Source organism: Acinonyx jubatus, chromosome B3 (assembly GCF_027475565.1).
Source record: "Acinonyx jubatus isolate Ajub_Pintada_27869175 chromosome B3, VMU_Ajub_asm_v1.0, whole genome shotgun sequence".
NCBI classification, from domain to species: Eukaryota; Metazoa; Chordata; class Mammalia; order Carnivora; family Felidae; genus Acinonyx; species Acinonyx jubatus.
Window position 1 is genome coordinate 144,362,783 of NC_069386.1, and position 72,089 is coordinate 144,434,871.

The following is a 72,089-nucleotide window of genomic DNA, read 5'->3' on the forward strand; positions in this document are numbered from 1 at the left end:
GAGAGGGATTCACATTAACTGGGCTCTCTCTGGATGCCAGAGTCATCCATAGGCACTTGTGCCTACCTTTCTGGTTGATTTCATTGGGTGCTAGTTTCAGCCTCATGGTCTCAGTCTCCCACATTTGGAAATTTGCTCTCCAGGGAGGCACAGCTTGCGCTACGTGGAACCTAACTCTGGTCCCCTTCCCTCATACCCACAGACACCCCAGTGTGGGACAGGCAGTGTGGGTGGGTGGTAGCCCTCCATTACCCTGAACCCACATTGGGACCGGGGAAGGAGAAATTACCTGGAAAATGAGAAAAAGCTCAGTGTGCAAGAGCACAGTTTTGGAGAAAACTCATGAATTTGTCCCTAAAAGAGCTTGTGTCAAATTCTCTTAATTCTGGAACCGGACACCTCAGTTCAGGACACAGCTGCTGTCCCCTCAGGTCCCCTGCGCAGAGTCTTGGGCTCAGTTTGGGCTCTTACAGGCTTACAAGATACATAGAGGCCACAAGCATGCAGTTTTCAAGTTTTATTTCAGAGTGCTGGTCAGTGACCCATGAGAGACCTGGTGTCAGAGCCGTGATGTGCCTGGGGACTCCTGGAAACATGGATGTCAGCTTTGACTTCTCATTACTGTATTTTCACAGATGCACCAGGTGGTTTGCCTATAGTTGTTCAGGGTTCTGGAGGCTGACTTATGGATTGCCTTCACCAGCAATCTCTTCCTTAACTTTCACTGTCTTGACAGTTCTGACATTTGTGGCGATGCCAAAGAGGAATGTAGTGATTAAAGCATAAATTCGAGCAAAGATCACTCTGAGATATACCACGGATTCCTGACTTTGCCTGACTGACCGCATTCTTCTTGGAGGGGGTCCACTGTCTGTGCTCCCACCAGCACCTCGTAATTTGCAAAATGGAGGATCCCAACCTATGTGGCAATGGCAGTTCCTGTTATTGTTGCAAATCCCCCTACGATTGCATTTCTCAGGCAAACAGTTGTAATTTATTTCACGTATAGTAGCATTGCAGAGGGAATTCTGACAGAACTTTCCAGGAGCACAGGGGGTACCATTTCTCACATGACCAACATCAGTTGTTCCTGTGGCACGATGTTCATCTAGTCCCCAACACCAGACTCCTGAGATTTTAGACTGATGGAATCCAACGTGTTCCTGCAACCGAGGGAGGTGAGTGACATTGGTACACTGCAGCCTTCCACACTTGACATCTCGGTCATGACATTGAATAAAGCGTCTGGCTGAAAACTCTCTTCTACAGTGTCCAAATCGGTGGCCTTTTTTATTAATCTGGTAGCAGACATCTGGACCCTCCACAGTGCTTGCACCAAAGATTTCTTTGCAGTGCATAGTACGGTCAGTGCAGTTCCCATGATAGCAGTAGCCTTCTTCACTGCACGGGGTTCCATCCTGCATGTAGAAATCATCAGGGGAGCCAGAAGATCCCCCTTGGCAGTACTCTGGAAGGTCACAGATATTTCGGATTGGTCTGCAGAGCGTCCCAGCAGCGGAGAAGGTGCAGTTTGTACAGCACAATCCTTTATCACAGAGAAATGTACTCTCAAATCTGCAGTCATTACTACAGCAGGGGTTGGCATTACACTCCTTGAAGGAGCCACAGTCACACTGCTCCCTATCCTCCACTATAGAGTTTCCACAACGTATGTGTGTCAGGCTTGCGTTGAACAACTTCAGGTGTTCACTAAATAGGCAATGCTTTTCAGTACTCAGCATGTTTTGAATGTGCACAAAAGAACAGTTACTGAAGGAATCTGTCAACCCAGGGTATCTGTGCATGATGCAGCTGGACCTCCTCTGGCAGCTGCAATCATGATCATCAAAATACAGACCCAAGCTTCTTCCACAGAGATGAGATGTTACCACAGCTAACAATAAATAATGTCTGCCTAGGTGACCAACCATACGTAGGCTTTGAGAAGAGCAGAAGCCAAACATTCTAGGGTTGTACTGATAATCTTCTGGCCCGTCTTTAACCACAATGAAGGATGCACTAGGTTGTATGACATTGTACAAGTAGGTATGGTGGAATTGGTAGTATTCACCACCTGGAATTCTATAATCATTCATGTTGACTGGATCTCTTACATCAAATACAAGAACTGCAGTAAGATGGTACCTTATGTCAAGACCTTTGTACGTTGAGTCTATTAAACTAACCATATCTATCATGAATTTTATACACAATGTCATATTATTATATACACGATACATTGAATTGGAACTTTGAGCAAATCCTCTTATCATGCCTTTATGGGACGAAAATATCCTATTATTGATCCTGGGGGCTATACTGGCAGTTTTCTGAGAGAACAGGGGGTCCCTATCCTCCTTATATCCCAGTTTGTAAGTAGGTCCTGTTGCACTGATGTCTGCCACTATCTGAGAAACAATGTGTTCAAACCATTGGGAATCTCTGAGGGGTCTGATTTCATAGGCAAGGTCATCCAACTTCATGATACCTTCAAGGCCCCCATAGCACGTGTCCATGGTGACCATGGAAAGAGGAATATCCTCCAGGTAGCCGAGGTAGTAACAGTCTGGAGGGATGTAGGGGTAGTCCATCTGCAAGGCTCCCTGATCATCCTGAGTCATCATCAGCAGATGTCTGGACCAAAACAGTTTCTTGCGTCGCATGTGGATAACATGTCTCTTGCCCCCAAAACGCAGGCTATAGGACAGCCAGCCAGGCATCTGAACACCCTTGCCATGGTGAAGCTCCTTCTTGGGAATTACCACCTCAGAGGAGATGTAGCGCCATGAGGGATGCCCTTGAGAACCCTGCACAGGAGCCAGCACTGCCCAGAGTGCAAACAGCAAGAGGGGCGCCCTCAGGGTGACCTGGCCCTCTGCCAGCCTCATGCCCCTGCTCAGAGACATCTGCCAGTGAGAATGGATAAGTGGAGGATCCTCAGAAAAGCCAGGTCTAGACCATCTGACAGAACAGAGGGCTGTGCCAGGTGGCCAGCACCCTGCACCTGGGAGCCACCTGTGGGGTTAGGTAACAGTCACAGGGTGTGGCATTGGGTGACCCTGCACATCAGTTTAGCTGGGGCACATGTGGCAGAGGCAGGCGGGCCCTGTCCAAGCATGCTCACATGGACATAGTGGGGACTTGGACCCAGAGACATGGCTCTATTCAACACATTCCATCTTTCCTCCAGCTAGTGAATGTAGGATATGCAATTTTAATACCCTGAACTTCTCTACCAATTCCATGTCCTGTGGTACTGCTGGGTCACTTTCCATGGATTACTGCCTTTCCTCATTATGGAGACCACTGCTTCCTACTTCCTTGGGATGTGGAGGTAGACATCAATTTTACCTTTGTACGTGTTGAAAAACATTGCTTTGTAATTTTACATGTCTTATTCTGGTTGGCTATTAGTTTGCAAGCCATTTGATCCTTTTGGTTTTTGCTTTGAAGCTTCCTCTGAGTTTACTGAGGGAACATTTCCCAGCATTCTGTGCCATGATTGGTGAAGTACAAGGTTGTATTTTAGTTTTTTCTTATGCCATCTGGTGAGAACAGAAAGTACTGCTGAACATGTGTGAGCCCCAGGGGATTTCCCCTCTAATCCTTTATTGTGGTTCTTTCCTGGCCTCTGGCAGTCTTCTCCCATGCCTGTGAGTTTCTCTCCTCAGGGGGAGATAGATGCAGGGGAGTTGAGGTTACGTTGGCAGCTTGCATCATGGAGGCTGCACATGATCGAAAATGGTATCCACCATGGAACCCCCTTGTTTAAGTACCGTCTAGTCCTTTAAAATCCCCTGGGTTGGGCAGAAACCCTCAGAGTTGGCTTTTGGAGAAGAGTCTGCCTTTTCTCCAGGTGGCTGGCCTCCTAAATAAAGCTCAACTTCTTTTCCCACCAAAACTAAAACTATGAACATTGACCTTTCCAGAAATACTCAGCTGAATTTGGGATTTGATAACAATAAAATGGAGAGTGGAATGGCAGTTGTCTGGGGCTGGCAGGGTGGGGCAATGAGGAGTAGATCTCAAGGGCTATGATTTTCTGTTATGCAAGATGATTAAGTTCTAGAGGGGTCTCCACAACATTACACCTGTAATTACCAATACTGTACTGTACGGTTAAAAGTTTGTGAAGAGTGTGGGTCTCATGTTCAGTGAGATCCTAACACAGTACGAAAGTGGAAACACTAATTTTGCTTCTCATACGACAGTATGCTGAACTGCATGGACACACTCTCTACTGATAATGTGAAAATAATTTAAAAACATTTACATACTTTGAATACTAACCCTGAGGATATGTCATTTACAAATATCTAGTTCCATTCCATAGGTTGCCTTTTAGTTTTGTTGATTGTTTCCCTCACTGTGCAGAAGCGTGCTATTCTGAGGTAGTCCCAATAGTTCATATATGTATGTATTTAATTTTCTTGTTTTATTTATTTATTTATTTATTTATTTATTTATTTATTTATTTTTTCAACGTTTATTTATTTTTGGGACAGAGAGAGACAGAGCATGAACGGGGGAGGGGCAGAGAGAGAGGGAGACACAGAATTGGAAACAGGCTCCAGGCTCTGAGCCATCAGCCCAGAGCCTGACGCGGGGCTCGAACTCACGGACCGCGAGATCGTGACCTGGCTGAAGTCGGACGCTTAACCGACTGTGCCACCCAGGCGCCCCTCTTGTTTTATTTTTAATTTAAATTCAAGTCTTCAGTCTTTGAGTTCCATGTTTACAGGAAGTTGACTTGTCATGATTAACTTTATGGGTTATCTTGACTGAGTCATGGGTACCCAGATTCACTACTGTTTCTGTGGATGTCTGTGATGGGTTTCCAGAAGAGATTGGCATTTCCATCCATGGTTTCTTTCTGCCTGGGCATCACCCATTCCATTATAGTTCTGAGTAGAATCCGATGCAGAGGGAGGAAGAATTCCTTCATTTTTACTTCCCATGTGCGTGTTTGAACTGGAACATTTGTCTCCTCCTATCCTTGTTCTTAGAGTTACTTCATCAGCTCCCCAAGTTCTGAGACTAGACACTAGTTCAGAATCAGACAAAAGTTAAATCACTGGTTTTCCTGGGTCTCCAGCTTGTGACAGTAGATCATGGGACTTCTCAACATATTTTGTCATGGAAACCAATGTGCTTTGGGTTCTGTTGCTCAAGGGAATCCTGACTAATACAAGGAGATGATTTATCTCTTGTTTAGAGGAATTGAATAAAATTGTAGCTCATTTAACGTCCTGAGTAGCAAGTGCCAGGAGGGAAGTCTCACGTTGTTTGATTGGGACAAGTGCTGGGTGAAGATAATGGGGAGCTGTGGGATCCTGTGGTCCTGGCTGCACAGGGAGTGCATCTGGGACTCCTGTAATGGCTCAGCTTTTGTGCCTCAGGAAATCTGTAATTCACTCATGTTGAGGGACAGGAGGAAGCAATGCAAACAACTGTGTCTTTGTGCATGTTAGTGCAGTTTTCCTATGACAACAGTATCTAATTCAGAGAGTTAATAGGTAAACACAGAATCCTGTGTCCAGAGAGGCTCCCTGGGGAAACTGCTGTGTGGAGAGGAAGCCCCAGACCCTGACAGGAAACCTGCCTGTAACCTCCATCTGCACCTGCTCCTGGGAACACAAAGCAGAATTGTGCATAGTGTGCGCCCCCTGGTGGTGCTGATCCCCTCCTGCAGGGAGGTTTGTGTGTGGGCTCCCAGTGAGGTCCCCTCACTGTGTCTTTCGCACAGTAATATGTGGCCGTGTCCTCGGTCTTCAGGCTGTTCATCTGCAGATACAGCGTGTTCTTGGCGTTGTCTCTGGAGATGGTGAATCGGCCCTTCACGGAGTCTGCGTAGCCTGTGCTACCTCCACTACCACTAATTGCTGCGACCCACTGCAGCCCCTTCCCGGGAGCCTGGCGGACCCAGTTCATCCAATAGCTACTGAAGGTGAATCCAGAGGCTACACAGGTGAGTCTCAGGGACCCCCCAGGCTTCACCAGGTCTCCCCCAGACTCCACCAGCTGCACGTCACACTGGACACCTGCAGACACAAGACATGTTGGTCAGGAAACTGTCACATATCCACTGTTTCACTCATTTCCACTCACAGACTCAGTGTCCCTCGTTCATCATGAATTACCTTTTAAAAATGCAACAAGGTAAACCAAGCCAAGCACATACTCCATGATGAGGTGTCTGTGTTCTGTCCTCATCACAGAATGGGAACACCTGGGACCCCTGGAGCTGGGGCTCCTCTCCCAGCTGCACGGTCGGGCTGGGCTGGTTTTATCAGCACAGAGAGGGCCCTATTTGCATGTGCTCTGACATATATATCACACTCCAGACTTAGATTTGATTCTTTAAAAGTGAAACAGGTTTAGGGATGCACTTGTAGATTAGTTTGTGTAGATGGTGCTGTGACAATATGAAGAATTCTAATCAGTGAGCACAGTTATATTTGCAGGGACTTGTGCATTTTTACATGTCTTTCATCAACAAAGGTCATTTTCACTCTACAATTATTTTACATACTTTATGAAAGTTTAATCCCAAGTACTTTATTCTGTGCCATTTTCAGTTGTATAATTTTGTTATTTGTTTTGTATTTATTTCCATGCTGGTGTGTAGAATCACAGGTGGTTTATTTTTATTCATTTTCTTTGTTCATTTTGCATCCTGCACTTTTCCTCATTTTAAAAAACTGGTTCTAATATTTTTTGTGGTATCTCTAGGGTTTTGTTATGTTTAAGATCATGTCATCTGCAAACAAGTAATTGTCCTTCCTCCTTACTGATTTTAATGTCTTTTATTTCTTTTTATTGCCAAAGTTTGTGGGTACTTCTTCCAGTTGTAGGAGAAGAATGCTTTTTCCTTCTTTTCTTCTGGGCTTTCATCCTGTCTAAGGATTCAATTGACATAAGACTGATCTAAAGGGGAGAATAAATTTCATTTTGCAAGTGCCTGGGCTTCCTAATAATATGGCACCCAGAGAATGAACAAAGCAGGTGGCACTTGTGACTTTCAGACAACAAAACATTGGATTTGGCAAGAGTCAAGGCAAAGGTGTGGTTTTCGGGTATTTAATTAGTCAAGTAACTAGGTTTGTTTGCACAACCTTCTTGTCCCTGAGTTCCTTATTCTGGTGCTAAGGATGGTTCTCCCCTCCTGGTACAGGGAAGGGGAGTTTCCCAAGGGAGATTTATATCCTGCTGTCAAGGGACAAAGGAGGGTCTGAGTGTCCTTGGACTGGCTGTTTCTCCCGTGACTTTCATCCAAATAAGGACTGTGACACGATGACATGGTTTGAGGCGGCATAGTTATTCTTCACGTTATCATGTGGAATACTTCTATTGGGGATGACCATCATTGCCTGGCTCCTGATGTGGCAGGAATGGTTTTAGTATTTTATGTTCAATATGCTGTCAGGTGTGGGCTTTCATAGTGGCCATGATCATGTGGAGGTAATTTCCTTCTCCTTTTTAATTGAGTTATTTTTAAATGATGAAGATGTGTTTTTTGTTCATGAAAAAACTGTGTCTAATGATTTTATGAATAAATTAAGGATGGCTTTGATTCAATCATTCCCTCTGTTAATGGAGGACATCAGATTTTTGCATTTGTGTATGTGGAAGGATACTTGCATCTCAGGGATGAATCACACTGGATTATCATGTATGATCCTTTCAGTGTGCTGTTGAATTCAGTAGGCTCGGACGTAATCAAGGAATTTTGCATGTATGTGTATCTGAGACACTGGCCTGTAGTTTCCCTTCTTGTGGTGTGTTTCTCTGGCTTTGTTGTGAGAGTAAAGGTGTCCTCATAAAGTGCATCTGGGAGTGGTCTTTTTCATCAGCAATTTGTAATAGTTTGAGAAGTATTGGCATTAATTATTCTTTAAATATTGTAGAATTTTAATAACGCCTTGTTTGTTTTGGAGGGTGAAAGTTTTATATTAAGGATATCTTCTTACTAATTTTTGTTTTGTTCCTCTTGTATTTTTGCATGAAAGAGTCTTGGTGGCTTACATGATGCTAGAAAATGTGTAATTTGCTCCTGGTGATCTAATTGTTGGCCTATAAATACCTAAGTTTTTCTTTAATTATCTTTTCATGTCTTTAGTTCACTTATGTCTCCTTTTTCAGTTCTGATAGCATTTGTTTGAATCTTACCTATTTCCCTAGGCTACCTATGTTTTTTAAATTTCACTTATCTTTCCAAATTCAAATTTTAATGAAGTTGATTTGTTTTCTGTATTTGTGATAGTCTATATCTTTTCTATGATGTATCTCTTTATGTTAATTTTATATTTATCTTTTTATCTCAATGAAAATACCAATGACTTTTTTTAAAAGGAATCTGAAAAGTATACTAATTCATAGGGAACCACACAACACATGGACGTAATAAAACAATCATGTAGAGGAGAGAACCTGGAGACATCACACTTCTTCCTTCTAAATATATTGCAGAGGTACATTAACTCCAACAGTGTACTGCTGGCATGAAATGAGTCATATAGACCAGTGGAGCTCATTACGGAGCCCAGAAGTAGAATTGTGCAGATGCAGTCAGCAAATCCTCCATGAGATTTCCAACAATGCACAGTGGGGAAAGGATCGTGTCTCTTAAACATGGTGTTGACTAGGGGCGCCTGGGTGGCTCAGTCGGTTAAGCATCCAACTTCCAGTCACATACTGATGTCATGGTTTGTGGGTTTGAGCCCCACATCAGGCTCTGTGCTGACAGCTCAGAGCCTGGATTCTGTTTCTGCCTCTATCTCTGTGCCTCCCCTGCTCATGATTTGTCCCTCTCCCTCAAAAATAAAAGAAACATTAAAAAATGGTGTTGATATATGCAAAATAATGCAAATAATGCAAAATACATGCAAAATAATGACATTTGGCCATAATCTTGCATCATACATATATGTCAACACAAAAAAATCTCAAAATGGATTAAAGATTAAGCAGAACAGCTGACCCAAAATGCCTTCGAAGAAAACACACAGGATAAACATCATGATATTCGCTTGACAATGATTTATTTTATACAAAAGCAAAATCACAGAGAACCAAGGCAGACAAGGGGGACTACATCAAACTAGAAAGGGGGCAAATCAAACAGTAGCAGGGTGAGAAGGCAGTCTATGAAATGGGAGACATTACATTAAAAATATTGAAAAGGAGTTAATATCCAAAATACAGGAGGGACTCCTTAACATCAATAGCAAAAATCACAATTATAATCATAACAATAAACACATCACCTGATTAAAATTTGGGTCAAGCATGTAAATATCCATTTTGCTATTAAGGTTGAAAAAATGTCCATCCAGCATATGACTTGATGTTCATCATCACTAATCATCAGAGAATTCCACCCCTGATCCACTGAGATATCACCTCACACCGGTTAGCAAGGCTATTATAAAATAAGGCGAACACAATGAGAACATCTCAAGTGTTGCTGAGGATGTGGAGAACAGGCAATCCTAGAGTTCACTAGATGGGAGTGCAACATAGCGTAGCTACTATGGAAAACTGCGGTGAAATAACCCACTAAACTGAGTTCCTAATCTGCTCCCATACAGTTGACTTCATGTCCAGCTGAGTGTGAGGAAGGTCTGGGCCTCATGTTCTGTGGAGAGGAGGTGCAGAGACAGGTGGATCCAGTGGATGATTCCTTAACTCCTTCAGTAGAATGGACCCCTGGCTGACCGTTTTGTAAGACTTGACTCAGTGTGCCTCCCCACTGGTTGTCTCTGGCTTCCTGAACTGGATGGAGAACAAAAGGAGTGAAGGGTAGAAACTACTCTTTTTTTCTCACAGGATGTGTACATACTGAGAATCCTTGAGAGAAAGTCGTGGAGTTGATGAAGAAGCTGTGGGGTTGCGACAACCACAAGAGTCTTTACTCATAGTCTCTCTTCATGGGGATCAAAGGAAAACCTTAAGGAAAATAAAAGGAGAGAGGAGCTGCTCAAATATATTAAATTTAGGTCACTTGAATGAGTCAGTCTCCTCTGTTTGAAAATCACTTACATATATTTTAAATGGTGGCCCGTGTACTTGTGAGGCACAGGTCTGTATATGAGTTGATTTATCCCCAAGCTTGGTCTCTGTCAAGGTCGGCACTACTATATGACTGTTCACTCTAAATGTTAGAAGACATCTGTGTTTGTAAATGGTTTAGGAAACAGTGTGTACTGTTTACTGGTCAGGATGAAGTTTGCAGGGCATGATGAGAAAGATGCTTCACAGGAAACCTGTCCCTGAAACACTGGTTCTGGATATGAATTCTGAGATCTTGGGTGCCCCCTGGAGACCTGTGAACCCCCAGGTTACCTACGTGGCTCCTGGTGTCCTGTGTGTTCCTGAACCTGAGTGCCCCCAGGTGAACTGAGTGGCAACTAGTGGCCTCAATCCCCATGGAGACCTGAGCATCCCCCTGGAGGTCTGAGTGCTCCATGCAGAACTGAGCGACCCTGGTGTCCTCTGCTCCCCCTGTTACCCTGAGCACCCCAGGAGATCTCAGTTACCCCTGGTGTCCTGAATGCCCCCTCATGACTTTTAGGTAACCTAAGGGCAAATTGCAATTTTTGGACCCATGCTCAGCTCTCAGAAGTACTTTGTGGTGTTTGAGACAGCTCTGTGGCTAGGCCTATCCTGTCCTGTTCACACTTAGACGTGGTTCTGATTTTGTGGCTGTTAATCCTGGGGGCACCTCCAAGGGTGTGGCCAGCACCTGCTTTATCCCTCTTCCTCTTGCCTAACAAACTGCCTAATTGATGGACATGTGGCTCTTGTGGTCTGGACCCTAGTATGTGATATAGAATATAGGATAGTATGTGAACCATCCACTGCATCCACTCTGCTGGGGTCGGTGGATCCAATTCCACCAGAAATTACTGGTTGAGATGGAGAACCCCAAGATGCTGCCAGCGAGGTTCAGGGTGTGCAAGGCACTCACCAGTTGGACAGCTGCACCTGGGACAGGACCCCTGGGAACAAGGAGACTCAGCCTGGGCCAGTCACCAGCAGTCACAACCATTCCCATCATCCCACATCTGACATCTGAAACCCTCACCTTTGGGACCTCTCACCAGGCACAAGGAAGGCCCTACAGTCTCTTCTGTTTCTCGAATACAGTTCTGCATTCCTTAGGGACTTCAGCCCTGTCTGAGGAGAGAGCTGTGGGCTCCCACACCCTGATATTGGAGTTTACTCTAGATCTTGAGAAGTTTGCCTGTGTGGGAGGGAGCATGTCCTTATAAGTGGACAAAAATTGAGTCAGGCTCCCCTGGTGCTTCCAGGTCCACCTGTGGGCATCTCTTTGTGGATGTTGGTCCTCAGGCTTGTTGGTCCTCGGTCAAGGCAACACTTGGTCTATGAATTGTGTTGGAGGCAGGTCAAGTGATGGCCTCACCTTTCTGATCAGGTAGTGAACAAATGAGTGGATCACAATTCACTATACTCTATCTGTCCAAAAGATATTTGAAGGGATCCATATTTTCTCCAGAAAACTTTCCAAATCAAGTCTTTAAATACATTCAATTTTAACAGTCATTCCTCACATAACTGCATAGGAAAAATCTATATTGATGTCCAGTCTGGTGTAAATATAACAAGCAAAGGACACTTGTTCCCAGGATCATATTTCTTTTAGTTTCCACACTGATGTATTAACCTCACCTGACAACTACCTGCAGAGCTTGAGCACAGCTGGAGACTTCTGATCTTGATGGTTCTCTGCTGATGGGGTTTGCTTCCTCAGTCACCTGCAAAGCTTGGAAGCAGTGCCGACATCTTTAAGTGCACAGACACCAAGACATGGACACCTTTCTGTCACCTGCAGATATGATTCCCATGCATGGCTGGTGTCTCCATCTCCTGAGAAATCCCCATCCAACACAAGGGGCTGTTAACTCAGGGAGGAGGCACAGATGTCACAGAAAAGTGGGGGACTCTTCACTGATATGGCACAGAGACCATCAGTATCTGAGGTAAGAAGTTAATGGCACTAAAACAACCACATTAATGAAAATGGATTGGCTGACCTGGACATCATTGGAATCTAAAAATCCGGAGCCTAAAGAAATTGTAGAAAATGTGTTCATAGTCCTGAAGGCATGTGCCAAGAGGATAAATGCTGAGTTAGCTGAATAGACTTCAAATAGAGATCAGAATGCTAGATACTAGATAGATGATAAGTGGATAGGTGATGGATGATAGAGGGTAGATAGATGATAGATAGATAATAGATACTTTTATGTTATATTAAAGTCATTATAGAGGAGTCACATCATTATGAATGTATTTGAATGAAATTACCCACTATTGGCAATATTTTTTAAAAGACCATAATTTCATATGGAAAAGAATATTTGACACCAACTTTAGATATACAAAAGAAATAATTATGACTTCAATATTTTCTGAATACAGCTTCCACATGGGGTAGCACATGCTTGCTTGTAGATTCCTCCTCCCTCTGGGGCTTTGGCTTCCATTCCCATTTGTTCCCAGGGTCTCCCTTCCCAGGATGTCCTGAACTCTGGGATGTGCAGGGACAAGACCTCTGTCCTGGATCTGGACCATCGTCCCTCTGGCCTAACATTTACAGCTCCTTCCAGGCCCTTGCTCAACCACCAGGCTTCTGCCCACCAGGCTCCATCCCTGCATCCACCACCTGCCAGCCTCCTTCTGGACTCTTCCATTCATTTCCTGTGGATTTAACAACAGTTTGTTAGGTTGGCAGGTCTCCTAATAATAATTCGCATTGAGGAAAGAACTGTATAGATAAAACATGACAGACTCTCTCCACAATAGCCTTGAGTTCATTCCCATGATGTTATTATTTTGCACCCCATCTCAGTCCCTTGACCCCACAGTCTTGCATTAGAAACGGTCACTTTCATGAACTGAACTAAATCTGTCCCCCCTACACAACTGGTCCATCCTATCTATCTACTCTCTATGGTCATCAGACAACCACCAAGCTAAGAAGGAACACAATACACAGTGTGAAGACATAAGTATTTATAGAAATAATTTTATAAAATTTTATCTAATAATCAAAGTAATGATATATTTACAGAAGTAACTTAAATATGGTAAATGACCATGTTTATTATAAGATTCTATGAGTTTAGATGAACATAATCAAGTTACAGGACAACCGAGTAACCACAGGTCAAAGAAATGTATCATTCTCAGGTCTATCCAAACCCTTTCCTTTGCACACCAATCAGTTTCCTATCTCTCCCTTTCTCTCTGGGCCTCGCATGTTCTCTGTCTCAAAAATAAATAAACATTACAAAAATAAAGATACGTACAGGTCAGTGATATTTAATGGAGAACCCAGAAATAATCCCCTTCATCTTTGGTCAACTGAATTTTGACAAGAGCAGACAACATGACATTGGGGAACAAATGGTCTTTTTAATAAAGGGTGCTAGACAGCTGGCTATCCATGTGCAGAGGAATGAAATTGCGTCCATACCTCACACCATATACAAACATCAAATCAAAATGGATCAACAGTTTAAATGTAAAATTATGACCTCTGGAAGCAATATATCGAGATAAATCTTCATGACCATTGGGTTTAGCAATGCTGTTAGAGATGACACCAAAGCACAAGCAAGGAAAGAAAAAGTAGATAAATTTAGTTTTCTCAACATTAGAAACCTTTGTACACCAGAAGATGCTATCCCCAAAGTGAAAAGACAAAGCCTAATGGAAGACAATATTTGCACAGTATTTGTCTGGTAAGAGCCTGTTATGCAGAATGTATAAAGAGTTTTTACAACTCATCAACAAAAAGACAACCCAATTTTTAATATGGACAAAGGATTTGGATATATCTTTCCCCAGTGCAATCATACAAATGGTGAATACCACTTGAAAAGATATTAAACATCAATAGTCCTTATGGAAATGGAGATTTAAACCACAGTGAGATACCCTTTTACACGCACTAAAAATGCTCTAATCAATACAACTACAAAATAACAAATGTTGGTAAAGATGTTGAGAAATTGGAACCCTTCAACCTTGCTTGTGGAAATGTAAAATGGTGGAGACTATGTGTAAAATAGTTTGGCAATTCCCCCCCCCCAAAAAGATAAAAACATAGAATTACCATATGGCCCAACAATACTACTCCTAGATGTATATCTCGAAGAATTGAAAACAGTTGTTTAAACAAAGTGCATGTGCACATACATAGCAGCACTGTTCACAATAGCCAAATTGTAGAAACTATGCAAATGCCTATCGGTGTGTGAATGGATAAACAACCTGGGGCAGACCCTTAAACAGGAATATTATTCTGTCATACAAAGAAATAAAGTAAAATGTTGTGGCTGTAGAGAATACTGGTTTCTCAGAAAGCTATCACAGAACTCCACATCTGCACTTACATCTGGAAATTTAAAGCAAAGCCTTGAGCAGGTATTCATGTTCCCGTATTCATAGCAGCTTCTTCACAACAGCCAAAAGATGGAAGCAACCCAAGTAACTATTCACAGGTGAGTACATAAACAAAATGTAGTATATACACAATGGAATATGATTCAGCCTTAAAAAGGAAGCGAGTTCTGACACACACTAGCACACAGACTGAACTTGGCAGTCATTATGCTGAGTGAAATGAGCCAGTGACAGAAGGAAAATACACTATGGTTCCACTTAAGTGAGGTGTCCAGAAAAGTCATACTCAGAGACACCAAGTAGAATGTGGCTGTAGGGGCCAAGGGGAAAGGAATTGGGATTTAGGGTTTAATAGATGCAGAGTTTCCCTAGGGGAACATGACAACGTTCTGGAGATGGATGTACAACAGTGTGAATGCAGTTAATGCCAGACAACTGTATGCCTAAAGTGACTTACGTGGTAAATGTTATGTTACGTACATTTAATCAGAATTTAAAAAGGAAGGACTGATACACGTCACAACATGGGTGAATGCAGAAAACATCCTCAGTGACAGAAGCCATCCAGAAAAGGCCACTCAGGAACCATCTTGCTCTTTTCTTTTTTTTAATGTTTATTATTTATTGTTGAAAAAGAGAGACAGAGACAGGTCATGATAGCGGGAGGGGCAGAGCAAGAGGGAGACACACAATCTGAAGCAATCTGCAGGCTCTGAGCTGTTAGCACAGAGCCGAAAGCAGGCGCTGGAACCCATCAACTTCGAGATCACGACCTGATGTGAACTCGGCCTTTAGCAGACTGAGACCCCAGGCGCCCCAGGAACCACCTTGCTCTTTAAATCCCCCCAGGTTACACAGATAGGGGAAAGTCTCAGGAGCACTTCCCCAAAAGAAACCAGATCAGAATGGGAAAAGACATTTCACAGTGGGGCAGGTGGGGACACTTGAAGTGGGCCTGTGGTCTGGGTTCTAATGTGGAAACGCAGGGATTTCCTCATTTGGGGTTCTGTGGTGGTTTCTCGGGAGGGCGTCCCCGTTTGGGTTAAAACGCACCAAAGTATCTCATGTGAAGTGGCAAACGCGGTAAAGAAACGAGCGTCCAGGTAAAGTGTATTTGCGCTGCTGTGACACGTTCATTGCACGTCTGAAATCACAGAGTAAGGTACTCCTCCAAACAACAGTGTCAGCCCCGCATGACAGAAGCAAGAGAGGGGTCAAACGCTGTGACGTAGGCCCACGCCCAGACCCAGCTCACCCAGGCATAGAGGCCAGGGGCCCTGCAGGAGGCAGCACGTGAGCCAGAGGCACGTGGGAGGGTTCCCTTGGTGGCCACGTGATTGGGTGCAGCGGAAGCAGTGGGATTTGGAATTCCGGTTGTCCACAAGACGCCACTAATAAGCTGTTAGAACTGCGAAAACCAATGAAGGGACATCTCACGGAAGTGGACCCGGGAGGCGGGGAGGGGAGGCTGGAAGGCGGAGCCCACCACCCAGGGTCAGGCTCCGGAACAACCCATGGCTATAGATCCAAGATTAGAACCCTCCGCGGAGAGAGGCCCCAGGCTCAGGCCCCACCAGGGGAAGCTGTGCCCTGCGGCCCCTACAGGAAACCCACCGCGCCTGCAGCCGGCCCGGGAGGCGCCTGCTCGCCCTGCAGCCCTGCTTTCCTCCTGCGGACCTCGCTTCCAAACCAGCCTCCCAACTTCCTCTTCTCCGCGAAACAGCGTTCCTCTCCGTGTGCTCCCCACCCGGCCGCGGGTTTGCCACAGCTTGCTGGGCCCGGATGGCAATTCTCCGCTACTCCTGAATAAACCCGCTTTTGCTGGTAACGTAACTGGCGGCGTTATTTCCAAGGGCAACGGAAGGATAAACGAGGACACTCGCAGGATAGGAGATCAGCACACACACACCACGTGCACGTCTGCACGCTCCTGCCGACCCGTCGGAAAGAGAAAGGAAGAGACGGTGCCATTTGCAACCGCAGCAGAAGGAACGACGTGCCCCAGAACAATCTGAGCAAGGAGGTGGCAGGCCTGCTGTCCCAGGACAGGGCACTGGGGACAGAAACGGAGGAAGACGCACGGGGGCGGAGAGTGGCTCTGTGCTCCTGGCCGCGGAGGAACCGACCCCGAGAGCACGTCTGTCCTGCCCGGAGCGACCTGCAGCTCCGGGGCGTCGCACCGAACTCCCCACGGCGCCGTCGCAGACTCGGGAGGGACCCCCCGCCCCGCGCGGAGGCTGAAGGGACCCGCGAGGCCAGAGCGGCGGGAGTGCAAGCTCCGCCAGGGGACCGACCCCGCTCCTGGCCCGCGAACCGCATGAGGAAGCGGCGGGAACCGAGTGGGCGCGGAGCAGGAACACGGCCGCGCGGCCCCGCCGCCCGGCGCCGGTGAGGTAAGCCCCGCGGGGGACACAGTGTCACCGCGCACGACGCTGCGCAGGGTCCTTTCCCCCCAGGGTCTGGGGAACACCGCCCCCCTCAGCCTCCAGGTTCCGGAAGCTCCTCTTCCTGGGGCCTGGCTTTCTCCTCACCTGCTCCTCCCTTGGCGGGACCTGAGAGGACCGGGTTCTTGTCCGTGTGGACGCGGGGCCACGTCCCCATGAATCCTCCACAGCGGGTCCTGAGGAGACCGGGTTCTTGTCCGTGTGGACGCGGGGCCACGTCCCCCTGAATCCTCCACAGCGGGTCCTGAGGAGACCGGGTTTTTGTCCGTGTGGACGCGGGGCCACGTCCACCTGAATCCTCTACAGCGGGTCCTGAGGAGACCGGGTTCTTGTCCGTGTGGACGCGGGGCTATGTCCCCCTGAATTCTCTACACTGGGTCCTGAGAGGACCGGGTTCTTGTCCGTGTGGACGTGGGCACTCGTCCACCCGATGTCTCCACAGCGGGTCGTGAGGAGACCGGGTTCTTGTCAGTGTGGACGCAGGGCCACGTCCCCCTGAATCCTCCACAGCGGGTCCTGAGGAGACCAGGTTCTTGTCCGTGTGGACGCGGGGCTATGTCCCCCTGAATTCTCTACAGTGGGTCTTGAGAGGGCCGGGTTCTTGTCAGTGTGGACGCGGGGCCATGTCCCCCTGAATCCTCCACAGAGGGTCCTGAGGAGACCGGGTTCTTCTCAGTGTGGACGTGGGCACTCGTCCACCCGAAGCCTCCACAGAGGGTCCTGAGGAGACTGGGTTCTTCTCAGTGTGGACGTGGGCACTTGTCCACCTGAAGCCTCCATAGCGGGTCCTGAGGAGACCAGGTTCTTGTCAGTGTGGACGCGGGGCCACGTCCCCCTGAATCCTCCACAGTGGGTCCTGAGGAGACTGGGTTCTTGTCTGTGTGGACGCGGGGCCACGTCCCCCTGAATCCTCCACAGTGGGTCCTGAGGAGACCGGGTTCTTGTCCGTGTGGACGCAGGCCCAGGTCCTCCCAAATCCTCCACAGCGGGTTCTGACGAAACCGGGTTCTTGTTGGTGTGGACACGGGCCCTCGTCTCCCCGAAGTCTCCACAGCGGGTCCTGAGGAGACCGGGTTCTTGTCTGTGTGGACGCAGGCCCAGGTCCTCCCGAATCCTCCACAACAGGTCCTGATGAAACCGGGTTCTTGTTGGTGTGGACGTGGGCTCTCGTCGTCTCAAATCCTCCACAGGGTGTCTTGACGAAACTGGTTCTTGTCTGTGTGGACACGGGCCCTTGTCCACCCGAAGTCTCCACAGCAGGGCCTGAGGAGACCGGGTTCTTGTTAGTTTGGACATGGGCCCTCGCCCTCCCGAATCCTCCACAGCGGGTCCTGACGAAACCGGGTTCATGTCGGTGTGGACCTGGGCCCTCGTCCTCTGGAATCTTCCACAGGGGGTCCTGATGAAACCAGTTCTTATCGGCATGGATGCGGGCCCTCCTCCGCCAGAAGTCTCCACAGTGGGTCCTGAGATCAGGTTCTTGTCACGTGGACAGGAACCTATGTCGTCCTGTTCCCCCACTGTGAATGTAATGGCACAGCCTTAAGGTCAGAGTGGTCCTTCATGAAGAGCTCCTTAGATTGTGTTGTCAAGGGTCTCTACTCCAGGTTGGAAATGGTCAAGGATCTGGGCGCATGACACAAGGCAAAAACAAAAAACAAAAACCCACACTCTTTGAATTGTCCCCATTCTATCTTAGAGTTGGATGGCGTCACCTGGGCTTGACCTCTCCCAGTGGGCCTGTGCTGCCATGCCATAAAAATCCAAGTCCCAGGAATCAGAGCTTCTTTCTTCCTACCTCTGTGGGCTCTGGGGGCTTGGGGAGCGTCTTCCTCAGAGCCTTCCCCCTTTTTTGTCTGTGTCTCCTGCCCTGTGCCTTGGTGTGCTTGTCATGGTCTTTTGATAGAGTGAAAAGTCTGGAGGCTCCTCTAGGGTGTGTCTGTAAACAGGCTGTGGATACTTTGAGTTTTTCAGTGAATGATGACTTTGGCGGTCTTGGACCAATCCAGTCAGCTGCAGCATGTCAAGTGCTGTAAGCAACAGCTCGGAGCCAATGACGAAGACCCACAAAAGCCAATCAATGTCCTTGTCTCCCTCCCTTTGGACAAATGATTCCAGGAAGCCTTGCATTTCCATGATGGTATAGTGCCTGGCACCATTTCTGTCTCTCACGCTGGTCCTTGGACATGTAGGTGTAGTGGATCGTGACAGGGAAAATCTGGGATAGAAGTTATTTCTTCCCAGAGTCGTGTTCTGTGGCCTCCCACACTGAGGTGTCCCACTCAATACCTGACAGGTGGGGAGCCATTGGCGACAGCAGCGAGGATTGCAGCCACTAGGGGGAGCTTGCCTTGGCCAAGTCCTCCACCCTGGGTGCCATGATGCTCCTTGTAGATTTGCCTCCATCACTAGCTAGGGCTGGCTAATCAAGCACAACACCACGGTGCTGGCCACAACACAGTGGACCAATCAGCTGGTGTCTTCTTCGACACTAATCTAGGAACACTGTCCTCGGTGCCCACCTCCTTTGGAGATAAATAGGAAATACACACCCCTGCACCCCCAGACTGGTGCCTGCTTGTTGGTCTCTGCAGGGAGTCTGACCTTTTATGGCACTGATAATTTAGGGTGAGGGTTTCTGGCAACACCTGGCATAAGCCCAAATCAAAGCTACAGACCACCAGCAAGCACCAGCTCCTTCCCACAGCAGCTGCGATGTGAGGGTGAGGAATGAGTGAGCCATTCTTAGGTTTAAGGCATTGTAGGGGGGGCATCAGCTAGGCTCCCAATCCCATCCTTGGAGATAAATGTACTGTGGGACCTCAGCTTCTGTACTGAATTAAGAACATGTAGACTGTGACCTGCTGAAGGAAGTGGCAACAGCAAGTCACAGTGGGTGACAGGCAGCTCCCTAGGCATCTGAGCTCTCGCTTGGGGTACATGAGATGTGCAGGCCCCTTGTGACTGAAGGTGGGGTTTCAGTACACCCCCAACAAAGGAATTGGAAGCACAGGATTTATGACTTACAGAGCCCAGAACAAGAGGGCACAAGGACCCAGGGAAGGGCAGGCCTCCACCCCAAATTCCCAATGATCAGGACATAGAAAACAGGGTAGGAAGTACAGGTATTCTTGGGAGCGGATGGGGCTGAATTCGCTAACTTTCACAGGCTCACCTCTGTGTTATTCTAGAAGGTGCTTGGAAAACCAAAGTGGGTATCCTAGGCAGATTCTTATCTACAGTTAAACTCACTGAAAAGTAGGCAAGAGAAAGAGAGCAGGGATTCACATTCACCGAGCTCCCTCTAGATGCCAGAGTCATCCATAGGCACTTGTGCCTACCTTTCTGATTGATTTCATTGGGTGCTCCTTTCAGCCTCATGGTCTCAGTCTCCCACATTTGGAAATTTGCTCTCCAGGGAGGCACAGCTTGCACTAGGTGGAACCTAATGCCAGTCCCCTTCCCTCACAGCCCACAGACACCCCAGTGTGGGACAGGCAGTATGGGTGGTGGTAGCCCTCTATTATCCTGAACACATGTTGGGACTGGGGGAAGACAGATTACCTGGAGAATGAGAAAATGTTCAGTACACAAGAGCACGGTTTTGGAGAAAACTCATGAAGTTGCCCATAAAAGACCTTGTGTCAACTTCTCTTAATTCTGGAACCAGACACTTCTGCTCAAGACACAGCTGCGACTCAGGTCCTCTTCCCAGAAACTAAGGCTCAGTTTGGGCTCTTACAAGCTTAAAAACTACATAAAGGCTACAAGCATGCAGTTTTCAAGTTTTATTTCAGAGTGCTGGTCGGTGACCCATGAGAGACCTGGTGTCAGAGCTGTGATGTGCCTGAGGACCCCTGTGTCTCCCGCAGACCCTTGGAAACGTGGATGTCAGCTGTGCCGCCTCATTACTGTATTTTTACAGATGCACCAGGTGCATTGTCTATAGTTGTTCAGGGGTCTGGAGGCTGAATTATGGATTGTCTTCTCCAAAAATCTCTTCCTTAACTTTCTCTGTGTTTATAGTTCTGACATTTCTGGCAACAACAAAGAGGAATGCAGCTATTATGGCATAAATGTGACCAAAAACCACTCTGAGATATACCATGGATTCATGACTTTGCTCACTGAATTCTTCTTGGAGGGGTCCACAGTCTGTGCTCCCACCAGTGCCTTGTCCGTGCACCATGGAGGATCCCAGCCTATGTGGCAGTGGCAGTTCCTGTTATGGTTGCACATCCCTCTGTGACTGCATTTCTCTGGGATACAGTCATAATTCAGCTGAGCCACACTGCCATTGGAGTAGGTATCCTGACAGAACTTTCCAGAAGCACAGGAAGTACCAGTTCTCACATGACCAATCTCGGTTGTTCCTGTGCTACGATGTGAATCCAGCCCCAAACATCAGAACCCTGGATCTCAGACAGATGGAATCCAACATGCTCTTGCAGCTGAGGGAGATGTGTGACATTCCTACACTGCAGCCTTCCACACGGCACGCCTGTATGGGAACAGGTTCAGCGTTGAATTCCCCGGGGTCTTCTGCAGTGTCCATGTCAGCTGCCTTTGTGATTTATGGTATAGCAGACATCTTCACCTTTCCCAGAATTTCTGCCAAAGCTTTCTTGGCAGTGAATAGTGCGGTCAGTGCAGTTTCCATGATAGCAGCAGCCCTCTTCAGTGCACACGGTTCCATCTTGCATATGGAAGTCATCAGGGTACGCCAAGGACACCCCATGGCAGGACTCTGGAAGATCACGTATATTTTGGATTGGTCTGCAGGGTGTCCAAGCAGCGGAGTTGGTGCAGTCTGTATAGCATCTGCCTGTATTACATTTGCCCCCAGGGGTTCAGATACAATCACGCATACAGCCTAGATTGCTGTAGCACTGCTTGAAGGAGCCGCAGTCACACTGCTTGCCTGGATCCACTATGTAGTTTCCATAATGATAGTGGGTCAGGCTTTTATTTAAATGCACCATTTCAGTGTTGAACATGCACTCGCCTGTTCCACAATTCATTATGTGCTGCATATGAATGAAGGAACAGTTCCTGAAAGCTTCCATTATACCAGTTAGTTGGGTCCTAAGGCAGCTGGACCTTTTTTGGCAAGCACATTCATCAGTGTCAATGCACAAGCCACAATTTCTTGCCATCTGATGTGTTGCTATGACAGACAAGAGTAAATAATGTCTGCCTAAATAACTCAGAATGATGGCATATAACCCATTGGTGGATGGCATATAGAATATACAACTGGAGTGCAATGAACCTCATGGGGCCCATCTCAAATCACATTAAGGGTGAATGTGTTTTAAGAAATCGAAAATACTTTGACTCATACTACTGAAGAGAAAAAAGGACTCTGATGCAACACATAATTGCCCGTGTGAGCTTGATGTCTCTCACTATAAATGACCATGAAACCAATAACTTACATCAATACCATGAAATATTGACTCAATTAAGCTAACTAGCCTTATTAGGAATTGGGCACCTTTTTCCACGTGGTTAACACACTATACATTGTTTTGAAACTGAGAGCAAGTCCTTTGAAAATTCCGTGATGGGATGAACAGAACTTACTAGAGATCCTTGGGGCTGCACTGGCATTTCCTTGAGGAACAGGGGGTCCCCTGTCCTCCTTATATCCCAGGTTATAAGTAGGTCCCATTGCACAGATGTCTGCGACTATCTGAGAAACAAAGTGTTCAAACCATTGGAAATCACCGAGGGGTCTCATTTCATAGGCAAGTTAATCCAACTTCATGATATCTTCAAAGCTGCCATAGCCTGTGTCAATTGTGACCATGGAAAAAGGAATCTCCTCCAGGTAGCCGAGGTAGTAACAGTCTGGAGGCATGAAGGGGTAGTCCATCTGCAAGGCTCCCTGAGCATCCTGAGTCATCATCAGCAGAGTCTGGACCAAAAGAGTTTCTTGTGTCGCATGTGCATAACATGTCTCTTGCCCCCAAAATGCAGGCTATAGGACAGACAGCCAGGCATCTGAATGCCCTTGCTGTGGTCCGGCTCCTTCTTGGGAATTACCACCTCAGAGGAGATGTAGCGCCATGAGGGATGCCCTTGAGAACCCTGCACAGGAGCCAGCACTGCCCAGAGTGCAAACAGCAAGAGGGGTGCCCTCAGGGTGACCTGGCCCTCTGCCAGCCTCATGCCCCTGCTCAGGGACATCTGCCAGTGAGAATGGATAAATGGAGGATCCTCAGCAAAGCCAGGTCTAGACCATCAGACAGAGCAGAGGGCTGTGCCAGGTGGCCAGCACGCTGCACCTGGGGGCCACCTGTGGGGTTTGGCAACAGTCCCAGGGTGTGGCATTGGGTGACCCTGCACATCAGTTCAGCTGGGGTGGATGTGGGAGGGGCAGGTGGGCCATGCTCAAGAGTGGTCACATGGACATGGGTAGGGATTTGGACCCAGAGGCATGGCTCTAGTCAACACCTTCAATCTTTCCTCCCGCTACTTGCATATGGGCTATACAGTTATAACACCCTGAACTTCTCTACCAATTCCATGTCCTGTGGTACTGCTGGGTCACTTTCTTTGGATGACTACTTTTCCTCATTACAGAGACCACTGCTTTTGCTTCCTTGTGATGTGGAGGTAAACATTGTCAATTTTACCTTTATGGGTGATGCAAAAAATCGCTTTGTCGTTTTATGTGTCTTATTCTCCTTGGCTACTAGTTTGCAAGCCATTTGGTCCTTTTGGTTGTTGCTTTGAAGGTTCCTCTGAGTTCACTGAGCAAAACATTTCTCATATTCTGAGTGATGATTGGTGAACTACAAGGTTGAATTTTAGTATTTTCTTATGCCAGCTGGGGAGAACAGAAAGTACTGCTGACCATGTGTGAGCCCCAGGGGTTTTCTCCTCTAATCCCTTATGGTGGTTGTTTCCTGGCCTCTGGCAGTCTCCTCCCATGTAGTTTGGTTCCCTCTTCAGCTGGAGATGCAGGGAAGTTGAGGTTACTTTGGCAGCTTGTACCATGGAGTCTGCCCACGATCAAAAGATGGTATTGACCGTGGCACTCCCTTGCTTGATTAAGTACCCTCTACTGCTTTAACACGCCCTGGGTCAGGGAGAAACCTCAGAGTTGGCTTTTGGACAAGAGTTTGCCTTTTCCCCAGTGTCTGGCCTTCTGAATATAGCTCAAATTCCTTTCCCACCAAAACTGAAACTTTGAACATTGACCTTTCCAGCAACAGGCAGCTGAATTTGGGTTTTGATAACAATGAAATGGAGAGTGAAATGGCAGTTTCCAGGGCCTGGCAGGGAGGGTCAATGAGGAGTAGATCTCAAGGGCTATGATTTTGTGTTATGCAAGATGATTAAGTTCTAGAGGGGTCTCCACATCATTACCCCTGTAATTAACAATACTGTAATGTATGGTTAAAATTTTGTGAAGAGTGTGGGTCTCATGTTCAGTGAGACCTTACCACAATATAAAAGTGGAAGACACGAGTTTTGCTTCTCACACAACAGTGTGCTGAACTGCATGGACACACTCTCTACTGATAATTTGAAAACAATTTAAAAAAACTTATATGTTTTGGAAACTAACCCTGAGGATATGTCATTTACAGATATCTTCTTCCATTCCATAGGTTGCTTTTTTGTTTTGTTGATTGTTTCCTTCACTGTGCAGAAGCTTGCTATTTTGAGGTAGTCTCTCTCTATATATAATTTTCTTGTATTATATTAATGTAAATTCAATCTGTTCACATACAGTGTAGTACTGATTTTAGGGGTAGAATTTAGAGAACCATCGCATACATGTAACACCCAGTTCTCATTTCACCCAGTGCCCTCCTTAATGGCCACATGCCATTTAGCCCACCTCCCCCACTTCCCCTCAGTTTGTTCTCTGTATTTAAGAGTGTCTTCTGGTTTCCTCCCTCTCTGTTTTGATTTATTTTATTTTTCCTTTCCGTATGTAGTGTTTCTTTTATTCCACTAATGTGTGAAATCATAGGATATTTGACTTTTTCTGACTGACTTGTTCCACTTAGCATAATACACTGTAGTTCCATCCACATTATTGTAATTGGCAAGATGTCATTCTTTTTGATGACTAAGTAATATTGCATTGTATATATTTACCGCCTCTTCTTTATGCATGTGTTGATGAATATTTGGGTTGTTCCACGATTTGTTTTTTGTTGATAAGGCTGCCATAAAGATTGGGATGCATGTGCCCCTTCGAATCAGCATTTTGGTATCCTTTGGATACCTTTGGTATCCTTGGATAAATGCAATTGCTTGATCACAGGATAGTTCCGGTTTTAATTTTTTGAGGAATCTCCACACTGTTTTCCAGAGTGGCTGCGCCAGTTTGCATTAGCATCAACAGTGCGAAAGGGTTTCGCTTTCTCTGCATCCTTGCTGACACTTCTTGTTTTCTGAATTGTTAATTTTAGTCATTGTGACAGGTGTGAGTTGGTATCTCATTGTGGTTTTGATTTATATTTCACTGATGAAGAGTGTTGTTGAGCATCTTTATTCGTGTCTTTTTGCCATCTGGATGTCTTCTTTGGAAAAATATGTATTCATGTCTTCTGCCCATTTCTTCACTGGATTATTTGTTTTTTGAGTGTTGAGTTTGGTAAGTTCTTTATAGATTTTGGATACTAACCCTTTATCTGAGATGTCATTTACAAATATCTCCCCCCATTTTGTCAGTTGCCTTTTAGTTTTGTTAATTTGTTCTTTGCTGTGCAGAAGCTTTTTATCTTGATGAGATCCCAATAGTTTATTTTTGCTATTGTTTCCCTTGCCTCTGGGGACATGTCTAGTAAGAACTTGTTCTGGCCAAGGTCAAAGAGGTTGGTGCCTGTGTTCTCCTCTAGGATTTTGATGGTTTCCTGTCTCACATTTAGGTCTTTCATTCAATTTGTATTTATTTTTGTGTGTACTGTAAGAAAGTGGTCCAGGTTCATTACAAGTTCACGATGCTGTCCAGTTTTCCCAACACCAGTTGTTGAAGGGACTTTTTCCATTTGATAGTCTTTCCTGCTCTGTCAAAGATTAGTTGATCATATAGTGATGTGTCCATTTCAGGGTTTTCTAATCTTTTCCATTAATCTATGTGTCTATTTTTTGCCAGTATCATCCTGTCTTGATGACTACAGCATTGTAATATAGCTTGATATCCAGAATTGTGATGCCTCCAGGTTTTTTTCTTTTTCAAGATCTTTGGTTATTTGGGGTCTTTTGTGGTTCCATGATAATTTTAGAGTTATTTGTTCTAGCTCTGTGAAAAATGCTGGTATTATTTGACAGGAAATTGAATTATTTGCATTGAATGTCTAGATTGCTTTGGATAGTATTGTCATTTAACAATGATTTTTCTTTTAATCCATGTGCATGGAATATTTTTCCATTTCTTTGTGTTTTCTTCAATTTCTTCCATAAATGTCCCAGACCTTTCAGAGTACAGATCTTTTACCTCTTTACTTAGGTTTATTTCTAGTATATTATGGTTTTGGTGTAATTTTAAATGGGATTGATTCCTTGATTTCTCTTTCTCCTGCTTCATTATTGGTGTATAGAAATGTAACAAATTTCTATATGTTGATTTTGTATGCTGCAAATTTACAGGTTTATTGTACCAGTTCTAGCGGGGTTTTTTTTTGGTGGAGTCTTTCAGGTTTTCTATATATGGTATAAAATTCAACTCCAGAACTGAATAATCCTATTAAAAATGGCCAGGAGACATGAATAAGCATTTTTCCAAATGCGACCTACAGATTGTCAATAAAAACATGAAAAGATGGTCAACATCACTCCTCATCAGGGAAATATAAATCCAAACTACAATGAAATATCAACTCACACTGGTCAGAAAGGCTGAACTCAACAGCACAAGAAACAACAGGTGTTGGTGAGGATGCAGAGAAAGAGGATCCTTTTCGAGGTGCTGGTGGGAATGCACACTGGCACAGCCCCTATGGAAAACAGCATGGAGGTTCCTTAGAAAGCTAAAAATACAACTACGTTACGATAGAACAAATGCACTACTAGGTATTTACCCAAAGGATACAAAAATACTAATTGAAGGGAATTGTACCTCTATGTTTATAGCAGCTATGTCACAAACAGCCCAGCTATGGAAACAACCCAGCCCAAGTATGCATTGATTGATGAATGGGTATAGAATACGTGGTATATCTACATAACCCCGTCCACGCACACTGGAATATTTCTCAGCCATAAAAGGAATGACATTAGCTCTTTGTAAGGACAGGGATGGGCCTAGAGAGTATTATATTTACTGAAATAAGTCAGAGAAAGACAAATATATGATTTCATCCATATGTAGAATTTAAGAAACAACAAATGGGCAAAGGGACAAATAAGAGATAAGAGGCAAACCAAGAAATAGGCGATTTTTTCAATGTTCACTTATTTATTTAGAGAGAGAATGGGAGGTGGGGCAGAGGCAGATGGGAAGAGAATCCCAAGGAAACGTCGTGCTGTCAGTGCAGAAACCAAAGTGGGGCTTGATCTCAGGAACGATGAGATCAAGACAAGAGCCCAGATCAAGAGTCATGGGCCTAACCCATGGAACCACGTAAGCACCATGAAACAGATACTTAACTATAGGGGAAAAACTGATGGTTACCCTGGGGAGGGTGGGTGGAGGGATGGGGAGGTAGTTGATGGGGATTAAGGGGAGCGCTCATAATGAACACTGGGTGCTGTATTGCAATGTTGAATCACTATATTTTACACCTGAAACTAGTATTACATTGCATGTTAACTAACTGGAATTTGAAGAAAAACTCAAATAATGTATTTATAGTGCAGCAAATGGCCATGTTGGCATACAGCCCATGAAGAAGCATTTATTCCAGAAAATATACTACCAGAAAGAATACCTAGAATATTTGAACTAAGGTATGTTCTTTTCCTTTCCCACCCCAGATCAGCAAGTAGAAACTCCAGTGCAAGTAACTGGGACTATAGGCATGTGCCACTGAGCCTGGCTGCAACCTCCCCTCCAGACTGTTGTAGCCAATACACAGGATTCCTGGTGACCAGCTCCTGTTCAGAGGACTCTTTCCCAGAGGGACAGGATGTCAGTGACCCTAAGCTGTTTGCTGTTGAGGCCAAGCCCCAGCAGGTGCCACTGAGATGTGCGACTCACTCATTGTTGGCAGCCCCACTCCCAGGAAGGAAGCTCTGCCCTGGGCACAGTCCACTAGGGATGCTGGGAACCTGATCACCCCAGACCTGACTTGTATGGCAGGAGTCTCATGCCACCAGGACAAGCAAGCCACAAGGCAGTGAAGCTGCCAGCCACCCCTAAACAGAGCCCTCAGCTTCCAAACTGTTTGGAATCCTGTTTGTCCCCGACACCCCCTGCAGCTGCAGACCTTTGCCCAGAGTATTGCCCAGGGTAAGGGGGAGATGGAGCAATCCTCTAAATCAAGGAGCAAATCTGTTCCTATAGAACTGACTTCATTTCCAGCTGAGTGTGAGGAAGGTCTGGCCCTCATGTTGTGGGAGAGTCAGGTGCAGGAGACCAATAGTTTCAGTGGAGGATTCCTAACCTACTCCCGCTCACCTGCAGGAGAGAGCCAGAGCCAGGGACAGTGGAGGGAACAGCTCCTGTCAGAAGACATATCAGAGTATGGTCTCAACAACTCTCCATTCAGAGGAGTCCGAGGTTGTAGGGTTCAGTCTGTGGAGACTCCATACATCAGAGGGTGGTTGAACATAGGAGTGCTCTCAAATGAAGCAGAGTATCTCATCATGTGGTTTGGGAAAGAAAGAGATAAGGAATGCCCAACCAAACCACTGTCACCATGGTCTGGCTGTGTGAATGTCCCAGGTCACACCACCTCTGTAATTATGGGACTACCGCCCTTCCCTCCACATCATGTCTTTGAGTTTCACCTGGTTTCAGGTGTGCATCAGTAGTGTCACATTTCTCTGGCAAAGCATCCCATTGATGGAAGTTTCATAGTTGGTTTATTCCTTTATATTTAGAAAGACTTTTGCCTTATTCTGAGCTTCTAACACTAAGAAAGATGCTATAAATATTTACACACCATTTATTTTCTGAGCATGGGATTTCATTTTTCAGGGACAAATACTCGGGAGTGGTATTTCCAGGATCCTTTTTATGCCATCCATGTATAATTTCATAAGCAACAGCCAACGGTTTTCCAGAGCTGGTGTTTGTTTGTCAATCCTTCCTGCATTGTTTGAGGCCCCACGTATGCTGGATGCTCACCTGGATGTTGCTGTCAGTGTTGTTTTCATTCCGGAGCCATTGGGATGTGTGTATAGGGCATCTATTGCGTTCTTGATTTGAATTTCCCTGACAGTCGATGGTGTGAAGAGTCTTCTCCAGTCAGTAACTAATGTGTCTATAACCTCAAGGATAGGATGTCTACTACACAAGGCTGTGCTTGTTTTATGGAGGTTTGTTTCCTTTCTTCCTATTGACTGTTGAGGGTTCTTAGCATATTCAAGATGCAGATCCCTTGGTGGTTATGCAATTTGTGAATGTTGTCTCTTACTCTGTAACTTATCTAAGTATTGGTATTCACGTGGGCAGATAAGCTTATTTGATTTTCACAAAGTCTATTGATACCATTTCTTTTTATGGGTGTTGTGTTCTTAGCTATAGTTTTCATTTTCTTGATGATTGATTGCTTGTGACTAATATTTTTTTAAAGTGTTTATTCTTGATAGAGAGAGACAGAACGTGAGCGGGGAAAAGCATAGAGAGAGGGAGACACAGAATCTGAAGCAGGCTCCAGGTTCTGAGCTGTCAGCATAGGGCCTGACAACGGGGCTCAAACCCTCAAATCGTGACATCGAGACCTGAGCTGAAGTGAGACACTTAACCGACTGAACCACCCAGGCACCCCACTGATTTCTTGACTTACAATGTAACTAAAAGTCTTGTTTTTTTTCTGGTTTCTCTCAATGTTGACGTGTTCCCTATTTGGTCTCTGGTGACTTAGAGTTTTGTCGTTTGTTTTTAAATTTATAGACTCTAGCAAATCATTTTCGTGGCATGGTTTTTCCTAATATATGGAAATTATGTGGAAATATATGAAATTGAAGTTCAAATTTCACAAGAGTTGCCATTCTGTGTCTCTTTGGCCAGACTGCTCATCAGATTTGATAGATATGCTCCTGGGGTCAAAAAACACGTTTACCTTTTCAGGTGGTGGGCTTTCTATATGTCTCAGGAGCCGTTGAGCTCTGTGCACACAACCGAGTTCTTGACACAATTTTTCCTTCGCAATTCTATGTGAAACCCTCAAAATCCATTTTTTTGCATTGCCAAATTTAGACACTTCATGAATAGAACACATTGAAGCTCTTGTATCATTTCCTAAAATTATTTTACTCTTGCGTGTTTGGGACTGTAATTTTTCTTCTTCCTTCCAAGGGGAGCTCATATCTGCATTTGTGGAATTCTTCCAGGCTTCTCATCTCTTAATACTTTTCCAACGTGCTGTGCAGTTTTTGACCAAATGAATACTTAGGTTTATTTGTACTCTACCACATTGGGTGATAGGAGCCGCGAGACAGGCTGCATCATATGGGTTTTTTTTTTGTCCCCTTGTATGTTATCTGTCATATTGAATGTTTATAGAACATCTAGCCCCTCACTTTCATGAACCACTAACAGGGGACATGGTTCTCTTCAAGAGACAGGAAAGGAAGACAAGGGAGCTGAGACAGCAAGTCGGGGAAGGACACCCAGAGCTTCTCAGGAAGCGTCAACTGTCCACACTTTCCAGTTCTGCAGATGTGGGTCCCTGCTGAGGCCCAACCTGGGTTCTTGTGCAGGTGTCTGGACAAGCTGCCCATGATGTGTGGGGACAGTGGAGTTGGGAAGGGCAGCTGTGGTTTGAATTCCAGCCCACCTGGCACTGCTGTGAAAATTCATGAGTATGTTAATTTATGTCCACCATCAGTTAGGGATATAATGAGTAAATGCAAGACGTTAGACTCACTACCTTAGATTCCATGTTCATGACAATTTGTGACAACAATTCTCCCTTCCTTTTTTCCACTTTTTAAATTTTTTAAGTTTGTGTTTAAATATTTGTTAGTTAACATATTGTGTAATATTAATTTCAGTAGTAGAATTTATTGGTTCATCACTTACATTAACACCCAGTACTCATCACAACACGTGGCCTCCTTAATCCCCAACACCCATTATCCCATCCCCCACACACCTGCCCTCCAGCAACCCTCAGTTTGGTCTCTAACCTTAGAGTTTTTTTTTATGATTTCTTGCTCTTTTTCCCCTTCCCCTAGATCATCTGTTGCGTTTCTTAAATTCCCCATATGAGGAAATCATATGGTGTTTGTCATCTTTGACTGACTTACTTTGCTTAGCATGATACCCTCTAGCTGCATCAACACCTTTGCAAATGGCAAGATTTCATTCTTTTTTGTGACTGAGTAATATGCCATTCTATACATATAGCAGATTAATCACATGGTGGACTTTTGGTCTCTTTCCTCAGTTTGGCTGTCATAGTTAATGCTGCTGTAAACATTGGGGTGCATGTACTTCCTCAAATCAGAAGTTTTGTATGCTTTGGATGAATTCCTAGTAGAGCAATTGCTGGTGTGTAAGGTTGTTTGATTTTTAGTTTTTAAACTGTTTTCTGGAATGGTCCGGGCACTTTGCATTCCCACCAAGAGTATAAAAGGGTTCCCTTCTCTCCTCATCCTCATCAATATCTGTTGTTTCCTGAGTTGTTAATTGTAGCCATTCTGACAGGTGTGTGGTCATCTCTCATTGTAGTTTTGATTTGTAATTCCCTGATGATGAGTGATGTTGAGCATATGTTCGTGTGTCGGTTAGCCATCTGAATGCTTTGTTTGGAAAAGTATCTCCTCATGTCTTCTGACCATTTCTCCACTGGATTCTTTGTATTTTGGGTGTTGAGTTTGAGAAGTTTTTTTTTTTTTTATAGATTTTGGATAGTAAGCCTTTATCAGATATGTGGTTTGCAAATACCTTTTTAATTTCTGTAGAATGCCTTTTAGATTAGTTGATTGTTTCTTTAGCTGTGCAGAAGGTTTTTATTTTGATGAGGTCCCAGTAGTTCAAGTTTGCTGTTGTTTCCCTTGCCTCTCGAGACACGTCTAGTAAGAAGTTGCTATGTCCGATGTCCAGGAGGTTGCTGCCTGTGTTCTCCTCTAGGATTTGATGGTCTCCTGTCTCACATTTAGGTCTTTCACCCATTTGGATTTATTTTTGTGTATGGAGTAAGAAAGTGGTTCAGTTTCATTCTTCTGCATGTTCTGGTCCAGTTTTCCCAACACCCTTTGTTGACAAGGCTGTCTTTTTTCCCATTACATAGTCTTTCCTACTTCATCCAAGATGAGGTGGCCATACATTTGTGAGTCCATATCTGGGTTTACTATTCTGTTCTCTTGATCTATGTGTCTCTTTTGTGCTTGTAGCTTACTGTCTTGATAAGTACAGCTTTGTAATATAGCATGAAATCCATAATCATGAAGTCTCCCGTTTCTTTGTGTAGCATAGACATTTCAACACTCCTTGCTCCTTAAATCCATGAACATTGAAGGTGTTTCCATTTCTTTGTGTCATCCTCAGTTTCTTTCACCGTTTTTAGAGTCTTCAGAGTATAGATATTTTAACTCTTTAGGTATCCTATTATATTTGGTGCAATTGTAAACGGGATGGATAGTTTTTTTATTTTTCTTTCTGTTTCTTCATTATTGCTGTGTAGAAATGCAGCAGATTTCAGTATGTTGATACTGTATCTTGTGACTTTGCTGAATTTGTGTATCAGTTCTTGCAATATTTTGGTGGAGTCTTGAGTTTTTTATATAGAGTGTCATGTCATCTGTGAAGAGGGAATGTTTGACTTCTTCTTTTACAACTTGAATGCGTTTATTTTTTGTTGTTGTTTGTTTTTGAGGATAAGACTTCCACTGCTGTGTTAAGTAGAATGATGGGAGTGGACATCCCTCTTGTGTTCCTGACAGTAGAGGAAAAGGTTTTTTTTCCCCTGCTGAGGATATTAGCTGTGGGGTTTTCATGTACGGACTTTATGATGTTGAGGTGTGTTTCCTCTACCCCTTGTTGAGGGTGTTATCAAGAAAGGATGCTGTACTATGTCAATTTTTTTTTTTGCATCTATTGAGAGGGTCATATCATTCGTATCCTTTCTCTGATTGATGGTATGTATTACATTGATTTATTTGTGACTGTTGAACCACCCTTACAGCCAAGGAATAAATCCCACCTGGTCACGTTAAAGGATCCTTTTAATGTATTGGTGGATTCAATTTGCAAGTATTCTCTTTCTTTTTTTTTTTTAACGTTTATTTATTTTTGAGACAGAGAGAGACAGAGCATGAATGGGGGAGGGTCAGAGAGAGGGAGACACAGAATCTGAAACAGGCTCCAGGCTCTGAGCTGTCAGCCCAGAGCCCGACACGGGGCTCGAACTCACGGACTGCAAGATTACGACCTGAGCCAAAGTCGGACGCTTAACCGACTGAGCCACCCAGGCGCCCCTGCACGTATTTTCTTGACAATTGTTGCATTCTTGCTCATTAGGGCTAGTGGCCTGTAAGTCTCATTTTTAGTGGGGTTTAATCTGGTTTGGAACCGTGATCATACTGATCTTATAGAATGAATTTGGAAGTTTTCTTTCCATTTCTATTATTTGGAACAGTTTGTGAAGACAGGAATATTCTATTCTACTTAAATAGAATATTTTACACTCTTCTTAAATATCTGGTAGAATTCACCTGTGAACCTATCTGGCCCTGGATTTTTGTGTGTCAGTAGATTTTTGATTAATGATTCAATTTCTTTGCTCATTATCAGTCTGTTCCCGTTTTCTATTTCTTCCTTTTTCAGTTTAGGTAGTTTACATTATTCTGGGAATTTACCCATTTCTTCCAGATTGCCCAATTTGTTGGCATATAAATCTCCAAACTATTTTCTCATAGTTGTATTTCTGTGGTGTCAGTCGCGATGTCTCCTCTCAAATTCTGATTATATTTACTTTCGTCCTTTCTCTTTTGTTTTTGCCAAGTCTGCCCATGGGTTTATCATTTTTATTTATTCTTACAAAAACCAACTTATAGTTTCATTCATCTGTTCTTCTGTTTTTCTTTGTTTCTATATCATTTATTTCTGCTCTAATCTTTTTTGTTTACCTGTTCCTGCTGGCTTTAGGGTTCATTTGTTGTTCTTTTTCTAGCTCCTTTAGTTGTAAAGTGGTTGTGTGTTTGAGACCTTTCTTCTTTCTTGAGTTTGGCCTGTACTGCTATATATTTCACTCTTCCATCAACTTTGCTGCATCCAGATGGTTTGGAACTGGCATGTTTTCATTTTCATTTGCTTCCATGTATTTTTTATTGCTTCTGTAATTTCCTGAAAATCTCATTCAGCTTTTACTTTAACCAATGTATTGGTGGTGTTGCCCAAATTTTTCTTGTGGTCGACTTCAGGTTTCATAGTGTTGTGGTTTGAAAATACGCATGGAATGATCTCAGTCTTTTTGTACTTGTAGAGAGCTGATTTGTGACATAGTATGTGGTCTGTTCTGGAGAATGTTCAATGCGCACTCAAAAAGAATGTGTATTCTGGTGCTTTAGGATGGAATGTTGTGAATATATCTGTTAAGTCCATTCAGTCCATGTGTCTTTCAAAGCCATTGTTTCCTTATTGATTTTCAGCTTAGATTGTCTTTCCATTGTTGTAAGTGGAGTGTTAACGTTCTCTATTACTACTATTGTCTATTTTCAATGAGTTTCTTTATGTTTCTTAGTAATTGAGTTATATATTTCAGTGCTTACATTTTTGGGGTATAAATATTTAAAGCTTCAGATCTTCTTGTTGGACAGACCCCTTTATGATGATATACTGCCTTCCTGATCTCTTGTAACAAACTGTGGTTTGAAAACTAGTTAGTGTGATATGAGTGTGGTACTACAACTTTCTTTTGATGTCCATTAGCATGATAAATTGTTCACCCTCCCCTCACTTTCAATCTACGGGTGTTTTAGGTTGAAAATGAGTCAATCGTGTGCAGTGTGTAGAAGGATCTTGTATTTGTTTTTATCCATTCCGGTATCCTATGTGTTTTGATTGGGCATTTTGTCCATTTACATTCACAGTAATTATTGATAGATATAAACTTAGTGCCATAGTGTTACCTCCAAAGTCATTGTTTCTGGAGATTTTCTCTGTTTATTTCTAGTCTTTGTTACTTTTAGTCTTCCTTTCCCAGTCAAAGGGTCCCCTTTAATTTCTCGCAGGGCTGATTTAGAGGCCATGAACTCCTTTGGTTTTTGTTTGTCTGGGAAATTCTATCACTCCTTGTATCTGAATGACTGCCTTATGGAGAAAGTATTCTTAGCTGCATAATTTTCAATTGCGCATGTGGAGGATACGATGCCACTCCCTCCTTGCATGAAGGTTTCTGTAGAGACACATGGCATAGTTTTTTTTTAATCTTCCCTTGTTAGTTAGCAACTTCTTTTGTGTTGATGCTTTTATGGTTTTTCTTTATCTGGATATTTTGCCATTTTCCTATGATATGTCTCAGTGTTGGCCTGCTTTTTATTTTATTTTTTATTTTAATGGGTGTTCTCTTTGCCTCCTAGATATGGATGTCTGTTTCCTTCCCCAGCTTGTGGAAATTTTCACTATATTCACTCAGGTAAAATGTATCCCCCTTTTTCTCCCTCTTATTCTTTTGGGACTCCTTTCAAAAGAATGTTATTACAGTTTATGGAGTTGCTGATTTCCCTAAGTGTATGTTTGTGATGCAATATTTTAATTTTCCTCTTCTTTCCAGCTTCATTTCCCCCATTTCCCTCATTTTTACTTCGCATGTGCTTGTTTGAACTGGAATATTGGTCTCCTCCGGCCCTTTTTCTGAGAGTTACATCATCAGCTCTCCACATTCTGAGACTAGACACTAGTCAGAATCAGGCAAGAATTATATCACTGGTTTTCCTGGGTCTTCAGCTTGTGATAGTAGATCATGGGACTTCTCAACATATTTAGTTATGGAAACCAATGACCTTTGGGTTGTGTTCCTCAGGGGAATCTTGACTACTACATGGAGATTGTTTGTCTCACTTTTAGAGTAATTGAATAAAGCTGTAGCTCATTTAAAGTCCTGAGTAGCAAAGGGCTATGAAGAAAGTGTCACGTTGTTTGACTGGGACAAGGGCTGGGTGATGTTAAGGAGGAGCTGTGGGATCCTGTGGTCCTGGCTGCACAGGGAGCGCATCTGGGAATCCTGTAAAGATGCAGCTGTTGTGCCTCAGGAAATCTGTAATTCATTCATGTTGAGGGACTGGAGTAAGCAAGTGCAAACAACTGTGTCTTTGTGCACATTAGTCTAGTTTCCCTATGACAACCTAGTTGCTAATCCAGAGAGTTAATAGGTAAACACAGAAGCATATAAGCAGGGAGGCTCCCTGGGGAAACTGCTGTGTGGAGAGGAAGCCCCAGACCCTGACAGGAAACCTGCCTGTAACCTCCATTGGCACCTGCGCCTGGGAACACAAAGGAGAATTCTGCATAGTATGCGCCCTCTGGTGGTGCTGATCCCCTCCAGCAGGGAGGTTTGTGTCTGGATCCGCAGTGATGTCCCCTCACTGTGTCTCTCGCACAGTAATATGTGGCCGTGTCCTCGGTCTTCAGGCTGTTCATCTGCAGATACAGCGTGTTCTTGGCGTTGTCTCTGGAGATGGTGAATCGGCCCTTCACGGAGTCTGCGTAGTATGTGCTACCTCCACTACCACTAATTGCTGCGACCCACTGCAGCCCCTTTCCTGGAGCCTGGCGGACCCAGCTCATGTAGTAGCTGCTGAAGGTGAATCCAGAGGCCACACAGGTGAGTCTCAGGGACCCCCCAGGCTTCACCAGATCTCCCCCAGACTCCACCAGCTGCACATCACACTGGACACCTGCAGACACAAGACATGTTGGTCAGGAAACTGTCACACATCCACTGTTTCACTCATATGCATTCACAGACTCAGTGTCCCTCGTTCACCATGAATTACCTTTTAAAAGAGCAACCAGGAAAACCCAGCCCAGCACAAACTCCATGGTGAGGTGTGTGTGTTCTGTGCTGATCACAGAATGGGAACACCTGGGACTCCTGGGGCTGGGGCTCGTCTCCCAGCTGCACGGTCGGGGCTGGGTTGGTTTTATCAGCACAGAGAGGGCCCCATTTGCATGTCCTCTGACATATATATCAAGCCCCAGACTTAGATTTGATAGTGTAAAAGTGAATGACAGGGTTAGGGACGCACTTTTACATTAGTTTGTGTGGATGGCGGTGTGACAATATGAAGAATTTTTTTTTTCAGTTTTGGATTTTTACCTTTATTAATGGAGGCTTTGGCATAATCTTTAAGAAACATTTACCTCAACAGCATGATCACGCATTATTTTCTCTTAAAATATTTTAATTTTTTTATTATTAATTAGTATTTATTTTTAGTTTTAAAAATTAACATCCAAATTAGTTAGCGTATAGTGCAACAAATATTTCAGGAGTAGATTCCTTAGTGCCCCTTACCAGTTTAGCCCATCCCCCCTCCCACAACCCCTCCAGTAGCCCTCTGTTTGTTCTCCATATTTATGAGTCTCTTATGCTCTGTCCCCTCCATGTTTTCATATTATTTTTGTTTCCCTTCCCTTATGTTCATCTGTTTTGTCTCTTAAAGTCCTCATATGAGTGAACTCATATGAGTTTTGTCTTTCTCTGACTCATTTCACTTAGCATAATACCCTCCAGTTCCATCCACGTAGTTGCAAATGGCAAGATTTCGCTCTTTTTGACTGCCGAGTAATACTCCATTGTATATGTTTACCACTTGTTCTTTATCCATTCATCCATCAATGGACATTTGGCTCTTTCCATACTTTGGCTATTGTTGATAGTGCTGCTATAAACATGGGGGTTCATGTGTGCCTTTGAAACAGAACACCTGTGTCCCGTGGATAAATGCCTATTAGTGCAATTGCTGGGTCGTAGGGGAGTTCTATTTTCAGTTTTTTGAGGAATCTCCATACAGTTTTCCAGAGTGGCTGCACCGGCTTGCATTGCCCCCCAAAATGCAAAAGAGATCGTCTCTCTGCATCCTTGCCAACATCTGTTGTCGACTGAGTTGTTAATGTTAGCCATTCTGACAGGTGTCAGGTGGTATCTCATTAGGGTTTTGATTGGCATTTCCGTGATGATGAGTGATGTGGAGCATTTTTTCATGCGTCGGTTGGCCATCAGGATGTCTTCTTTGGAGAAGTGTCTATTCATGCCTTTTGCCCATTTCATCACTGGATTGTGTTTTGGGTGTTGAGTTTGATAAATTCTTTATAGATTTTGGATACTCTTTATCTGAGATGTCATTTGCAAATATCTTCTCCCATTCTGTCAGTTGAATTTTAGTTTTGCTGATTGTTGCCTTCACTATGCAGAAACTTTTGATTTTGATGAGGTCCCAGTAGTTCATTTTTGCTTTTTTCCCCCTTGCCTCCAGGGACGTGTTGAGTAGGAAGTTGGTGCGGCCAAGATCAAAGATATTTTTGCCTGCTTTCTGCTCGAGGATTTTGATGGCTTCCTGACTTACATTGAGGTCTTTCATCCATTTTGAGTTTATTTTTGTGTCTGGTGTAAGAAAGTGGTCCTGGTTCATTCTTCTGCATGTCGCTGTCCAGTTTTCCCAGCACCACTTGCTGAAGACACTGTCTTTATTCCATTGGATAATCTTTCCTGCTTTGTCAAAGATTAGTTGGCCATACATTTGTGGGTCCATTTCTGGATTTTGTATTCTGTTCCATTGATCTGAGTGTCTGTTCTTGTTTTTTTAAAATATTTTTTGGCATTTATTTATTACTTTTCAGAGACAGAGACAGAGCATGAGCGGGGGAGTGTCAGAGAGAGAGGAAGACATAGAATTCCAAGCAGGCTTCAGGCTCTGAGCTGTCACCACACAGCCTGATGTGGGACTCGAACTCACGAACTGCCAGATCCTGACCTGAGTCAAAGTCGGATGCGTAACAGACTGATCCATTCAGATACCCCTGAGTGTCTGTTCTTGTGCCAGTACCATACTGTCTTGATGATTACAGCTTTGAAGTACAGCTTGAAGTCTGGGATTGTGATGCCTCCTGCTTTGGATTTCTTTTTCAAGATTTCTTTGGCTATTCAGCGGCTTTTCTGCTTCCATACAAATTCTAGGATTATTTTATCTAGCTCTGTGAAGAATGCTGGTGTCACTTTGATCGGGATTGCATTGAATATGTAGATTACTTGGGTACTATCGGCATTTTTACAATATTTGTTCTTCCTATTCAGGAGCATGGAATCTTTTTCCATATTTTGTCTTCTTCCATTTATTTCATAAGCTTTCTTTAGTTTTCAGTGTAAAGATTTTTCACCTCTTTGGTTAGATTTATTCCTGGGTGTTTTATGGGTTTTGGTGCTACTGTAAATGGGATAGATTCCTTGATTTCTCTTTCTGTTGCTTCATTGTTGGTGTATAGGAATGCAACCGATTTCTCTGCATTGATTGTATATCCTGCCACTTGGCTGAATTCATGAATCAATTCTAGCAGTTTTTTGGTGGGATCTTTTGGGTTTTCCATATAGAGTATCATGTCATCTGTGAAGAGTGAAAGTTTGACCGCCTCCTGGCCGATTTGGATGCCTTTTATTTCTTTGTGTTGTCTGATTGCAGAGGCTAAGACTTCCAATACTATGTTGAATAACAGTGGCGAGAGTGGACATCCCTGTCTTGTTCCTGACCTTAGGGAGAAAGCTCTCAGTTTTTCCCCATTGAGGATGGTATTAGCATTGGGTCGTTCATAGATGGCTTTTATGATCTCGAGGTATGGTCCTTCTATCCCTACTTTCTTGAGGGTTTTTATCAAGAAAGGATGTTGTATTTTGTCAAATGCTTTCTCTGCATCTGTGGAGAAGATCATATGGTTCCTGTCCTTTCTCTTATCGATGTGATGAATCATGTTAATTGTTTTACAGATATTGAGCCAGCCCTGCATCCCAGGTATAAATCCCACTTGGTCGTGGTGAAGAATTTTTTAATGTATTATTGTTTCTGGTTGGATAATATCTTGCTGAGGATTTTTGCATCCATGTTCATCTGGGAAATTGGTGTATAGTTCTCTTTTTAAGTGTTGTCTGTGTCTGTTTTTGGAATCTAGGTAATGCTTGCTTCATAGAAAGAGTTTGGAAGTTTTCCTTCCATTTCTATTTTTTGGAACACTTTCAAGAGAATAGGTGTTAACTCTTCCTTAAATGTTTGGTAGAATTCCCCTGGAAAGCCATCTGGTCCTGGACTGTTGTCTTTTGGCAGATTTTTGATTACTAATTCGATTTCCATACTGGTTATGGGTCGGTTCAAATTTTCTATTTCTTCCTGTTTCAGTTTTGGTAGTGTATATGTTTCTAGGAATTTGTCCATTTCTTCCAGATTGCCCATTTTATTGGCATATAATTGCTCATAACATTCTCTTATTACTGTTTTTATTTCTGTTGTGTTGGTTGTGATCTCTCCTCTGTCATTCTTGATTTTATTCATTTGGGTCCTTTCCTTTTTCTTTTTGATCAAAGTGGATAGTGGTTTATCAATTTTGTTAATTCTTTCAAAGCACCAGCTTTTAGTTTCATTGATTAGTTCTGTGTTTTGGTTTCGATAGCACAAATTTCTGCTCTAATCTTTAGTATTTCCTGCCTTCTGCTGGTTTTGGGTTTTATTTGCTGTTCCTTTTCCAGCTCTTTAGTCATAAGGTTAGGTTGTGTATCTGAGATCTTTCTTCCTTCTTTAGGAAGGCCTGGATTGCTATATACTTTCCTCTTATGGACCGCCTTTGCTGCATCCTAGAGGTTTGCGTTGCGGTGTTATCATTTTCATTGACTTCCATATACTTATTAATTTCTTCTTTAACTGCTTGGTTAGCCCATTCATTCTTTAGTAGGTTCTTCAGTCTCTAATTATTTGTTACCTTTCCAAATTTTTTCTTGTGGTTGATTTTGAGTTCATGGCATTGTGGTGTGAAAATATGCATGGTATGATCTCGATCTTTTTGTACTTACTTAGGGCTGATTTGTGTCCCAGTATATGGTCTATTCTGGAGAAAGTTCCATGTGCACTGGAGAGAGTGCATATTCTGTTGCTTTAGGATGAAATGTTCTGAATATATTTGTTAAGTCCTTCTGGTCCAGTGTGTCATTCAAAGCCATTGTTTTCTTGTTGATTTTTTGATCAGGTGATCTGTTCATTGTTGTGAGTGGGGTGTTGAAGTCTCCTACTATTATGGTATTCTTATCGATGAGTTTCTTCATGTTTGTGATTAATTGATTTCTATATTTGGGTGCTCTCACAATTGGCGCATAAATGTTTACAATTGTTAGGTCTTCTTGGTGGATAGACCCTTTGATTATGAAGGATATAATGCCATTCTGCATCTCTTGATGCAGTCTTTATTTGAAAGTCTAGATTGTCTGATATCACTATGGCTACTCCGGCTTTCTTTTGTTGAACATTAGCATGATAGATGGTTCTCCATCCCCTTATTTTCAATCTGGAGGCGTCTTTAGGTCTAAAGTGGGTCTCTTGTAAAAAGCATATAGATGGATCTTGTTTTCTTCTCCATTCTGTTACCCTATGTCTTTTGATTGGGGCATTGAGTCCATTGACATTTAGAGTGAGTACTGAAAGGTAGGAGTTTATTTCTATTATGATGCTTGTAGAGTTGGAGTTTATGGTGGTGTTCTTTGGTCTCTCTAATCTTTGTTGATTTTGGTATTTATGTATTTATTTATACAGATATATTTTCATCTTTTCTCCCCTCAGAGAGTCTCCCTTAAAATTTCTTGCAGGGCTGGTTTAGTGGTCACAAACTCATTTAATTTTTGTTTGTATGGGAATCTTTTTATCTCGCCTTCTATTTTGAATGACATCCTTACTGGATACAGAATTCTTGGCTGCATATTTTTCTGGTTTAACACACTGAATACATCCCACCACTCCTTTGTGGCCTGCGAAGTTTCTGTGGATAGGTCTGCTGTGAACCTGATCTGTCTTCCCTTGTAAGTTATGGACTTTGTTTCCCTGTTGGTTTTATGATTCTCTCCTTGCCTGAGTACTTTGTCAATTTGACTATGATGTGCCTTGTTGATGGTCGGTTTTGGTTGAATCTAATGGGAGTCCTCCGTGCTTCCTGGATTTTGATGTCTGTGTCTTTGCCCAGGTGAGGAAAGATTTCCGCTATGATTTGTTCACATAACCCTTCCATCCGTATTTCTCTCTTCCACATCTGGGACCCCTATGATTCTCATGTTTTTCCTTTTAATGAGTCACTGATTTCCGTAATTCTTAAATCTTGCTCTTTTGCCTTAATCTCCCTCTTTTTATCTGCTTCATTATTCTCTATAAGGTTGTCCTCTATAACCCTGATTCTCTGTTCTGCCTCATCCATCCGTGCCACCGCTGCATCCATCTGTTATTGCAGCTCAGTTATAGCATTTTAAATTTCATTCTGGCTATTTTTTACTTCTTTTATCTCTGCAGAAGGGGATTCTAATCTATTTTTGACTGCAGCTAGTATTCTTATTATTGTGATTCTAAATTCGGGTTCAGAAATCTTGCTTGTATCTGTGTTGGTTAAATCCCTGGCTGTCGTTTCTTTGTGGTCTTCCTTTGGGGTGAATTTCTTCGTTTTGTCATTTTGAAGGGAGAAAAGGAATTAATGAGTTTGCAAAAGTGAAATTAAAAGATAAAATTACAGAAATATTAAAATTAAAAATGAATCACACACACACAAATTGAATGGAATATGCTATATCCTAGGTATGTTTTGTTCTGGGTGTTGAAAGTGGTTTGACAGGTTAGAGGAAAAAATGGGAGGGGGAGAAACAAAAGTAAATAATTTGACAATTTGAAAAAATGAATACACTGAAGTAGACCAAAATGAGATGATGGGAGTAAAATAGAGTTTGAAAAAATATACAGAAAAGTAAAGAATATAGTAGAAAAAATAAAGAAAAATATTTTTAATAAAAATTAAAAATAAATGTGATTTTTTTCTTTTTCTGTATTCTAGAAAAAAGAGAGGAAACAAAAAAAGGAAAAAGATACAAAAAGGATAAAAAGGAAATCATTTGAAAATTCAAAAAGTGAATACACCGTAGTAGACTAAATTAAAATGATGGAAGTAAAATAGAATTTGAAAAAATTTACATAAAAGCAATCAATATAGTAAAAAAATTAAAGAAAAATATTTTTAATAGAAATTGAAAGTAAAAGGAAGTTTCTCTCATTCTGCATTCCAGAAAAACTACAGAAACGAAGAAGAGAAAAATAAATAAAAAAAATAAAAAGGAAAGTGTAAATTTGAAAACGGGAATACACTGAGGTAGAGTAAAATAAAATGATGGAAGTAAAATAGAATTTGAAAAAAAATACAGAAATGTAAAAAATATAGTACTAAAAATTAAAGAAAAATATTTTTAATAATAATTGATAATAAAAATATTTTTTTCTGTTTCTGCATTGAAGAAAAAGAAAAGAAGTGTAAAAGAGAAAAAGAAAAAAAAGAAAGAAAATTGACTAGATGAACTGGCTAACAGATTGAAGTAGGACTGAAATTACTTCCTTATCCCCTAGATGTCAGTCTATGTAGCTCTTTATAGTCCATAAAGTAAGCGGCAGTGAGACTTGTGTTCCTGAAGAGCCCCGTTGGCCCAGTTGGGCGGGGCTCAGTGTAATGGCTCCACTCTCCACTAGATGGCGCTTTTAGGCTCCTGGGGTGGATTGTTGCAGTGCTTGTAGGTGCGAATGCACATGCGCGGGAGAGGTGAAAATGGCGCCACCCAGGTACCCAGTCTGTTCTCCTGGATCAGCAATCGCGCACCCATCCTCTGTCTTCAGCCCTTGTCCACTCCCCGCTCCTTCACTCTCCGTGACCAGGCCCCAGGCCGCACCTCTCTCCCAAGTTTTGTCACAGACGCGGCTGTTTTCCCCGGTCCCTTACGTCCAAGGGACCGCGCCTTTGACCTGTTCTGCCCCTCTGTGGGAGGGTCTCACCAAGCAATGGCCGAATGAGCAATGGCGGAATATCGGCTGCAGCTAGGAATGCTTGCTGGACCCTGCTGTTGTCGGTGCCCTGAGACTGTGGCCAGGTGCCAGCCTGCCCCAGAAAAAGTTCGCGAGAGAGTGTAGCAGCAGCGTTTCATGGATTATGGAAAAGTCTGGCACCAGGCTTCACCCTAAACGACCTTGTTCCTGAACCAGCGAATGTGGCCGTTTTCCGGGGTCTGCTGGGACCAGATGGCTTTGGCAGTCTCCTCCAAATGTCCTTCCAGCAGTGCAACTGCCTCTCCCGGTGTGGCCTGAGAACATCCTGGACCCCACTCTGTTCCTGGGATTCTCCCTTCCCACCAGAGCACCTCCAGGTATCGAGCTGTGGAGTTGCAGCCTTTGCACTCCCCTTGTTTACAGTCTTAGTGGAATTTACATACTCTTCCTTTCTCCCTTTTTAGTTTAGTCCCTGTGGCTGTTTCCAATTTTCCACTTTCTCTCCAGCTGCTTTTGGGGAGGGGTGCTTTTCCTTTATTCTCCCCCACTCCCCAGTCTCCGTCGTCTCTCTGCCTGCAAAAGCACCTCCCTTCCTGCAGCTTCTTGCTCCCCAAGGTCCCCTCTCCACACCATGTACTTGTTGAATTCTGTGGTTCAGGTTGTGCAGATTGTTGTGCTAATCCTCAATCAGTTTTCTAGGTGTGTGGGATGGTTTAGTGTTGGTCTGGCTGTATTTCATGGACGCGAGACACACAAAAATCTTCCACGTTGTTCTGCCATCTTGTCTCCTCCCCCATCGACTGCCTAATTTTCAATTGAACATTTGAGGATATTATGCCACTCCCTTCTTTCCTGCAGGTTTCTGTGGATACTTCTGCCATAATCTTTTTTTATCTTCCCGTATTCGTTAGCAAACTCTTCTGTCTTCATGCTTATAGGGTTTTTTTAATCTGTGTATTTTGTGAATCTTACTATGTTATGTCTCAGAGTCGGCCTGCTTTTTTTTTTCTAATTTTAATGGGAGTTCTCTGTGACTCATAGATGTGGACGTCTGTTTCCTTCACCATTTAGTGGAGATTTTCCACTCTAATGCACTCAGACAAAACTTCTCCCCTTTTTTCTCCCTCTCTTCTTCTTCTGGGACTCCTTTGAAAAGAATTTTATTACACTTTATGGAGTTGCTGATTCCCTAAGTATACGTTTGTGATGCAATATTTTAATTTTCCTCTTGTTTCCTGCTTCATTTCTCACAAAATTTTATCTTCCATGTCACTTACTCATTCATCTGCTTCTTTCTGCCTTGAGTTCATTATATCCAATCAGGTTCACATCTTGGTTACAGCATTTTCAAAATTTCAGCCTGACTGGGTTTTAGGTCTTTTCCATCTGTAGTCAGGGTATTCTCATGTCTTCTAGGCTTTCTCAAGCATAGCTAGTATCCTTATGATAGTTTTTAAAAGTTCAGTTTCCTTATGATAGGTATTAAATTCTGTTTGAGGCTTCTTATTTATATGTGTTTTAATTATATCCCTGGCAATGTCATTTATGGTTTTTTCTTTTGGAATGAATTCCTCCATCACTCTGTATGTCCATGTCTCCGCTTTCTTAAGTGTTTTAGGAAAATCCTGTTATGTTTTCTGCTTCTAGAGTAGTGTCTTTTTTGAGAAATGTTTACATACTGTTGACAACCTGACATTCTGGAAGCATTTCTTGCATGTGCTGTGTGCACTGTGCTGTCATGTATTGGCTGCTGTGTCCCTCAGGTCATTCCTTTGCAGAGTTCTCCTTGCCTCCAGGGAGAGTTTTTCAACTTTGTCCATAGTGTTGTGATTTTTAACTAGGTGAGTTTGGTCTCCTTATTAAAAGAGGCTAATTCCTATGTCCCCTGGAGGTGAAGCTATGCCTCACTATATGGTCAGTAGACTTGGTGCCTGTGGGGGTATATGGTGGTCTTTGGAGGGAGGGGTGCAATGGTGGTCTGGGTTCTAGGCACTCTTTCCCTAGTAAGGAAGCACCTGAGGAAGGCAAGGGGGGTATAGCTTGGTGTCAATGGCTCAGTATCTACTGGGGGGTGTTGTGCTGCTGACTGAATTCTGTCCATGATAATTGGTGGGAGGAATATTGGCATCAGCTCCTTCTCTAGTCCCTGCAGTTGGAGTTTCCAGCCTCCCCTGTTCAGGAAGCCCTCCCACAGAGAGAACAATCTGTACTCATGGGTCCCAGGCTTCCTTCAGAACCCGGCCTTCACCCTGCCTTTGTCCAATCCATTTTCACACCTGGCAGCTGAGGTCCTTTATGTTTTATCTCAGGAGCTCTAGCTGGGTGTGAGTACACCAAATTGTATGAACTCAATGCGACAGGGACCCCACTGATCCTATGGGACAGTGTCTTGCTGTGATGGGGTTGGAGCTGGTTATCCCAGAAGGGCAGTTGCATGAACACTAGGAGCTTGGAGTTCATGGTGAGGAAGAATAAGAAGGGAGCGTTCAGTTTTCTGTCAGCAGAGGCTCCTATGCTAATGACCAGGGCAGTGCAATGGTGCCTGTCAGCTCTCCTGCCGCATGAGAGGCAATGCCCTGTCTCCCAAATGCACTCCAAGATGGTAACTGTCTCACCGGAATGACCCAAGGGATCCTCAAACCGGAGCAGTCCCTATGGGCCTCGGGGCTCCTCCTCCACAGGAGCACTGCTATGCTCACCAGGCTCCACCCCAGTGATGGCATGGACTTCTATATCTTCAGGTTTTGAACTCGGCATTTACAGCAGGTTGACTTGTCATGATTACCTTTATGTGTCATCTTGACTGCGTCATGGGTGTCCAGATTCACGACTGTTTCTGTGTATGTCTGTGATGAGTTTCCAGAAGAGATTGGCATTTCCATCCATGGTTTCTTTCTGCCTGGGCATCACCCATTCCATCATAGTTCTGAGTAGAATCAGATGCAGAGGGAGGAAATATTCCCTCATTTTTACTTCCCATGTGCTTGTTTGAACTGGAACATTGGTCTCCTCCTGCCCTTGTTCTTAGAGTTACATCATAGGCTCTGCAGGTTCTGAGACTAGACACTAGTTCAGAATCAGGCGAGAATTATACCACTGGTTTTCCTGGCTCCCCAACTTATGACAGTAGATCATGGGACTTCTCAACATATTTTGTCATGGAAAACAATGTGCTTTGGGTTCTGTTGCTCGAGGGAATCCTGACTAATACATGGAGGTGATTTATCTCTTCTTTAGAGGAATTGAATAAAGCTGTAGCTCATTTAACGTCCTGAGTAGCAAGTGCCAGGAGGGAGTGTCACGTTGTTTGATTGGGACAAGGGCTGGGTGAAGATAATGGGGAGCTGTGGGAGCTTGTGGTCCTGACTACACAGGGAGTGCATCTGGGACTCATGTAAATGTTCAGCTATTGTGCCTCAGGAAATCTGTAATTCACTCATGTTGAGGGACAGGAGGAAGCAATGCAAACAACTGTGTCTTTGTGCATGTTAGGGTAGTTTTCCTAGGAAAACAATGATCTAATTCACACAGCTAATAGGTAAGCACAGAATCCTGTGTCCAGAGAGGCTCCCTGGAGAAACTGCTGTGTGGAGAGGAAGCCCCAGACCCTGACAGGAAACCTGTCTGTAACCTCCATCTTCACCTGCTCCTGGCAACACAAAGCAGAATTGTGCATAGTGTGCGCCCCCTGGTGGTGCTGATCCCCTCCTGCAGGGAGGTTTGTGTCTGGGCTCCCAGCGAGGTCCCCTCACCCTGTCTCTTGCACAGTAATATGTGGCCTTGTCCTCGGCCCGCAGGTTGTTCATCTGCAGATACAGCGTGTTCTTTGCGTTGTCTCTGGAGATGGGGAATTGGCCCTTCATGGAGTCTGCGTAGCTTGTGCTACTTCCATCATCATACATATATGCGAGCCACTGCAGCCCCTTCCCTGGAGCCTGGCGAACCCAGCTCATTGCATATCTACTGAAGGTGAATCCAGAGGCTACACAGGTGAGTCTCAGGGACCCCCCCAGGCTGCACCAGGTTTTCTCCAGACTCCACCAGCTGCACGTCACACTGGACACCTGCAGACACAAGACATCTTGGTCAGGAAACTGTCACACATCTATTGGTCTCACTCATATCCACTCACATACTCTGTGTCTCTCATTCACCATGAATTACCTTTTAAAAGATTAACCAGAAACACCCAGCCAAACACAAACTCCATGGTGAGGTGTCTGTTCTGTCCTGATCAGAGAATGGGAACACCTGGGACTCCCGGGGCTGGGGCTGCTCTCCCAGCTGCAGAGTCTGGGATGGGCTGGTTTTATCAGCACAGAGAGGACCCCATTTGCATGTGCTCTGACATATATATCAAGCTCCAGTCTTAGATTTGATTCTTTAAAAATGAACGACAGGGTTAGGGACGCACTTGTAGTTTAGTTTGTGTAGATGGTGCTGTGACAATTTGAATGCAGTCCTGTGTGCATTTTTACAGGTCTTTCATCAACATAGATCATTTTCACTCTACAAGTATTTTACATACTTTTTGAAGTTTAACCCAAAATACTTTATTCTGTGCCATTTTCACTTGTATAATTTTGTTATTTATTTTGCATGTATTTTCATGCTGGTGTGTAGAATCACAGGTGGTTTATTTTTATTTATTTTCTTTGTTCATTTTGCATTCTGCTCTTTCCTCATTTACAAAAACTGGTTCTAATATTTTTTGTGGTATCTCTAGGGGTTTGTTATGTTTGAGATCAATGTCATCTGCAAACAAGTAATTTTCCTTCCTCCTTACTGATTTAAATGTCTTTTATTTTCTTTATTCCCTATTTTTTTCTGGTTATGTCTTCCAGTTGTAGGAGACGAAAGCTTTTCCCTTCTTTTCTTCTGGGATTTAGCCAGTGTAATGATTCAGTTGACATAAGACATATCTACAGGAGAGAATAAATTTCATTTTGCAAGTGCCTGGCCTTCCTAATGATATGACATCCAGAGAAAGGACAAAGCAGGTGGCGCTTGTGATTTTCAGACAACAAAACATTGGATTTGGCAAGAGTTAAGTTTGGGGTATTATGTTAGTCACCAAGTAAGTAGGTTTGTTTGCATAGCCTTCTTGTCCCTGTGTTCCTTATTCTGGTGCTAACGATGGTTCTTCCCTCTTGGTACACGGGAGGGAGATTTATATCCTTTTGTCAAGGGACGATGGAGAGTCTGAGTGTACTTGGACTATTTCTCAAGTGACTTTCACCCAAATAAGCAGTGTGACAAGATGACATAGTTTGAGGTGGCATATGTATTCTTCACGCTATCATGGGGAATGCTTATGTTATCATTGCCTGGCTCCTGATTTGACAGGAAAGCCTTCAGCATTTTACCGTTCAATATGCTGTCAGGTGTGGGCTTTTCATAGTGGCCATGATCATGTGGAGGTAATTTCCTTCAGTTCCTTTTTAATTGGGTTCTTTTAAATGATGAACATGTGTTGAATTTTGTCTAATGTTTTTTTGAATCAATTAATGATGGCTTTGATTCAATCATTCCCTCTGTTAATGGAGGACATCACATTTATGCATCTGTGTATGTTGAAGGATCCTTGCATCCCTGGATGAATCACACTGGATTATGTTGTATGATCCTCTCAATGTTCGGTTGAATTCAGTATGCTCAGATTTTGTGAAGGAATTTTGCATGTATGTTCTTTTGAGATAGTGACCTGTAGTTTCCCTTCTTGTGGTGTCTTTCTTTGGTTTTGGTGTGAAAACAATGCTGTCCTCACAAATTTCATTTGGGAGTGCTGTTTTTTTATCAGTGTTTTGTAATAGTTTGAGAAATATTGGCATTAATTCCTCTTTAAATACTTAGTAGAAGTTTTAATAAAGCCATGGACTCCTATGCAGATTTTTTGGAGGGTGAGGTTTTAGATAGAGAAATCTTGTTAATTTTTCTTTTGTTCATTTTGTATTTTTCCATGAAACAGTCTTGGTGGACTACATTATGGCATAAAATGTGTAATTTGTTCTTGGTGATCTAATTGTTGGCCTATACATACCTAAGTTTTTCTTTAATGATCCTTTTCATGTCTTTAGTTCAGTTATGTCTCCTCTTTCAATTCTGATTGCATTTGTTTGAGTCTTCCCTATTTCCCCAGGCTACCGATTTGTTTCAAATTTTGCATACTTTTCCAAATACAAATTTTTATGTAATTGATTTGTTTTCGGTATTTGTGATAGTCTCTATTTTCTGTCTGCTTTATCTTTTTATGTTATTTTTATGTTTATCTTTTTATGTCAATAAAAATGCCAATGAGTTTTTTAAGGAACCTGAAAAATATACAATTCATATGAAAGCACACAACACATGGAAGCAACAAAACAATCATGACGTCGAGAGAACCTGGAGACATCACACTTCTCTCTCTCTCAAGATATTGCAGAGGTACATTAACCAAAACAGTGTGCTGCTGGCATCAAATGAGACATTTAGACCAGTGGAGCTCATTACAGAGCCCAGAAGTAGAAGTTTGCAGATGCAGTCAGCAAATCCTCCACGAGATTTCCAACAATGCAGTGTGGGGGGAGGATAGTGTCTCTTAAACATGGTGTTGACTAGGGGCACCTGTGTGGCTCGGTAAGTTAAGCATCCCACTTCCACTCAGGTCATGATCTCACGGTTGTGGCTTCGAGCCTCACATCAGGCTCCTGCTGACAGCTCAGGGCCTGGATTCTGTTTCTGCCTCTATCTCTGTGCCTCCCTACTCATGATCTGTCTCTCTCCCTCAAAAACAAAGTAAAAATTAAAAAATAGTATTGATATATACATGCAAAATAATAACATTTGGCCATAATCTTGCTTCATACATATACGTCGACACAAAAAAATCTCAAAATGGATGAAGGATTAAGAAGAACACTTGAACCTAAATGCCTTCAAAGAAAACATGAAAGATAAACGTGATGACATTCACTTGAGAATGATTGATTTGATATAAAAGCAAAGTCACAGAGAACAAAGCAGGCAAGGGGGACTACACCATACTAGAAAAGGGGCAAGCAAATATTTGCAGAGCTAGAAGGCAGTCTATGGGAGGGTAGACATTACAATAAAAAAATATTGAAAGGAGTTAATATCCACAATGCAGGAGGGACAATAAGGTGTTCTCATTTCCCTGCCATCAGACCACACCTCAAGCTTCCCCCTTTCCCTAATGGAGACCCACCTCCATTCAAAGTGCTCCTCAGAGGATGAGTCTTAAAGATGTGCCCACTAGTGTCTGGGCCTCACATGCACAAGAGGATGGATTGCCCCCAGTGCAGAGCCTGTGCTCAGGGGGCCTGAGAAAGGAACTGCCCCCACCCATCAGTAGCCAGATGCCCTGTCTTGCTGCAGAGGGAGGACCTGACCCTGTGATAGACTCTGTTACCGCAGGATGTTCTTGCTTTACCTCCTCGCCGTGTGACACCCCGATCTTGTGAGTAAAGAAAGAACAGAATTTGATTCAGAAGGCAAAGCTACTGATTTGTACAATGTAGGAACCATAAAGTCTTTTGTCATCTATTACACCCCCCCCATCTTTTGTCCCTAACTGGGCTGCCGCTCATGCCTCAATTCCTGGTGATGAAGATGCATTACTGGAATGAACATCTGCTCAACTTTCTTGTCAATGCCATTGCACTCTGATTCACAAGTTCTCTTTTCATGTATGCTTGGGGAAGGCAACTAAGTTGGGCTCAATTATACTCCCAAGTTCTTGAAGCCAACTTACATTCTGTGCCTTCACCCAAGGCTGCATCTTGTTTAGTATGTCTAGTATGTCCCTGACTTGTCACTCTATTACCAAAGGAATCAGGGAGCCCTTGCAGACTCACCACCCTCCTAAAGCACTAGCCAGACAGGGCCATACACCCTCTTGTCTTCTTAATGTCCACGGTTGCAAACAGCTACTGCCAACGAGGACTATGTCACAGTGCTTCAAAACTCCCCACAAAGTGTCTTGTCAGTTTTTCACATCCCTCTCACTGGTACAAAAATGCAGTTGCATAAGCTTCTAAGGAAACCTGGCTACTGCTTCCCAAGGACCCCTAACTTCACTGCCTTTGCTCTGTCTCTGTGAGCCCCTCACCCCTACCTGATGCTGCCACAGATTTCTTTTCGTGGCTTTCAGAGTCATTAACCTACTTTAAAATGTTAATATTAGCTCTGTGCACACCCCAAACTCTCAGCTGTCTGAATATCAATAACAGGTTTCACCTCTCATTCCATGGAAATGGAGTGGCTGCAGGTATCCTGCGACAACCTGTGCCTCTTGAATATGTCCTATAACTTTCTTCCCATGAAAATTAGACCTTGGGTCATCAGGCCCCACTGCATGCTTGCACCCCCACAACTGCTGTCTGGATACATTAGGATCCCCACTCACCTCTGTATTCCTCTCTGACAAGTTTGTAATTTCCAGGCCCACCACCTACCTACCAGCAGGCCACTGACCAACCCCTCCATCATCTTGTGTCATGTTAACAGTTTAAATCGGGTTATCCCACTCCCCTCCCTAAAAAGGGAGACCTGGGGTACCTGAGTGGCTCAGTTGGTGGGCGTCCTACTTCAGCTCAGGTCATGATTTTGCGGTTTGTGAGTTTGAGCCCTGCATCGGGCTCTGTGCTGTCAGCACAGAGCCTGGAGACTGCTTCAGATGCTGTGTCCCCCTCTCTCTCTGCTCCTCCCAACTCACACTCTTTCTCTCAAAAATAAATAAACATTAAAAACATTTAAAAGGGGAGACCCTACTTCATTCCACACGATTGCCCTCAGCTACAGGAATGGTTTCTGGGACATCTGGTGGTCAACCCTGAGTTCTATTTTAAAAAAAATTTTTTTCTTTAACATTTATTTCTTATTGAAAGACAGAGAGACACAGGGTGTGAGCAGGGGAGGGGTAGAGAGAGGGGGAGACCTAGAATCTGAAGTAGGCTCCAGGCTCTGAGCTGTCAGTCCAGAGCCCGATGTGGGGCTTGAACTCACAACCTGCGAGATCATGACCTGAGCTGAGATCCGTAGCTTAATCAACTGAGCCACTCAGGTGCCCCGCCCTGACTTCTATTTTGTGACAGCTTCTGTATGTGGGGAAACATAGGAACCACTCAGGCCAGTGTCCCTACTAGAAGTACTCCAGGCGTCCTCTCTGCCTGCTGTAAAATCAGTCTAAGCCACCGGGCTCCCAGGTTTTCCCAAGCTTGCACATCTGCAAAGGGAAAGACCGCCACTGTTCACAGGCATTCCAGACATGCCCTGGAGTCTTCAGGGCTGTTGGCACCCTCTGGAAATCCCACAGGTCCTAACCGCCATGAGTACCAGAGGACAGAGGACATTTTTCCAGCAGGCCTATAATTGCTGCCCTATTATACGCAACTGATCTTTCTGCTAAAATTGCTAACAGTCACTCTCCAGCCCAAACCGTGAGGAGACTGCCACTGTCTCTCCAGCGACTGGCAGAGCTCACAAGGCTGTCAAATACACAGCCAAGATCAGAGGCCCCTGTCCTTTCCTTCACTTTAGAAGCCTGCCTTTTTCCCTGACTTGGACTATTGTTTATCATGTAAGTTCCTCACAATGGGAAAAGACAGGTGGACAGATAATGATCAGATGGGGTGTACATCGGGGTTGAGTGGGCCTCCTGAGGCCCCTTTCTTCTCTCCTTTGGTCTTGCACCAACCCCATCAGATGGGATAAGTAAGAAACTGAGAGACAGTGGGTTCTTCCCAGGCATCCACTAAACCTCTGACTAAATTATTTCCCAGGGCACTACTTGTAAATCTCTCCAAGTTTTGTATAATATCAGCAGGCCCCAGGGAGTCCCTCTAGCCCCTCCCTGCCCACTGGGGCTCTCCAGATGGATTTGACAAATTGGCTTCCTCTTTGGTTAATGGCTGCATGTTTGGTGGATGGACTGATGCTGTCTGACTGGACATGCCAATGCCACGACTGTGGTGAAGAATGTAATGCCTGAAATGGTTCCTGGATTTGCCATTCCATTATGGATTTAGCCAGACCAAGGAACTCACTTCAGCACATAGACAAACTATGTACTTGCAAAGACTTGGGGGTGATAATTAGAATTTCATACCCCACATCATCCTTAATCATCACAGAAGAGGACGATGAGGATATGTGGATTAGGGGAACAGATATGGAACATGAAAAACTAGACACAAAATTCCTTCAGGAAAAATCCGCCTGGAAACTGGCCTGGAACATCCAGAATCATTGTCCTTGGCCCTTAATGAGATTTGGAATGCTCCAAATAGCAGGCAGGGACTGACCCCCTTTGCAACAGTATTTTCGAAAGGAATCCTTAACCCTTTCTTTACTGATTGAGTGAACTTCATGATAACTTATATGACCAAGTTGATGCCATGCATAGCCATGTCCAAGAACTAACAGGTGCACTTGGGTCATATCATCCACAGACAATAAGAAAATGGCCTCTGCCACTGACTAGCCTTGCCACCCTTTCTACAGAATATGGGACGCTCATCAGGTCTTCAGAGAGCACCCAGTGCCACCTCACTGAGAAGGACCTTATGACGAACTCCTAACCGACTACACTGCCATCAGAATTAGGGAAAGATTCCTCTGGATTCACGCAAGCTGCACAAAATAGTTCCAGATCGCCATTGTCAAGACCGTGGATGACCATCCCCACGATGACCATTGGTAAGGATTCCCAGAGCCAATTCCCAGGCTCCGGAAGCACATGGCATCACATAGTAGGTCATGGATCAAAAAACTGCATTTCCACCTAGTTTCATTTTCCGGCTCTTTCCTGTCAGGAAAAAAAAAAACTTTTTAAAATAGAGCCTACCCTTTCCCCCACTATTAAAAGACTGACTACATTTCCTGCTCTCCCTCTGAACCTCTATGACTGTCTGTCTTCAGACTGCATCTGCCCCATTCACCTGTGTAGTTATCTCAGCAGGTCAGACACAGACCCCTACACAGGTTTTCCAAGTCCTGTCTACATTAAATAATCAGTCTGATTGTCAGTTGTTTTGACATCAGGATAGCAAGTAAGCCCCCAAAGTAGTGTTATTTCCTGCCAATGCAAGCAGGTGAATGCACCATGTGGATGGACAAATGGAAGGGTGTGGTATCCACAACCAGCACGACAATGTCACTCTGCCTTTCCTTCCACTGCATTGATTGGGACCACAACTTTGATGGAAGCTTCAGGATGGTCCTTTGCTCAGGTGAAGTATTGGGAGAGAATATTTCCCTTTGTATGAAGACAGTCATGGTGCTGGGTTCTCTCTCTCGGTGACATAGCAAGGCAACCTGGTGCCAGATGGTCACTAGGTGCTCCAGCATAACCCCCATGGCACAAACACTTTCCAGATCCCAAAATGTTTCATTGGCACTCAGACTACCTGTGCATCAACTGGCATATCTCAGCCACTTCCAGGTAAGGCTGCCTAAATGCACAAGTCTAATGAGAGTAGACCGAAAATCTGGAGTAGCTCAGTCAGGTGACAAAACCCACCTTATAGCTGGTGAAGGGCTGCAGGCCTCCCATGTCTCACAAATCTTTAGGAATGGATGATAATTGACCAGTGACAGTGACCCTCAATTGCCCAGACCAGTGGGAACTCATGACAGGCTCTACATGAGCTGGTCAGCCTAACATCTTGGCACATTTGGACTGTTAGGAATTCCCAAGGCAGCATGATGGAGATGTACAGGTTGAGAGCAGACTGTGGCTGGGACTCCTTGGTCATCGATGCTGAATGGGACATACTGGCTAGCTCAGTCACGACAGAGTCTCCCCTGTGGCCCTTGAGATACCCTCATCTGCCTAGACAGTCTTGGGAATGTGAGCCATCTTATGGACAGCTGGGAATTTACATTTCAGTAGTCAACTGTAAAGTGCCACCTGTTAGGAGGGGGCTTTAATGCCCATCAAGTGGGCAGACTGAAAGGAGAAATGGTGTGTTTAATGTCCCCCCTCCTTCAGTAAATCTTGAAGTAAGGGGTGCAATTACTCAGTCCTCTATTGCACACAATATTGATGTGCATATACTGTCTTAATTGGATGTAGGGGGGTGCAATTTGCAGTCCTACAGACTCCTGATATGTAGCTCCCCCCAGGAAAGCCAGGCACTGGGTTTGTTCCCACTGGCCTTGATGGCATGTGAGGGCATCCACACCATTAACAAGACAATGCAGGGTCAAAGGGGCCACCATTGCTAAAAGAGATTCAGTAAAGATTCTTCCAATAGTGACATCAAAGCAATGTTGAGACCCTTCTACTATCCCTCTCTTTATACCTAGTAAGCTAAGGAGCACCACACTTATATTTGGAGGGGTTCTTGGGAAGCACTGTACCTTGGCTTCAGGGTCAATGAGAGAAATAAAGTGGTGTCTGTGTCCTACAGGGTAATTACAGAAGTATACAGGCAGTTGTCCCAGGAGGAAGGACATACTCCACAAACCTCCGGGTCCCTAGGCAGGGGCCTTGGCATCTCCCCACCCACTGGGATCCCAGCTCCCCACTACCAGGGCTGTCATGTCCAGAGAAGTGATGGCACCCACCCGAAGGGTAGGAACAGCATTCTCTCGAAGATCCCAAAGAGTCTGATCAAAGTTTCTGACTTGTGTTCAGGCTGCCTGTGATCAAGTCACTAGGGACCCCTCTTCTCAGAGCTGTGCATAAAGAGAAGTGTGGGAATCATCTCTAGAGCAAGAGATCTGGGTTGAAGTTCCACCCCTTGAATGGGGCACTGCTGGGACCCTCCTGTGGGCTCCTATCTATGGAGGTGGTGATCCCATCAGCATTTGCAGCAAAGAAGTCTTGGGCTTCTTGAAAATTCTCCTTTTCACATCTGACTATGGCATGCATGCTAATGCCTGCTACACTAAAGCTGGTATTTCCATGAATTGTATTGGCACAAGGCTTAAGATCAGAGTGGTCCTTCAAGAAGAACTCCTTAGATTCTGTTGTCAAGTGCCTCTCCTCCAGGTGAAAATGGACAAGGGCTCATGGGCACATGACATAAGGCAAAAAGAAAAGAAAACAAAACAAAACACAATACCCACACCCATTGAATTGTCCCCATTCTATCTTAGAGTTGGATTGCATCACCTGGGCTTGACCTCTCCCAGTGGGCCTGTGCTGTCGTGCCATAAGAATCCAAGTCTGGAGAATCAGAGCTTCTTTCTTCCTACCTCTGTGGACTCTGGGGCCCTGGGGAGCCTCTTCATCAAAGCCTTCCCTTTTTATATGGTCTGTGTCTCCTGATCGGTGCCTCGGTGCGATTGTGATAGCCATTTGATACAGTGAAAAGACTGGAAGCTCCGCAGGTTGTCTCTAAGTAAACAGGCCATTGATACCTTGAGCTTTTCAGTGATTTATGAATCTGGAGGACTTGGACCAATCCAGACAGCTGTAGTATGTCAAGCGCTTAAAGCAACAGCTTGGAGCCAATTGTGAGGACCCACTAGAGCCAATCAATGTCCTTGTCTCCCTCCCTTTGGACAAATGATTCCTGGAAACCTTGCATTTTCATGATGGTGTAGTGCCTGTCACCATTTCTCTCTTTCACACTGGTCCGTGGATATGTTGGTGTGGTGGTCTTGACAGGGAGGACCTGGGATAGAAGTTAGCTCTTCCCAGACACGTGTGCTGAGGCCTCCCACACTAAGGTGTTCCCCACAACACCTGTCAAATAGGGAGCCATTGTCAACAGCAGTGAGGAATACAGCCTGTCCTCCACCCAGGAGACATGATGCTCCTGGTAGAGTTGCCTCTGTCACTAGGTAGGCATGGCTAAGCAAACACAACACCAGGGTACTGGTTGCAACACAGTGGACCCAGCAGCTGGCGTCTTCTTCGACACTAATCTAGGGATATGGTCCTTCGGTGTCCACCAATATCTCACTTGGAGATGAGTAGGAAATACACACCTCTGGAACCCCAGGATGGTGCCTGATTGTTGGTCTCTGCAGGGAGTCTGACCTTTTATGGCACTGATAACTTAGGATGGGGGTTTCTGGCAACACCTGGCATCAGCCCAAAGCAAAGCTACAGACCACCAGCAAGCTCCTGCTCCTTCCCAGAGCAGCTGAGATGTGGGGGTGAGGAATGAGTGAGCCATTCTCAGTGCTAACACATTGTTGGAGGGCACCATCTAGGCCCCCAATCCCATCCCTGGGGACAAATGTGTTGGGGACCCCAGCTGTTGTACAAAATTAAGAACATGTAGACTGTATCCTGCTGAAGGAATAGGCAAGAGCCATTGCTCAGGGGGTGGACAGGCGGCTCCCTAGGCATCTGAGCTCTGGCTTTGGATACATGAGATGCATGGGGCCCTCCTGACTCAAGGTGCGGTTTCAGTGCACCCCCAGCAAAGGAAATGGAGGCACAGGATTTATGACTCACAGGGCCCAGAAGCAAGGGTACACAAGGACCTTGGGAAGGGCAGGCCTCCTTCCCACAGTCCCAGTGATCAGGACATAGAAAACAGGGTAGCAAGTACCTGATTACTTGAGAATGGATGGGGCTGAAGTCCCTAACTTTTCACAGGCTCACCTCTGTGTGGTTATTCGAGAAGGCTCTCAGAAAACCCAAGTGGGAATCCTAGGCAGATCCTTATCTAAGGTTAAACTCACTGAAAGGTAGGCAAGAGAAAGAGAGCAGGGATTCACATTCATCGGGCTCCAACTGGATGCCAGAGTCATCCATAGGCACTTGTGCCTGCCTTTCTGATTCATTTCATTGGGTGCTCCATTCAGTCTCATGGTCTCAGTCTCCCACATTTGGAAATTTGCTCTCCAGGGAGGCACAGCTTGTGCTAGGTGGAACCTAATGCCAGTCCCCTTCCCTCACAGCCCACAGACACCCCAGTGTGGAACAGGCAGTGTGGGTGGGTGGTAGCCCTCCATTATCCTGAACCCACATTGGGACTGGGGGAAAACAGATTACTTGGAGAATGAGAAAATGTTCAGTGTGCAACCGCACAGTTTTGGAGACAACTCATGAATTTGTCCCTGAAAGTGCTTGTGTGAACGTCTCTTAATTCTGGAAGCATATACCTCAGTTCAAGACCCAGATGCTGACTCAGGTCCTCTGCACATAATCTCGGGCTCAGTTTGGGCTCTTGGAAGCTTAGATATATACGTAGAGGCCACAAGCATGCAGTTTTTAAGTTTTATTTCAGCGTTCTGGTCAGTGAGCCATGAGAGATGTGTGTCAGAGCCTGATGTGCCTGTGGACCCCTGTGTCTCCTGCAGACCCCCGAAACGTGGATGTCAGCTCTGCAGCCTCATTACTGTATTTTCACACATGTGCCAGTTGGATTGTCTATAGTTGTTCAGCAGTTAGGAGGCTAATTATGGATTGTCGTCAGCAACAATCAGTCCCTTAACTTTCTCGGGGTTGATAATTTGACATTTGTGGCGACACCACAAGGAATGCAGCTATTATGGCTTAAATGGGACCAAAACCTGCTCTGAGATATAACAGGGATTCATGAGTTTGCCTGACTGGCCGCATTCTTCTTGGAGGGGTCCACTGTCTGTGCTCCCACCAGTGCCTCCTCCAGTGCACCATGGAGGATCCCAGCTTATGTGGCAATGGCAGTTCCTGTTATTGTCGCACGACCCTCTGTGACTGCATTTCTCTGGGATACAATGATAATTCAGCTGAGCCACACTGCCAGTGCAGTAGGTGTCCTGACAGAGCTTTCCAGAAGCATAGGGGGTACCAGTACTCACATGACCAATCTCGGTTGTTCCTGTGCTACGATGTGAATCCAGCCCCACACAACAGAACCCTGGATCTCAGATGGATGGAATCCAACATGCTCTTGCAGCTGAGGGAGATGTGTGACAATCCTACACTGCAGCCTTCCACACGGCACTTCTGTGTGGGAACAGGGTTCAGCGTTGAATTCCCCAAGGTCTTCTGCAGTGTCCATATCGGCTGATTTTTTAATATATGGTATAGCACACATCTTCACCTTTCCAGAATTTTTGCAAAGATTTCTTGGCAGTGCATAGTGCGGTCAGTGCAGTTCCCATGATAGCAGTAGCCCTCTTCAGTGCACGTGGTTCCAGCTTGCATATGGAAGTCATCAGGGCACTCCACAGACACCCTACAGCAGGACTCTGGAAGATCACATATATTTTGGATTGGCCTGCCAAGTGTCCCAGCATCGAAATAGGTGCAGTTTGTATAGCATCTGCCTGTATTACATTTGTCCCCAGGGGTAAAATACAATCACTCATACAGCATAGATTGCTATAGCACTGCTCTAAGGAGCTGCAGTCACAATGCTTGCCTGGGTCGGCTAAGTAGTTTCCGAAATGATTGTGGGTCAGGCTTTTATTTCAATGCACCATTTAGGTGTTGAAGGGGCACTTGCCTAATCTGCCACTGATTATGTAGTGCGTATGAATGAAGGAACACTTACTGAAAGCTTCAGGTATACAAGGGAATTGGGTCCTAATGCAGTTGGACCTTTTCTGGCAAGCATATTCATCAGTGTCAACCCACAAACCAATATATTTTGCAATCTGATGTGCTGCTATGACAGACAAGAGTAAATAATATCTGCCTAAATAACCCATCATGACGGGGCTTTGTGGATGGCATATAGTACATACAACTGGACTGAAATTAACTTCATGGGATCCATCTCAAATCGCAACTAAGGATGAATGTGGTTTAAGAATTCGAAAACCCTTGGACTCATAGTATCAAAAAAAAAAAAAAAAGGACTCTGATGCAACACATATTTGCCCATGTTAGCTAGATCTCTCCCATAAATTATCATGAAACCAATATAGTAACTTACACGAATCCCATGAAACAATGAGTCAATTAATCTAACTAGCCTTATTAAGAATTGGGCACATTTTGACACGTGGTTGACACGTGGTTGAACACACTGTATATTGTTTAGGGTCTGAGAGCAAAATTCCGTGATGGGATGACTACACATTACTAGAGATCCTGAACACTGCACTGGTATTTGCTTGAGGAACAGGGGTCCCTATCCTCCTTATATCCCAGGTTATAAGTAGGTCCCATTGCATTGGTGTCTGTCACTCTCTGAGAAACAATGTGTTCAAATGTTAGGAATCGCTGATGTGTCTGATTTCATAGGCAAGGTCATCCAACTTCATGATACCTTCAAGGCCCTGATAGCACATGTCCATGGAGACCATGGAAAGAGGAATCTCCTCCAGGTAGCCGAGGTAGTAACAGTCTGGAGGCATGGAGGGGTAGTCCATCTGAAAGGCACCTGATCATCTTGAGTCATCATCAGCAGATGTATGGGCCAAAAGGGTGTCTTGTGCCACACGTGGATAATGTGTCTCTTGGCCCCAAAACACAGGCTACAGGACAGCAAGCCAGGCATCTGAATGCCCTTGCTGTTGTGCAGCTCCTTCTTTGTAATTACCACCTCAAGGAGATGTAGAGCCATGAGGGACAACCTTGAGAACCCTGGACAGGAGCAGCACTGCCCAGAGTGCAAACTGCGAGAGGGACGCCCTCAAGGTGACCTGGCCCTCTGCCACCCTCATGCCCCTGCTCAGAGACATCTGCCAGTGTGAATGGATAAATGGAGGATCCTCAGCAAAGTGAGGTCTAGGCCATCTGACAGAACAGAGGGCTGTACCGGGTGGCCAGCACCCTGCACCTGGGATCCACTTGTGGGGTTAGGTAACAGTCCCAGGGTGTGGCATTGTGTGACCCTGCACAACAGTTCAGCTGGGGTGGATGTGGGAGAAGCAGGTGAGCCAGTTCAAGCGTGCTCACATGGACATAGTAAGGACTTGGACCCAGAGACATGGCTCTATTCAACACATTCCATCTTTCCTCCAGCTAGTGAATATGGGATATGAAATTTTAACACCCTGTGCTTCTCTACCAATTCCATGTCCTGTGGTACTGCTGGGTCACTTTCTATGGACGACTGCTTTTCCTCATTATGGAGACCAATGCTTCCTACTTCCTTGGGATGTGGAGGTGGACATTGTCAATTTTACCTTTATAGGCGACTAAAAAAATAGCTTTGTCGTTTTTCATGTCTCATTCTGGTTAGACATTAGTTTTCAAGCCATTTGATCCTTTTGGTTTTTGGTTTGAAGCTTCCTCTGAGTTTACTGAGGAAACATTTCCCAGTATTCTATGTCATGATTGGTGAAGTACAAGGTTGTATTTTAGTATTTTTTTATGCCAGCTGGGGAGAACAGAAAGTACTGCTGACCATGTGTGAGCCCCAGGGGTTTTCCACTCTAATCCCTTCTTGGGGTTCTTTCCTGGCCTCTGGCAGTCTCCTCCCATGCATGTGTGGTTCCCTCCTCAGCTGGAGATGCCAGGGAGTTGAGGTAACTTTGGCAGCTTGCACCATGGAGTCTGCACATGATGAAAACACGTTATCAACCATGGAACTCCCTTGTTTGATTAAATATGCTCTCCTCCTTTAAAACCCCCTGTGTCAGGGAGAAACCTCAGAGTTGGCTTTTGGACAGGAGTCTGCATTCTCACCAGTGGCTGGCCTTGTGCATAAAGCTCAAATTCCTTTCCTACCAAAACTAAAACTTTGAATGTTGACCTTTCCAGCAACAGGCAGCTGAATTCGGGTTTTGATAACAATAAAACAGAGTGGAGTGGCAGTTGCCAGGGGCTGGCAGCGAGGCGCAATGAGGGTTAGATATCAAGGGGTGTGATTTTCTGTTATGGAAGACGACTAAGTTCTAGAGGTCTTCTCCACAACATTACACGTGTAGTTAACAATATTGTACTGTACGGTTAAAATTTAGTGAAGAGGGTGGATCTCAGTTTCAGTGAGATCTTACCACAATACACTAGTTTTGCTTCTCACACAAAGTATGCATGGACACACACTCTGTACTGATAAGTGAAAATAATTTTAAAAAATGTACATACTTTGGATCCTAACCCAGGGGATATGCCATTTACAAATGTCTTCTTCCATTCCATAGGTTGCCTTTTAGTTTTGTTTATTGTTTCCTTCACTGTGCAGAAGCTTGCTATTTTGAGGTACTCCCAAGAGTTCATATATGTATGTATTTAATTTTCTTGTAATGTTTTTAATTTAAATACAAGTGTGTTAACCTACAGTGTAGTATTGATTTCAGGTGTAGAATTTAGTGATTCATCACTATATATAACACCCAGTCCTCATTTCAACAAGTGCCCTCCTTAATGCCTATCTCCCTTTTAGCCCAACTTCCCCACTTCCCCTTAGTTTGTTCTCTGTATTTAAGAGTCTCTTCCTGTTTCTTTCTCTCTGTTTTTCTCTTATTTTATTTTTCCTTCCCCTATGTTGTGTTTCTTATATTCCACATATGAATGAAATCATATGATATTTGACTTTTTCTTACTGACTTATTTCACTTAGGTTAATACGTTGTTGTTCCACCCACATTGTTGTAAATGACAAGATTTCATTCTTTTTGATGGCTGAGTAATATTCCATTGTATATATTTACCACCTCTTCTTTATGTGTTCATCTCCTGATGGATATTTGGGCTCTCCCACAATTTGCTTATTGTTGATAGGGCTGCTGTAAACATTGGGGTCCATGTGCCCCTTCGAATCAGCATTTTGGTATCCTTTGGATAAATACCTAGTAAAACAATTGCTCGATCACAGGATAGTTCTATTTTTAATTTTTTCCAGGAATCTCCACACTATTTTCCAGAATGGCTGCACCAGCTTGCATTCCCACCATGTTAAATTTAGCCATCCTGACAGGTGTGAGGTGTTATCTCATTGTGGTTTTGATTTATGTTCCCTGACGAGGAGTGACAATGAGCCTCATTACACGTGTCTTTTCGCCATCTGGAAGTCTTCTTTGAAAAATGTCTATTCATGTCTTCCGACCATTTCTTCACCAGATTATTTGTTTTTTTCAGTGTCGAGTTTGATAAGTTCTTTATAGATTTTGGATACTAAGCCTTTATCTGATATGCCATTTGCAAATATCTTCTCCTATTTTGTCAGTTGCCTTTTAGTTTTGTTGATTGTTTCTTTGCTGTACAGAAGCTTTTTATCTTGAGGTCCCAATAGTTCATTTTTGCTTTTGTTTCCCTTGCATCTGGGACATGTCCAGTAAGAAGTTGTTCTGACCGCGGTCAAAGAGTTTGGTGCCTGTGTTTTCCTCTAGGATTTTGACGGTTTCCTGTCTCACATTTAGGTCTTTCATCCATTTTGAATTTGTTTTTGTGTTTATTGTAAGAAAGTGGTCCAGTTCCATTAGAGTTTCCTGTTGCTGTCCAGTTTCCCAACACCATTGTTGAAGGGCCTGTCATTTTTCCATTTGATACTGTTTCCTGTTTTGTCAAAGATTAGTTGACCATATTGTTATGTGTCCATTTATGGGTTTTCTACTCTGTTCCATTAATCTATGTGTCTCTTTTTGCGCCAGGACTGTACTGTCTTGATGACTACAGCATTGTAATATAGCTTGAAATCCAGAATTGTGATGCCTCCATTTTTTCCTTTTTTAGGATCGTTTTGGGTGTTCAAGGTCTTTTGTGGTTCCATGATAATTTTAGAATTATTCGTTTTAGCTCTGTGAGGAATGCTTGTATTATTTGACAAGGATATTTGCATTGAATTATTTGCATTGAATGTCTAGATTGCTTTGGGTAGTATCAACATTTTAACAATGTTTTTTGTTTTAATCCATGTGCATGGAATATTTTTCCATTTCTTTGTGTCTTCTTCAATTTGTACCATAAATGTCCCAGGTTTTTCAGAGTCAAGCTCTTGTAACTCTTTAGTGAGGGTTATTTCTAGGTATCTTATGGTTTTTGGTGTAATTGTAAATGGGATAAATTCCTTGATTTCTCTTTCTCCTGCTTCATTATTGTTGTATCGAAATGCACAAATTTCTGTATGTTGATTTTGTATGCTGCAGCTTTACTGGTTTATTGTATCAGTTCTAGTGAGGGTTATTTTTGGTGGCGTTTTTCAGTTTTTCTGTATATAGTATAAAATTCAATTCCAAAACTGAATGATCCTATTAAAAAAATGAGCAGAAGGCATGAATAGACTTCCCAAAATGCAACATACAGATGGCCAATAAACACATGAAAAAGATGCTCAACATCACTCATCATCAGGGAAATATAAATCAAAACTACAACGAAATATCAACTCACTCCTGTCAGAATGACTAAACTCAACTACACAAGGAACAACAGGTGTTTGTGAGGATACAGAGAAAGAGGAACACTTTTGCACTGCTTGTGGGAATGGAAACTGGTGCAGCTTGTCTGAAAAACAGCATGGGCATTCCTCAAAATGCTAAAAATATAACTACCTTATGATTGATCAATTGCACTACTAGGCATTTACCCAAAGGATACAAAAATACTAATTTAAAGGGGATTTCAACTGTATGTTTATAGCAGCCCTATCAAAAACAGCCCAGCTCTGGAAACAGTCCAAGTAAGCATTGACTTATAAATGGATAAAGTATATGTGGCATATCTACACACACACACACACACACACACACACACACACACTCATACTCATACACTGGAATGTTTCTCAGCCCTGAAAGGAATGACATTTGCTATTTGTAATGATATGGATGGAGTTAGGGAGTTAGAGAGTATTGTGCTAACTGAAACAAGTGAGCAAAAGACAAATATATGATTTCATTCATATGTAGAATTTAAGAAACTTCAAATGGGAAATGGGACAAAGAAGAGAGAAGAGCTACACCAAGAAATAAACTTTTTTCAATGTTTTTAAATTTATGTTGAGATAGAATGGGGGGAGGAGCAGAGGAAGCGGGAAGGAGAATCCCAAGCAGTCTCTTTGCTGTCAGTGCAGAAACCAAAATGGGGCTTGATCTCAGGATCCATGAAACCAAGACATGAACCCAAATCAAGAGTCTTAGACTTAACCCATGGAACATATAAACCCAACAAAACAGATTCTTACCTATACAGAACAAACTTATGGTTACCAGAGGGAAGGTGGGAGGAGGTTTGGGGAAGTATGGTGATGGGGTTGCAGGGCCGCAGTCATAATGAGCACTGGGTGTTGTATGGAAATGTTGAATCACTATATTTTACACCTGAAAGTAATACTACATTGAATGTTTACTATGTGGAATATGAATAAAATCTCAAATGATGTATTTACAGTGTCTGCAAATGGCCTTGTTGGCATACAGCCCATGAAGAAATATTTATTCCAGAAAATATACTGACAGACGGAAAAGCTAGAATTTTGAGCTAAGGTATGTGCCTTTCCTTCCCCACCCCAGCTCAGCAAATGGAAACTCCAGTGCAAGGAGCTGGGACTATAGGCATGTGCCACTGAGCCTGGCTGCAACCTCCCCTCCAGACTGTTGTATCCAATACCAGGGTTCCTGGTGACCAGCTCCTGTCCAGAGGACTCTTTCCCAGAGGGACAGGATGTCAGTGACCCTAAGCTGTTTGCTGTTGAGGCCAAGCCCCAGCAGGTGCCACTGAGATGTGGGACTCACTCATTGTTGGCAGCCCCACTCCCAGGATGGAAACTCTGCCCTGGGCACAGTCCACTAGGGATGCTGGGAGCCTGGGCGCCCCAGACCTGACTTGTACGGCAGGGGTCTCATGCCACCAGGACAAGCAAGCCTCAAAGAAGTGCAGCTGCCACTCACCCCTAAACTGAGCCCTTATTTTGTCCCCACCTGCAGCTGCAGAGTTTTGCCCAGGGCAGGGGGGAGCTGGAGCAATCCACTAAACCAAGGTGCAGATCTGTGCTGGCACAACTGACTTCATTTCCAGCTGAGTGTGGGAAGGTCTGGGCCTCATGTTGTGGGAGAGTCAGGTGCAGGAGACAGATGGTTTCAGTGGAGGATTCCTAACCTACTCCTCGTCACCTGCAGGAGAGAGCCAGAGCCAGGGACAGTGGAGGGAATGGCTCCTGTCAGAACACATGTGAGATTATGGCCTGAACAACTCTCCATTCAGAGGAGTCCGAGGTTGTAGGGTTTAGTCTGTGGAGAGTTCAAACATGAGAGCATTGTTGAGCTCAGGACAGCATTCAACATGAGGCAGAGGAACTTATCATGTGAGTGTTGGGCAGAAAGAGATAAAGAAACCCAGCCAAACACTGTCACCCTGGGCTGGCTGTGTGAATGTCCCAGGCCGCACCACCTCTGTAGTCTTTGAGACGACTTCCCTTCCCTCATATCATGTCTTTGAGGTTCTCCTGGTTTCAATTCTGGATCAATAGCGTCACATTTCTGTGGCAAAGCATCCCATTGATGGAAGTTTCATACCTGGTTTATTCCTTTTTATTTAGAAAGCCTTTTGCCTCATTCCTATCTTCTAACACTAAGATGCTATAAATACTTACACACCATTTATTTTGTGAGCATGGGATTTCACTCTGGAGCAGACGCTCGGGAGTGGTATTTCCAGGTTACATGTTAAGTCATCCATGTATAATTTCATAAGCAACAGCCAATGGTTTTCCAGAGCTGGTGTTCGTTTTTCATTCCTACCTGCAGTGTTTGAGGCCCCACGTGTGCTGGATGCTCACCTGGATGGTGTTGCCAGTGTTCCCTTCATACCTGAGCCCTCAGGATGAGTGCATAGAGCATCTATTGCATTCTTGATTTGAATTTCCTTGACAGTCGATGGTGTGAAGAGTCTTTTCCTGTCCTTACCTAATGTGTCTACCACCTCTAGGATGGGATGTTTACTACACAAGGCTGTGCTTGTTTTATAGAGGGTTGTTTCCTTTCTTCCTATTGACTGTTGAGGGTTCTTAGCATATTTAGGATGCACGTCCCTTGGTGGTTATGCAATTTGTGAATATTGTCTCTTCCTCTGTAACTTGTCTTACTGCAATTGATTGTCACGTGTTCAGAAAAAGTTATTTGATTTTCACAAAGCCCATTTATACTATTTCTTTTTATGGGCCTTTGGTTCTTAGGTATAATTTTGGTTTTCATAATGATTGATTGCTTGTGACTGATAACTTTTTAAAAAATTTTTATTCTTGAGACAGAGAGAGAGACAGAGTGCAAGTGGGCGAGAGGCAGAGAGAGGGAGACACAATCTGAAGCAGGCTCTAGGCTCTAAGCTGTAAGCATAGAAACTGACATGGGGCTCAAACGCATGAACCGTGAGATCGTGAACTGAGCTGAAGTCAGATGCTTAACTGACTGAGCCACACAGGCACCCGACTAATTTCTTGATTTGCAATATAACTAAAATCTTTTTTTTTCTGGTTTCTCTCAATGCTGACTTGTTCACTAACTGGTCTCTGGTCTCTGTTTTGTTTTTAAGTTTATAGTGTGTAGTAACTCATTTTCATGGCATGGTTTTTTCATAATATATGGAAATTCTGTTCTCATGCTGAAACTGAATTCAAGTTTCACAAGAGATGCTGTGTGTGTCTTTTTGGCCAGATTGTTCACCAGATTTGATCGATGTGCTCTGGGGTCTAAAAACACGTTAACCTTTCCAGGTTTGGGGATTTCTCTATGTGTCAGGAGCCATTGAGCTCTGTGTTCACAAAGAAGTTCATGACTCAAGATTCTTCCTTCACAATTCTATGCGAAACGCTGACAATTCATTCTGTGCATTGTCACTGTCAGACACTTCATGAATAGAACACACTGAAACTGTTTTATCATTTCCTGAAATTATTTTTTGTTTTGCTTGTTTGGGAGTATAAGAGTTCTTCTTCCTTCCAAGGGGAGCTCATACAGCATTTTTGGAATTATTCCAGGCTTCTCATCTCCTAATGCTTTTGCAACGTGCTGTACAGTGTTTTACTAAATGAATATTTAGGTTTATTTGTACTCTGCCAGTTTGGGTGATAGGAGCCCATGAGTCAGGGCACCATATGGATTTTTATTTGTCCCCATGTAAGTGATCTGTCATATTGAACATTTATAGAACACATAGCCCCTCACTTTCATGCACCAGAAACAGGGGACATGCTTCTTTTCAAAGAGAAGGGACAGGAATATAAGGAAGCGGAGCCAGTAAAGTGGCGGAAGGAAACCCAGAGCCTGGCAGGAATGGTCATCTCCCCACACTTTCGAGTTCTGCAGATGAGGGTCCCTGCTGTGGTCCAACCTGGGTTCTTGTGCAGGTGTCTGGACAAGCTGCCCATGGGGTGTCGGCACGGTGGAGTTGGGAAGGGCAGCTGTGGTTTGAATTCCAGCCCACCTGGAACCACTGTAAAAGTCATGAGTATGTTAATTAATGTCCACTAGCAGTTAGGGATAAAATGAGTAATGCAAGAAGTTAGACTCACTACCTTAGATTCCATGTTCACGACAATTTGTGACAATGTTTCTCCCTTCCTTTTTTTTCCACTTTTCTAACTTTTTAAGTTTGTGTTTAAATTTTTATTAGATTGCATACTGTGTGATATTAATTTCAGTAGTAGAATTCACTGATTCATCACCTACATTCACATCCAGTATGCATCAGAACACGTGGCCTACTTAATCCCCATCATCCATTAACGCATCCCCTACACCCCTGTCCTCCAGCAACCCTCACTTTGTTCTCTAACCTTAGAGTCTTTTATATTTTTTCTTGCTCTTTTTTCCTTTTCCCCTATGTTCATCTGCTGTGTTTCTTAAATTCCCCATATAAGGAAATAATATCATGCTTGTCTTTCTTTGACTGCCTTATGTCACTTAGCATGATATCCTCTAACTGCATCAACATCTTTGCAAATGGCAAGATTTCATTCTTTCTTATGCCTGAATAATATTCTAATCTATACATATAGCACATACATCACTCGGTGGATGTTTGGTCTCTCTCCTCACTTTGGCTTTCATTGTTAATGCTGCTATAAACATTGGGGTGCATGGGCCTCCTCAAGTCAGAATTTTTGTATCCTTTGGGTGAATACCTAGTAGAGCAATTACTGGAGTACAAGGTAGTTTCAGTTTTAAGTATTTAAACTGTTTTCTGGAATGGCCACACCCCTTTGCATTCCCACCAAGAGTATAAAAGGGTTCCCTTTTCTCCTCATCCTCATCAATATCTGTTGTTTCCTGAGTTGTTAATTTTAGCCATTCTGAGAGTTGTGAGTTCCTATCTCATTATAGTTTTGATTTGTATTTCCCCGATGGTGAGTGATGATGAGTATTTTTCATTAGCCATCTGGATGCTTTGTTTGGAAAAGTGTCTAGTCATGTCTTCTGCCCATTTCTTCACTGGATTGTTTGTATTTTGGGTGCTGAGTTTGACATGTTCTCTATAGATTTTGGATAGTAAGGCTTTATGAGATATTTCACTTGCAAATACCTTTTTCAATTCTGTAGGTTGCCTTTTAGAGTAGTTGATTGTTTCTTTAGTTGTGCAGAAGCTTTTTATTTTGATGAGGCCCTAGTTGTTAATGTTTGCTATTGTTTCCTTTGCCTTCTGAGACACGTCTAGTAAGAAGTTGCGATGTCTGATGTCAAAGAAGTTGCTGCCTGAGTTCTCCTCTAGGATTTTGATGGTCTCCTGTCTCACATTTAGGTCTTTCACCCATTTTGAATTTACTTTTGTGTATGGGGTAAGAAAGTGGCTCGGTTTCATTCTTCTGCATGTTCTGGTCCAGTTTTCCCAATGCCCTTCATTGAGAAGACTGTCTTTTTTTTTTTTTTTTTTCCATTACATAGTCTTTCCTACTTCATCCAAGATGAGGTGACCATACATGTGTGAGTCCATATCTGGGCTTACTAGTCTGTTCTATTGATCTGTGTGTCTCTTTTGTGCTTGTAGCATACTGTCTTGATGACTACTGCTTTGTAATATAGCATGAAGTCTGCAATCATAAAGTCTCCTGCCTCTTTGTGTAGCGTAGACATGTCAACAATACTTGCTCCTTCAATCCTTAACATTGACTGTGTTTCCATTTCTTTGTGTCATCCTCAGTTCTTTCATCGTGTTTGTATTTTTCAGAGTATAGATCTTTTAACCCTTTAGTTATCCTATTATTTTTGGTGCAATTGTAAAGGGGATGGAATTTTTTTGGATTTGTCTTTCTGTTTCTACATTATTACTATATACAAATGCAGTAGATTTTTGCATGTTGATTTTGTATCTTGTTACTTTGCTGAATTTGTGTATCAGTGCTTGCAATATTTTGGTGGCTTCTTGGGTTTTCTATATAGAGTGTCATGTCATTGTGAAGAGTGAACGTTTGACTTATTTCTTGCCAATTTGAATGCCTTTATTTCTTTTTGTTGTCTGTTTGTGAGGATAAGACTTCCGGTGCTATGTTAAGCAGAATGATGGGAGTGGGCATCCCTCTTGTGTTCCTGACAGTAGAGAAAAAGGTTTTTTTCCCTACTGTGGATAGTACCTATTGGGTTTTCATATATGGTCTTTATGATGTTAAGGTATGTTTCCTCTCTGCCTTGTTGAGGGTTTTTATTAAGAAAGGTTGCTGTACTTTGTCAAATGCTTTTTTTTACATCTATTGAGAGGATCATATAGTTTTTATCCTTTATCTCATCGATGTGTTGTATGACATTGAGTCATTTGTGAATATTGAACCACCCTTACAACCAAGGAATGAATCCCACCTGATCGTGGTAAATGATAATTTTAACGTATTTTTGGATTCAAGTTGCAATTATTTTCTCGATAATTGTTGCATCCATGCCTATTAGGGCTAGTGGCTTTTAAGTCTCCTTTTTTAGTGGGGTTTTATTTGATTTGGAACCATGGTCATACTGTTCTTATAGAATGTGTTTGGAAGTTTTCTTTCCATTTCTATTATTTGGAACAGTTTGAGAAGACTAGAATATTCTATGCTACTTAAATAGATTATTTACACTCTTCTTTAAATATCAGGTAGAATTCACCTGTGAAGCCCTCAGGCCCTGGTCTTTTGTGTTTCAGTAGAGTTTTGATTACGGATCAATTGCTTTGTTCATTATCAGTCAGTTCAGGTTTTCTATTTCTTCCTTTTTCAATTACTGTAGTTTACATTACTGTAGGAATTTATCCAGTTCTTCCAGATTGACCAGTTTGTTGGCATATAAATTTCCAAAATATTTTCTTCTGATTGTATTTCTGTGCTATTAGTTGTGATCTCTCGTCTTAAA

At 43.7% G+C, this 72,089-nt stretch overlaps 1 protein-coding gene, 3 pseudogenes and 1 gene segment (V, D, J or C); all 5 read right to left on the reverse strand.

Annotated features, from left to right (window-relative positions):
* Positions 1 to 3,254, reverse strand: part of LOC128316145 (disintegrin and metalloproteinase domain-containing protein 21-like) — a 3,378-nt gene extending 124 nt beyond the window's left edge. The window contains exon 1 of the mRNA XM_053225073.1: positions 1 to 3,254. This exon is cut by the window's left edge and continues 124 nt beyond it. Within this exon, the coding sequence (XP_053081048.1) occupies positions 684 to 2,906 (2,223 nt within the window). The 5' untranslated portion in view covers positions 2,907 to 3,254 and the 3' untranslated portion in view covers positions 1 to 683.
* A 2,242-nt stretch (positions 3,255 to 5,496) lies between these two features.
* Positions 5,497 to 37,100, reverse strand: LOC128316182 (immunoglobulin heavy variable 3-23-like). The segment is given in 2 exon segments: positions 5,497 to 6,041; positions 36,951 to 37,100. Coding segments are annotated over 2 exon segments (591 nt in total).
* On the reverse strand, positions 19,919 to 24,990 carry LOC128316146 (disintegrin and metalloproteinase domain-containing protein 29-like; annotated as a pseudogene).
* A 10,275-nt stretch (positions 37,101 to 47,375) lies between the features above and the next one.
* Positions 47,376 to 48,358, reverse strand: LOC128316150 (immunoglobulin heavy variable 3-74-like; annotated as a pseudogene).
* Positions 48,359 to 59,388: 11,030 nt separating this feature from the next.
* On the reverse strand, positions 59,389 to 64,263 carry LOC128316183 (disintegrin and metalloproteinase domain-containing protein 24-like; annotated as a pseudogene).
* Between the last annotated feature and the right edge of the window lie 7,826 nt (positions 64,264 to 72,089).